The following is a 51,964-nucleotide window of genomic DNA, read 5'->3' as shown; positions in this document are numbered from 1 at the left end:
TTATCTTTACCATGCTTCTGTCCAGAGTGCCAATAGGAATTTTGTGTACTTCCGATCTACCGTTTTGCACGAGACTTTTGCGGTTTTGCACCCAGGTAGCTCGCTCCATGGGGTTTTGATTTTCTTTACCATGCTTTTGTCCTGCTTCCCAAGACATTTCTGGCCGATATGTGATACGAGGTTACTGCCTTGATTGCTGCTTGATTGTCTACGTACATGTTGACTCTGGAACTGCCTGCAGGTGCATTAGAGGCCAGCTCCGCGGCTTTCGCAATAGCAAAGACCTCAGCTTGAAATATATTGTAATAGTCCGAGAGCTTAAAAGGCTACCTTATGCTTAACTATGAACAGCATATTCCTGCACCAACTACAACGTCAATTCTCGAGCCCTCGACCTATTAACGATAGAGTAAACTTTCGAAGGTGAAAGCGCGTTTTTAGCCCATTTATTTACAATCTAATTATTGATAATCTAGAATCTCTCGGTCGAAAGCGATCGCTATCCAAAACATTGTTCTGTTAAATGAATTAGATCACAGCTTAAGTTTAATGTAAACTTCTAATGAAAGGCATTTATCATTCGGTCCAGCCGAAGGCACTTGCTTGCTTATTATTTTGCTTGTGCACTCTAACCTTAAGAACTTTAAAGTGCTGGAAAAGACTTTGTCACAAATCCAGCATAGCAATTGTATTCGTAAAATTGCACTCCTGAATGTCCTACATACTTGGTGTCCTATTTATATGAAATTTAAGAGATTTCACTAAAAATGCTAACAAGAAAATAAATAAAAAAGTAATAATAAATATTCAAAAATAATTTATACGATTTATGCATGTGTCAGAGTATGTAAGTGTGTAAGCGAAATTCGTAAACGTAGTTTCGAAGCTTTAAACATTATATTATATTATTATAAGATATGGAAAAATAGCTTTGCGTATATATATGAATATGTATGTATATAAAAAAAAACATTCGTAGATTTGTGTAAGAGATAAAAGTCAAGTTGCACACACAATATAAAAGTATAAAGAAATGTAATCAGTAAGAACCTTAGCACACCGAGTAACGGTAAATCGTTTCGGTTTTTAATTCAAAGTTTTGAAAGTTTCACTAAAGACTAAATTGCCTAGACATACTGAAATACAAATGTAAATAAATGAGAAATATGCCTGCCTGCACTTTACTGAGTGTTAAAGTAATGTGCTGTTAGTTTAGCAACTGCAGCTGGTGTTTAATTAATATTTGTAACGTTTTTTTAACAATAAATAATACAAATTAAAACTCTGTAAAATTATGTGTAGAAAATAGACAGCACAACTTGAAACTTTTCAGGATTTATGAGAATGTTAGAAAAAACTCTTTGGCATTATGCGAAGAATATATTTCTGTTGGGTTACATGAGTATTAATGTAACTATAACAGCATGTTAATAAGAGAACTTCTTACATTTTGATGCAGTGGTTCATGCAATAATTGATCAACATCGGCATAGCTTGTGGAGATTAAATTTAAATATTGATTTATAATGAATTATGTATTGATGAAAATCTAAATCATCGCTATTTAAGGCAAGTTCACTAAAGAAATTTAATTAAATTACATTCTGACTTAATTTATTTCATTTATCGGCCTACCTTTTGGATTTCTTAATAAATTTTTAAAAATTTACGAGCTCTACAAGACGAATTTACCTGAAATCTTGTGGTTTATAGCGCGTTCTTCTTTCAGCCACGCGAAGTAGAAGTTCAATTCGAAAGTCCCCGACCTACCATAGTAAAACACATTTTTTTGGCAAAAGTCTTATATTTATATTCAACATACTACTCTTCATGAATGATATACTGATCATAGAGACTCTCCAACTTTTCGAAACAATTTTTGTACTACGGTGTGTCTATGCTTCAAAATATGTCTCCGTTTCGGCGACCACCCCTTCATTCCACGAAGATTTCTCTCAGCGAGCATTCCTTTGAAATCTAAGAACAGCAAATAGTCGCTGGGTGCTAGATTTGGAGAATACGGTGGATGCGAAAGCAATGCGAAGCCACACTTTTGCCATCGTTTTCTCTGACTTATGACACTATTCATTGTCTTCTTGAAATCGTTGGTGAATGAGCGCTTTCGCACTTCAACCGAACCAATAACGCTATGCAACAAAAGTCGTTGTGTTTTTACGTGAATACCTGCTGGTGACGGGCTTAACCCACGGTGCTTAAAAACACGTCAGGTGGAAGGGACACCTTTTTAACCTTAGTCGCGTTCGAGGCCGACCTAAAACCTTTGCCGTGCTGGGCACACGGCCGCAGTGCGACTTCACACTGAATTGAAATTTCAATGCCTTGAAGTTTAAACCACAGTCACCACGAATCTCCCCAAAGGTCCAAACACAATGAGCAGGTTGGAGCGTACTCCAAGGTCTAACTACTCTCCGTGCTACCAGATTTAAGTCTCTGGGCAGACCTTGCAGCTTTTGCTACTACCAGTTGAGCACCCATCAAACTCAATGATTAGTGAGGTTTTTCGTTCGAACTTCAAATGTATTTTCACTAGAAGAAATCTCATTCAAAGTCTATTATATTAGCTCAAGCTCAGTATTATAGCACCATTTCTGACAAGACAAGGTAAGCCAAAAAACAGACATAATGCATATTATATTTTATTCTTCTCTTGCGACAGCCATACCTTACCGCAGTCAAATTCTACCTCCTGCCCGCTGGAGATGGACACTATGCAACAGTCGCTATTGATGGTCCTTGGGTCCGAATCATCAACTCGTCATTGGTTTTGGTCAAAAATGAGTTCGCGGGGCACCCAATTTACACAGAGCTTTCTCATATCCAAATATTCGGGAATGATATGGTCTACTATACACATTCAGTTGTTATCTGCAGATTGCTTGCTATCTCTAAAAGACTTCACCTTACGGTTGTCCAATATTATTTTGGGCGTCCAATGCGTTCACCGTTTTCGGTGCTCATCTCACCACCTCGAACCCTTGATGGTTGATTTTTCTGAGGCAGAGTCTGGAAACTCGTCATCAAGCTAAGTTTTTGCTTCAATTGTATTTTGCCCTTCAAAAAGCAATATTTTATCAACATCCAAAATTCTTTTTAAGCCATTTTTTGACAATAACAAAACATGCTTTACTCAAAATTATATTATTCACAAAAAAATTGTCAAATTTGTATACGCGACTTTTACAGGTTACGGCTAACTAAAAATCATATGGATTTAATTGTCTAGTCTATACGAGTATGTCAAGCCGGAGATTTTTCAATTGACCTCTTGTATGCATAGTTGCTATTTGATAATAAATAAATTATATTTCCCCAGTTGGCTGAGTGATAGCACTGCCCATGAATTAATTTATAAAATTCTCAAACAATTTAACTAAGAGCCCGCAAGTTCTCTTTATGCAAGGTGTGTTCAAAAACTAACGGCAAATTTGAAATAAAAATTTCGGGAGATGTAGAGTCGCATTCTCAAAATTGTTTAAATGCCACTGAAGTACAATACAATTTTCAGGTGTACTCATTGCTTACTTTGTCTATAGCAGCCTTCTCGGAAAGACGTGTTTTTCTGAGTTGGGCGACTTTCCTTTGGCAAAAGAAATAGATCAAAGATTTTGTTCGTCAATTTTTGGCCAAAAACCATACTTGAACAATGCCCCAGCCTACTTATTCACCAGACTTGCCTCCGTGTAACTTTTTTCTATTTCCAAAAATTCCAAAAATAAAGAGGACCTCAATGAGACGCTGTTTTACAAAATATACGAAAATCATTGAAAAAGTTATGGGCTGAACCTAAAATCGAGTTTAACAAGTGTTTCGACGATTGGAGAAAACGTTGGCTTAATTAATGAATATAAATATGTATATATTTTTTTTAAAGGAAAATTCTCGTTATTTCACACATCACTAATTTTCCATTTTCATTCCATTACACAAAGTTTATTTTTTTTTTTGTTTTAAACTACCCGAAATAATATCGGAAACTAAAAAAATGTAAAACGAAGCCAGTCTTCAATTCTTCTAAACATGCTGTTGATACAAATAAGTCATGCCATGGCGAATTAATTAAAATATGAACCACGGTACACGCTTGTATACATATATTTACATAAGTTTTATGGAATTGATTTTTAAACGGATGGTAACCCTTCCCAACTAAAGTTCATGCAACTGATAAAAATTCATAACGCATTCAAAAAAATGTACATACATACGAGTATAAAACGCTAATGTGTCTAAACATTTAATAACTTTTTTCTAATTGTCTTTTTTGAATAAATCCTGTTAGATATAAACGTATTTGTGTGCGTGTCTTAAAATTTATAAAACACTTAAGATATGTATTATGCAAGAGTTTGAAATCAACATATGTGAATATTAAAAATATATATTAAAACAGAAATAAATTTAACTTAATGGCTGTTCAGATGATAGCATACATACATACATACATATATACAATATAGTATATTGCGTAAAGTAGCAATGCGAGTAAAGCACTTTTGTATTAAATAATATAACAAAAATGAAAATGCAAAAACAAAACACTTAAAATTTAGTAATAGAAAACTACACGATTTCTAAATAATTTTAATTTACTCAACAAATTTTTAGCATTCAAAAAAGTATGAAAAATATATATTATATGAATAACGTGATTGATAAAACAACAACAAATTATGAAAAATAATTGACAACTTCGATTTTTACTAAATATTTGTAATGCAAGGCGGTCATAAAATGCAAAGGCAGCAACAAAAATCACAATAAAAAAAACACAAAAACAATAAAATCTAAAAATATGGTAGAACCCACAAAAGACTTTTCGCTGCTGTTCAACCGACTTTGGCGGCAAAAATCTTTTAAATAAACATTAAAAAGCATTACAAAGCAAACACAAGGATCAAACATCAAACACATTGTAGCAAATTGACAGAATAAACAAAAATGTACAGTACTAAGCAAAACTCGCTACAATACAAATTAAAAATTTTGTGAAATTTAGTGTCTTCACACTTTAAAGTCCTCGTATAAAATTTAAAAATAAAATTGCAACAAAACAAACATTTGAGTAAAAGTCCAGCAAACAAACCGTTATTTGTATGATAGAGATTCGTTGCAAAACGCAAAGAACTCAACAGCAGCACAGTAATTTTCGAACTTTATTATTCAATAAAATTTATAAAATATGTAAGTACATAATTAGTATGTAGTAGTTACAACTACAAAGCAAGTAAAATAACTAAATAATTTAACGGGAAATTTAAATGTGTCATTTGTATGTATGGAAAACAAATTAATAATTGTAATGGTGAAAAAATGCAACTCAAAATGAAATGAAACAAAAAAAATAATTGTCAGTTATACAAACCAAAATGATGGATACAGATAACTGCAAAAAATACAAAATAAAAAAAGAAGCAAAACAAATAAGAAAATGAAAAAATAAAAGCATAAATGTGAAATGGAAACCCTAATACGAAAAAAAGATTTATTGCAAGCAAAATAAATAAAAAAAACGAAACAAATTATTATAAGCAAAAAATGTGTTTTACTTGTTGCAAGGATCTTAAATTGATGATTAATTTTTTTACTAGCGTAATAATTAATCAATTATTACTTTGCCGCCTTCAAAGTAATCCCCACCAGATGTAATACACTTATGTTAACGATTTTTTCTGTCCTCGAAACCCTTTTCATAAGCATTCTTTGGTATGGCCTTCAGCACCTTCAGCGAATTTTGTTTAATCTCTTCGATCGACTGAAAACGGGTGCCACGAGGCACGGAGCTAAAAGTGGTGAATACGGTGGTTGATCGATAGTATTCATTGCTTTTTATGTTTTGAATTCGGTGACAATTGTACTGTTTTTGGAAAAGCTTTATCATGGCGAATCGACCAAGAACGCGTTTCATACCCAAAATGTTCACCAAAATCATTCGAACGGACTAACGAGAGATAACCGCTCTTGCCTGACGATTTTCAAGCACCATATCCTTCACTTTTTTTTAATATTTCAATTAGTTGAAGAGGTCGAAGGTCGTCTGGAACGAGACATATATTCAACAATTTCTCGACCGTCTTTTTTATGTCACTATGTATGTTGCACAAATTATCATAATGTAAACAATTTCTCGATAAATCGTCTACCTTTTAACACACTCTTGGGATCGATCCCTGGATTGTTAAAAAGAAGCCCCAATTAAGTGGCTATACATTTATCTGAACAACTCTTTATATTTTATTCCAACAACTTTTGCTCTCAACATCGCCATGCGAACATTCTGGGAACTATGAACTTCGCTACCGGTTTGCTTCCAGCAATCTACCGTCAAGTCGATGTTCTAACATCCGTTTTTGTCCGTCTGCAATGCTGTTACTGTAACTGTTATTTTCAAATCTATGCAAATAGCGATAACTCACTAAAGAGAAACGTGAGAACCATTCATTATGTCAATGAAGATGCTACTGTAGGGATGCATATACTCGTAAATCGGTGTAAAATTTCTACAATGGGCGTAGCACTGCCTAATTTTGGGTGGGATCCCATATCTTCAGTAACACTTGCCCAATTTCAACTAAATTTGGTGCATTACCCTGACGTACATATTTATTTTACTGTGAGAAAATAGACATAATCGGACTACAACCACGTCTACTTTACATATGAGAGAATTTTAAATTTCATTACAACTCCAAACACTGCCTTTAAACTATACCATCAAATGGGTCGAAATTGGATCATTAATTTTCAGGCCTCAGAGTGCCTATCATTGACTTCTTTACTGAAAATATCAATCAATCTGCGAGATATCTTAATGAAATTCAGAGGAAATCTTTTCCTGAAAATATTAATGGTGGGACCGACGTTGAAAATGTATTAAATCGGGTTAATACGAGGATTTAAGGATTTTCTAATTTTCTAGTGACTTCATAACGTACTATACAGTATCGGTCAATGGATGGGTACCTTAGAGACCATCGTTTCCTAGAAAAAATGTGGTATTGTGCTAAAAATGGATAAAATGACATTACATACAACTGCTTGACAAAACGACTAATCTGTGAGATTAGTAAAGAAATTCAAAGTACGTCATTTTCTGATAAAAATGTTCCCTTGCCCAATGCATAAATCGGGTTTATCTCTTCTCTAGCCCCGATTATCAAGCTTCTATCGTTTAACAGTAGGTATAGTGATTTTTTTGAGATATCTTATCAAAATTATCAAATCAAAGGCGGGTTAAGAAGTCCCTTCTTTATTCGAAAAAATATAGGCCAATAAGTATAACCTCATTAATTCTGGAGAGATTCCAGTGTCCAACCCATCGAAGGCTCAATACGACTATTCGAAGGTTAAACCCACTGAGACTGAAATTTAGTCGTTAAACTTAAATATAGAGATAGCCTCAGAGCATAAGTAATATGACCTGGGCGTCTTTCTTGACAAGGAGGAACATTTAATAATGTCGCCAATGGCCCAATCATTAATAGTTTAGAAAAATTCGGGACAGAGCTCATCATAGCATGGATAAAAGTTATACTAAGCTGCAGGAAGAATGTACGACGGCAGATTGCTAAGATTAGCGCGAACAGGAACTCATCAGGGTTGTACTTTCGCCTCTTTGTGGTCTCTTGTAGAAAATTAGCTTCTTGGAAAATTTGATGGAAGAGCGCCAAAACTGCTACCTTATGTAGACGACATAGCTATACTAATGACGAACAAGTTCCTAGCCACAACTATTAGCGTGATGAGTGGCACTCTAAACGTGCTACACCAAAGGGAAAAAACGGATAACTTAAAGTTAAATGACGGTAAGACGGTTATGGTAGTCTTTACAAGAAGGTACAAGATCTCGTCATGGAAACTTCCAAGGCCTAATGGGAAGGGTTAACTATCAAGAAACCTCACTAAGAAAGAAAGCGTGAAAAACTAGTGGTGCTCTCTATGCGTGTAAGAAGATGCTAGGATCAACAAGCCGTTCGCTGTTCTCTCCAAAGGGGGATCGCTAAGAACCACTCCAACGGCTGCACTAGAAAGCTTAATCTACCTGCCACCAATTGACATCACAATGGAAAGCTCCGCAGCTAAAAATCAGCTGCAAGTTCTATGGCGCTAGGTGAATTTCGCACAAGAACCTTCGGACATAGCTCGATAGGCAGGGTGTTGGTGGATAAAATAGGTCACATACCCTCGATATCTAGGAGCCTCGCACTTTAAGCGACCGGATGAAGTATTGGAAGCAGATATCAATGTCTCTATTAAACTTCGTAGAAAACGTTGACGTTCAGCATAAAGAAAACTTCAGATCGCAGTGATAATGTAGGTCTATATATGTCATGACAGCCAGATGGTGTAACCAAACTTATCCCAAATTAAGTGTACAATAATTTTGATTGACCCAAGAATTAGGTAGCCAAATTATCCTACATAGTTATGGCGATTATCATTGTTATGAACTATAAGTGAACTTTAACTATTATATCGGCAAAATTGTAGATATATGTTCAGCAGCATACTTTATACTTTTCAGCTTATCTTAAGTTCTTTGTATAAGTCAATACCGGTGATGCAAGTAGATGTTCTTCCCTCAATAGTCTTTTTATTTGACAGATCATGTGTGACGCATGACTAGTTGTCATATTATTTTTGTTCAGTATTCTTTGGCATTTTATCACGCAAAGACATACGACTGAACAACGTTTAAAAATGGTTTAACTTTATTACAAAAATTGACGTCTTGTAAATTATGTGTTTCGCGTGTTTCGCTCAACTTATGGTCAACATAAGCGGCCTACTTAGCGTACTATTCGCAACACCCATCTTGAAACCAAGCATTCACTATTGGATAATTATCGGCCGAATATACCACATCCAGAAAGCGTCGAAGAAAATATAGCAGCCGTAGCTGAGAATGTACACGAAGACCATGGAGGTTTAACTCGGCGCCGATCGCAGCAGCTCGGACTGATGTATGGAACGCTGCGCATTTTACGTCGAGATCTTAAATTGAAACCGTACAGCTTGAGCGAGAACTAAAGCCGCTCGATCTTCCCAAGCGACATCGCTTCGGTCTATGGGCTGAAAAATTCTAAGTACTTAGATCCAACTTTCCCGAGCCAAATTTTTTTCAGCGTTGAGCCCCTTTTTGGCTCAATGGGTATGTAAACAAGCATAATTGCGCATTTGAGACGAAGAGCAACCTGAAGAGATTCAAGAGCTACCATTTCGTCCAGGAAAAATAACGATTTGGTGTGGTTTGTGGGCTGGTGGAATCATCGGTTTATATTTCTACAAAAATGATCAATTCAATAGCAACCGTTTTTGATTCTTGAAATTGAAACTCGTGATCTCGGCAACATTTGGTTAACACACAGTGACAATGAATGGCAAATTCATTAAACATTTTCATTCTATCTTCCGAGGTTTACTATTAAAACAACAGCTCTGTGTTAAAAAATAACAATTACATTTATTAAAAAATTATCAATAAGCATTTTGGCATTTCTATTTATCGGGTCTTTCTGTGGCAGTGTATTATAATTAGTAAGTATGCAAAATATACTATTAGTTACGACATTGGGGACTTGAGGCGTGTGCTCAAGGCACCCTTTTAATGCTTTCATTGTGTGGCAAACAATTAATCCGACTTAAGTAAGTTTAAATGTTACATTTTGTTAGGAATTTAAGAATACATTCGAGTTAGGCTACAGCTTATTTTAACAACTAAGTTATTATTGATACGAAAAATTATCGATTATGATGTAAAAATCTAACATTTTCCATTGGCTGGTGCCTTCGGCCGGCAGATTTTACTGCGACCATTTGCACCGTATACTATGTTGCAGGAAAATGTGAAGTAGCCACAAGTCGATGACTTGGTGTAGTATGTCGATTGGAAATTCTTATTTTCCTGTGGTGGATTCTTAGTATTATCCATACTGCCAGTAATCGATTTGGTCACTGTTACATAGCTGTCCGGTGTACGGTGTTTCGTGGGTGTCGCCTGCTCTTCAGCACTATCTAGATCATTATCCGTGGGTTGAGATTTCACTGCCTTGGTGTGGAATTTTTTCTCTACGTTAACAGTGCCGCGGAAGCCACGTGGCACCATTTCTGTGGTCGATCGGAAGGGATATTTCTGTACACGTCCATTTTGATTTTGTACTAATAGATATTTATCAGGCGAATTGGGTACGGCAGCTTGTTGACTTTGCGTCGGTGAATTTTGTGTATAGGTTCGATATGGTGATTGGGATTCGGGTTTGTTACCGGTTTGACTATCCAACTTTGAATTTTCATTATAGTATTCATCTTCATCATCGTATTCATCGTAAGGTTCCTCTTCTTCATCTTCATTTAAGGTGGAATCTTCGTCCGTAACCTTGTTGGCGTTCACGACTAAAAGAAAATGGTTTGAACATACAGTTATGAAAAATTTGAACGTGTGGAGATTCGACAAAAACAACTATTTGGTATTCCTCAATATTCTTCAAATATAAAACAGTTTCCATACGATCTGATCTATACTCAGTCTGTAAAAATATTATTCTCAAAAGATTAACTACTGCCTTTTAAAAATAGGGTTAAAACTACTGTTCAACCCCAAACATATCATATTTCTACCTAAATCAATACCCTGATGAGCTTGCTTAACTACAATGATTGGCAATCTCCCTCTTAGCCTAGATTCAAAACAGTCAGAGTGTGTTTCTTTATCAAACACTCAAATAAAGGTGTTCAATGCTTTACGTCAAGATATGTACAGAAGATCATATCAATGATTTGTCAAAACTCCACGAGTATGCGCACATACATATATGTATATGTATATGTCAGATTGAAAATATGTTTGTCAAAATTTTTGTGTAACCTACTTTCTTTAACACTCTTCGAAGACTTCAAATCAAGATCTGGTAAAGCGTTGCCGTCAGCTGTCAATGCTGTTCCGCTAGGTCCACTATATACGGTGTCTACACGATCAGTTACACTAGAAATAGTTGTTTTTACTTTGGTTAAGTTATGTGTGTCTGGAAAGGGGCATTAACTTACGCATCATTATTTCCAAACTGGCTTATACTGTGGAATAGTTCACGATTTTGTTCGCGGTAGCTTGCAACTTGTTCCTTAGTTCCGGATGCAGACTGCGCTGCACCGTGATATGATACACCGAATCTGAAATTAGTTATTTAAACTTTATTTACAATATATGTATGTATGTATATTTGTAAGAGAAACTCACTTGGATGTGCCCTGGATCTGCGATTGACTCTGTCCTGAGTGGCTACCAGATTGAGCAGATGCTTGACCACCTCCCGTTGTTGGTGGTGCACTACCATCTTGATTGGGTCGGAAACCAATTTGAGCCTGGGATGACGTTTGGCCAGGTCCGCTGGACTGTGAATCAGCCAAGCCTCCCTTATCGTTAGCTTGTACCTTTTCGTTTATAAGGAATTTAATGAGAAAGTAAATGTATCATTGCCAAACAAGTTTTTATTTTTTCCAAATATTTAACATACCTCGCTTTGACTTTGATGGATTACACCGCCGCTTTGTGAGGATGCTTTAGTGCCTCCATCCTTCGAGTTGACTTGAACCTGAGCTTGCGACTGTGCTGCGCCGCCTTGTCCTTGAGACTGACTCATTGCTCCATCACTATTTCCACTCACTTGGGCATTGGCTGAGCGATCGCTGTCAGAAGTTGAAGCGCTGGCACTGAATGTTCCAGTGGCACTATATGTTCCTGACACCTGAGTTTTGGCAGTGCCGCCATTCTTTTTGCCTTGTGCACTAGCAGCTGCTTGCCCTTCACTGATGGAAGATTCAGCTTGGGAGAATGCATCATCGGTTCCTCCTGCGCCACTTGCTGTTATTAAGTTGCCAGGTCCTTAAATTTAATATTTTTTGATATTGTAGTTTTTGTAACTGATTTTAATATACGTTTAATTAAATATTTACCTTCTTCCTTATACTCACCCAAAGCTCCCGCGCCAGGGACGGCAGCTCCAGGATATGCTAAAGCGCTTGGTCCTACGGAAACACCACCTGGGAGGACACCAGCACCACCAATTCCACCGACACCAGTAGAACCAGTTCCTGGAACTCCAAGAGGTCCGTATGTTCCGCTGCCAGGTAATGTGCCTGGTCCATAGATATCACCTTGCTGTGCACCAGAACCATCACCACCAGCTTGTCCATATGTTGACACCGTTTGTGGAACAGTGGGGTATGTTCCCGCTGGACCTGCACCTGTAGGCTGAGCACCACCTGGTCCGTAAATAACACCAGGTCCTGGTATATAACCTCCACCAGGTTGCAGACTGCTTCCTGGTTGAGCAGCATCAGGTCCTCCTAATATTGGGCCATAACTTCCTGTTCCCTGTTGCTGATCTCCTCCCAATTGTGAACCAATGCCGGGTTGTAAACCTGAACTTGGTTGAAGTCCGCCGCTTGGTTGATAACCCGTACCAGTTTGTATTCCTCCACTTGGTTGATATCCAGAACCAGGTTGATAACCTACTCCTTGTTGTAGGCCAGCGTCCGGTTGATAACCTACTCCCGCACCTTGCTGTAAACCTGCCCCTGGTTGATAACCTGCTCCTGGCTGATATGCTGTTCCTGGTTGTACGCCTGCTCCGGGTTGTTGTTCAGCTCCTGGTCGATAACCTGCCCCTGGTTGATAACCTGCTCCTGGCTGATATCCTGTTCCTGGTTGTAAGCCTGCCCCGGTTTGTTGTTCAGCTCCTGGTTGATATCCTGCTCCTGGTTGGTAACCTGCTCCTGGCTGATATCCTGGTTCTGGTTGTAAGCCTGCTCCGGGTTGTTGTTCAGCTCCTGGTTGATATCCTGCTCCTGGATGGTAACCTGCTCCTGGCTGATATCCTGTTCCGGGTTGTAAGCCTGCTCCGGGTTGTTGTTCAGCTCCTGGTTGATATCCTGCTCCTGGATGGTAACCTGCTCCTGGCTGATATCCTGTTCCGGGTTGTAAGCCTGCTCCTGGTTGTTGTCCAGCTCCTGGGTGATATCCTATACCTGTGCCTACTCCGGGTTGCAGTCCAGCACCTGGTTGTACACCTGCTCCTGGTTGAGGACTCACTTGTGGTTGATAACCTACACCCGGTTGCAAACCTGCACCAGGTAGCAAGCTCGCTCCTGGTTGATATCCTCCAGTTTGTTGATATCCTGCACCTGGTTGTAATTGAGCACCTTGTTGATATCCTACCCCTGGTTGATAACCAGCACCAGGTTGAGCTCCCCGACCTCCAATGACATCTGGGGCATAAATTCCACTAGGTACAGATGGAATACCAGATACTCCACTTCCAGGTTGCCAATAAGATCCAGATGGATGAGTGCTTACATCTGGTCCAGTTGGCTGACCTCGTGTAACACCGCCGGTCGGGATACCAGCTTGACCAGATCCAGGTGCTTGACCGATTGGACTGGGGCCGTAGATTTGAGATCCCGAGGGAATACCAACTCCTGGAGCTTGCACACCACTTGGTTGAGGTCTGCCACCAGTTTGAATACCTGGGGTTCCTGGCGCATAGCCGATACCAGTTTGTGGCCTTGACCCCGTAATAGGTACCAAACCGGGGGAATAAATTTGACCCGAACTTAAATCTACACCTTGTTGAATACCACTACCAGGCCTTGCACTAACCGTTGTACCTATACCAGGCCCATAAATAGCACTGGGTGGTACACCACCACCAACCCCACCTCCAATTTGCGCAGGTTGACGGCCTGGTTGCGGTACATATAGTCCACCGGTCTGATCGGGTTGTAAACCGCCAGCAACACCTGTGTAGGTTGGCTGTCCGGTTATTTGTGGACCACCTTGTACAAGTGCTCCTGGTCGTTGATCAGCAACTGACCCGACCACACCTGTCCCGGGTTGACCAGAAGGAAGACCAGCACTGGGAGCATACGCACCACCATGTACAACTTGACCACCAATTTGCTGACCAGGTCTTGTGCCTCCTTCTACTCTAGGACCACCAATTTGTCCAATACCATATCCACTACCTGGCCTCAAAGCGCCACCAGGCTGTACGGTTTCTGGTTGTCCATAAATTGCTCCAGGTCTCACAATAGCTCCTGCTTGAGGTCCTCCACCAGCTCCTGGGCCACCAGTTCCAGTTTGTTGACCGATTCCAGGTCCATAAGATGTACCAGGTCTAGCCCCCGGCCTTATAATCGCACCTGGTTGAACACCAGCACCTGCGCCAGGAGTTGAGGGTGCAAGTCCTATGGGTTGACCACCAACACCAGCTTCGTAGCCACCACCAGGTTGTCGTCCAATACCAGCTATACCACCAGGTCCAACGGGTTGACCACCTGGGCCAACACCATAACCGGCACCAGGTTGACGCCCAATACCACCAACAGCTCCAGGTCCAGTGGGTTGACCACCTGGGCCAACACCATAACCGGCACCAGGTTGACGCCCCATACCACCAACAGCACCAGGTCCAGTGGGCTGACCAGCAGTACCAACACCATAACCGGCGCCAGGTTGACGCCCAATACCGCCAACACCTCCAGGTCCAGTGGGCTGTCCAGCAGTACCAACACCATAACCGGCGCCAGGCTGTCGCCCAATACCGCCCACACCTCCAGGTCCAACAGGCTGTCCAACAGTACCAACACCATAACCGGCACCGGGCTGTTGCCCAGCAGTAGGGCCTCTTGCACCTAGACCTCCAGGGCCACTAGGCTGTACACCGCCAGGAGCCGAAACACCTCCCTGCCTCAATGTGCCAGCAGCTCCTGGACCACCAATTGTAGCAGTACCTGCAGCGCCAGGTATGATTCTTAAAGCATCTGGCCTACCACTACCGCCAATATAAGTCAGGGGATCGGGAGAACCCGCGGGATATTCTAAATTAAATATGTGATTAAACTGTTATGTACCAGTATTGCTATATTTGACTTACCGTAAGTGGGACTTGATGCACAATCACTGCAATCTCCCATTGAGAATTGACTCTGTGCTTGTCCCATACCATGGCTTCCAGCTAAAATTGTAGATTTATTCATTTATTTATGTAACTATATATAATTTTTCTGGAGCTCATACAAACTGTTGTTCTAGATCCGTGTTCATTAGCCTCTGCTTCAGCTTTGCCATCCTGTTCTGGTTTTCCAAAATTCAGATATTGAGATTGCGTCTGACCACGCATACTTAAAGGAGAACATAAAGTGATTTACATGATTTTAATTTATATCTCGACGATGAAACTTACTATCCTCGCCCGCTTCGTTTTGATCTATCCAAATCAAGTTGATCATTATCAACCTCGTAATTCGATTCCGGCACGCTTTCATCTAATGACGCCTGAAACATAAGGTTAAAATATATTTAAAGAAATACGTGAATACCGTCATGTATGTATGTATATCTAATAAATGTAAAGCAAAATTATACTTTTAAAATATAATTAAGGACTCAATAAAGTTATGCAAGACATTTACATGAACTTAAAGAAGAAACTATTACTACTACAAGTATTATACGAGTATGTCCACACAAGTATATGCCTATCACTAGTTTTGACAAGTACGCTTTGAAATAAGAAACAATAAAGAACTTCATTTGTGTGTTGACTAAAATTACTAACTCTATTTCATACTAGGGGAAATCCTTTTTATTTGTGGGTTTTATTTCTTATACCTGGACTCATTCATTTATCGCAATTGAGAGAGCCCAGTCTTAATTCAAATTGAATAATTCACTACACCAACTAACACACCCAGTAAATCTAATATTGACAGTTTTTAATTTTTTTTGCCAGTGCCAAAGATCATCTAGCACTAACATACTTGTATCTTTATTTTCGAAAAGCAAAGAAATATGCTAGAACACGATTGTAATGTATATTGGCTCAAATACAAAATTGATATGGTTTTGTGCTAAAGTATTTATATTACGGTGTGATATTATACGATCTTGGTGGCCAATCGACCGGTCCAAAACGTGAAATTACTGCGCACCGAAGTGTTTTTATCAATAAATCCATTATTTGAAAATGTCGCCGAGATCACTATCTTCAATTTCAGTCATCAAATAGTCGCTGCTTATATTTTCTTCACTACATGCTGGGCGTAGTCTATTCAGTAGACATTTATGAGAAAAATTATATTTTTTCAATCTTTTTTCACACCATTTTTTTCTAAATTTCAACATTCAATAATTGGCACAAAAAAAAAAAAATGAATTTGGCGAAATTTTATAAGGGGTATGCGCCTTCCGGTAAATGCCTTCTTCGAATGATAACTGCTATTTTTCAATTGAAGATTCTTTTCCAATTTTTCATGGCCCACCGGACGTGGTTTGGACGCAGTAAAATTTTTTTCTATCATATCATATACCAAATGTGAGATATCTTAATGAACTGACATGTTCTCTGACCTTGAGGTATAGTTAGAATTTATTATGTTATGAAATTTTTGTCACTAATATAGTTTTTTTCTTCAGTTGTATTAATAAGAATATAATCTATGGAAAATGTTTTCTGGGGCATAGTTTAATTTAATCCAAAAAATTTCACAAATCTCGCAGACATTCCTTTAGCCAATATAAACAATTTTCAAACTTTCGGGAGAGTTTTACTTGTATAAACATATACTCGTACATATTAAGTATATCGGCCAAAATGTGTATTTTCTCAGATAATGGTTGTATATTTTGTGCCTAAAATGGATAAAATTTTTGCGAAAACTTAACCTAGTCGCCCATACATTAATGTGTATTAGGAATTTTCGAACATCCGCCTGACTTTAAAGAGTATTATATGTATATGATTTGTGATTGTATGGTCGTACTAAACCCCCCCAAGGATGTCTCCCATATACCTACCTAAATAATTTTCGTTTTTCTAAGAGTGAATTTTTGCTGATATTCAAAAATCAAAAATCAAAAAATGTTTTCGAGTATACCTGAGTTTTCAAAATTAATGCATGCTCTACTCTTTCCCAATATATCCATAAAGTGATACCGTCTACGTCTTACCTAAAAGGTATCTTACTTGAGAATCGACCATAAGTAAATTCTAATCGTCCTTGGTCGAAATATGTTTTATTTCAATGAAACTAATTGAGAAGTTTCATCAAAAAATGTATTTGGTTTAGCGCTGAATTAGCTAGAAAAGTGCATCTTTAGTTCTATCACTATTTAATTATAATAATAAAGCCTCTGTTAACAAACTTCAACCCATATACTAAAATTTAGACTTTTCATCGAGTTAATATGGACACAGAATCTCACATTGATAAACGTTTTAACATAACTTTAGCTAATAATTTCATTAAATAATAGAATGATTGGGCCTTTGCAACAGTATTTCTTGTAGTGGATGAATATTTCACTACGATTTTTTTCACTGTGATTGAAAAATTGCGCAAATCGCAACTGCGATCACTTTCTATAAATAGCATTTTCGCTTCTATGAACTGCGATTGTGATCGCAGTTCGAACCGAATTGCGATCGCAGTTCGAACACTGTGATCGCAGTTTCGAACCAGTAATTTATGCCCGTGTTTGAATTTTGAGTGAACGTTCTATATTGTTAATAATGGCAGGAAATTGTCAAGGAAAAGAAGTGAAGTGTGGATGTGGTTTAGTGTTGAAGAGAATGAATATCAAATATAATCAATGCTGATCTTTAATTTGTTTTAATAAAATTTTTAAATTTACTTTATTGTTAAAACCAAATTTGAAGCTTTTTTTTTGATGAAAACTAGAATTGTAATAATTAATTTCAGAAAAATGATGGAATAATAAAAAATTGACGGGTTTTTAATATTTCCCAAAGATTGCAGGAAACTCGCGTTTATAATATTTTTGAAAATCTTAAAAAACTGGTATTTCTAAACAAACAAATTAATCAACCCACACTACTGGTAATTCAATTTCTAAAAGAAATGTGTGAAATATCATACACGATTCAAATGAACTATTTCAATAATCGCTCTAAGGTTTGTCAGGTAGACCGAACCGCTCCATCATTTTTGCGAAAATGTAGTAACCAAATACGATAAGGCGGAAAAACTTGACTCGAGTTTCTCAGGAGCCGCCAAAAAAGATTTTGCCGCAATAACGCACAAAAGTTTCCTTCGTGTCCCACGACAGTCGGGTCTACTTAAGTGGAACAGAACCCGACTTTTTTCGAAAAACTGAGTGTCAAAATTAATGTAGAATTTGCCAATTTACTACAAACAACAACGAACGACTTTGGAACGTCGATATATGCGTCGGGGTAAAATAGATATAAAAATCAGTGCAAGATTTAAAAATTTAGGCAATTCACTGAATAAGATATCATAAAATCACAATATAATCATCTCTAATTTACTAATGCGACATTTGCTAATAATACGACTTGTGAAATTTTTGTTTTGTAACGTATCACATTAAACTAATCGAGTACTAGATATATTATTCCTTGCATATATATATATAAATGATCAGGCAATGACGAGAAAGTTGAAATCCGGTGACTGCCATGTCTGTCTGCATTCCGTGCAAGCGGTAGATAATGGAACACTTCCACGCCCATAAAACGCCATTACCTTAAAACCTATTTAAGGCCCATTAACAAAGCACTAAATTAAGATATAATTTGGAACTGAATCACAGTGCGGGCAAAATTTTTTTGATAAAAAGTGGGTGTGGCCCCGCTCTCCAATAAGTTTAATTATATCTCTCGCAATACAACAAATGTGCTTTTCGCAAACATTATACGAACTCCTTTAGTTACTTGCAGTTTGTACAAATAGGATGAAATCGGGAGATAACCCCCGCTCACTCTCCATATAAACGATATGGTCAAAAACTAAATTAGTAACTAAAATTTGGTGCTAATACTCCTTTAAAGTATGTCACCTCTGACCAAAAACTTGCCAAATGTAAATCCAGTATATCTAGGTTGACTTTTGACTGAAAATATCCGTCAATGTTAGGGATACTATAATTGAAATTCAGAGAGGAAACCTTTCCTGATAGTTTTGCATGTAGGCTAAAAATGGTTGAAATCGGGTAAAACTTCCCTTAGCCCCACAAATATGTGAGTTTACCTTGAATAAAAATTGAGAGCGTTTTTCTTTTAACGGTACATTTTTTTGTGCTCAGCATGTATAAAATTCGGGTTGAAAATTCGCTTCTAGATGATATAAAATACCAAGTCTTATCACTTTCTTCCCTTTTGGTCCTGGCAACTTCAAAAGTATGATCTGTTCGCTTACACCGAACTTAGCACTTGGGAAATATTTTTTTTTAATAGAAAAGTTGCCAACACTAAAAGGTATTTCACCGGATTGATACTTGCAAGTTTTGCAAAGATATTGTCGTATACTCCCGAACTTTGCACATTCTTACTAGCTTCGTAATTTTCTTTTAATTCTGACAAATTTGAAGAATTTCATCAGTTCGTATCAGTATCTACCCTTACCCACAAATATTGAATTGATGCCAAAGACTTTTGAGATCAGTGAACGCAATATTTAAATTTTATTCTCATATCAGTGCAAATGACCAGTACGAGATTTTAATAATCTGGATTACGAGTATTTTCATACAAATATACGAGTACATATTTCATAAAGCGGTTGAAATTTTTAGCTGTGAAGCTAAGTACATACTTTATATGCCAGCTTTGTCAAGTTTTCACAGATTTTGCTACAAGGGTACATTTAAGTTTTATTCTTATCTATGAACTCGGCGGAACTAATATTTCGAAATAATATGCTATAATATATATTAAATTAAGTAAATATGTATGCGAAAGTATGAATCTCAATAAATGTTATGTTCAAACATTAAATTAGATTCTGTGCACTGACCTTGGCTATAATTTCAATATGTCTTTAATGTTTTTTGTTATCAGTAGCCGGCAGTCTCTATGATTTTACAGTTTCTCAATTTAAAAATGTTTTATTTGTTGTAACACATACTGTGTGAGCATATAAGAAGCTTAAGCTTTCGGATTGCAATAATCAATATTATTATGCTTTTAAATCTTAAAGCGAAGTCATAGAGTATACAGATTCGATACATAAGTTGTATGTATTAACGGAAATACATGTTAGGGATATTATTGTCAAAAATCACATTAATTATAGCGCTGATGTTTTTGGAATATCATTTCGGAACAAAAATTGTCATAAAAATACTAAGAAAGAAGAAGATATTTTTATTTCATAGGCAAAAGGTATCCTGAAGCATTTCGACTAAATTTCTTTCAATGGAAGCGTAAACCACGCCAACACTCAATGTTTTAGTAATGGGTCCATAAAATTAGAATATGGATAAAGTAATTTTTAAAAGCGATTTGGACCATTTATCAAAAATAAGGAATAATAAAAAAACACAGTATTCATCTAGGTTATGATTATTCCGGATATTAAAAAGGTTGGAAAAGCTTTGTGTTGTTAGTCGAAATTTCCTATGCACCAAATTATACATAATAAACTGCAAAAAATATGCTGAAGCAACTTATGGACCACCCAAGGAGCAGTGTAACCAAGCTAGAGTTAGTTCACATCATCTGGATAAATTTTGGATAATATCCGAAATAAGAGTGAGAAAGAGAGAGAGAGGGTTTTATCGGGATATAAAGTGACTACGAGGTAAGATATTCAAACTATGTGGAGCGTCACGCGTCCTGCACGGCTGACTAGTGTTGGTCTTTAAAAAGAGATTGTCAACTGAAAAAAACATATGTTTTTTAAAAAAACAAAAAAAGTTTACAAATATACGAGTATAACATATGTATATAAGTTCGGGTGCCAACGGAATAGTTTTATAATCTTGTAACTTGCAGGAATCAAAGCCAGGAAATACCATAAGCAGTAAAACGTCAACCAGAGGATCGGAATTCAATACATTTTGACTGACTATCATCGTTATAATCACTTTTCGGTCAAAAGTCAACCATAGATTCCCACCAGTATCACATGTATTCACATGTTCGGTATCTAAGGGCTTGAACAGTTTTGGTTGGATTTTGAGAATTTTTTTTGGTCCTTAAAGGAATTAATAGTACAAAATTTTATCCCGTTATATTACCATTAATTGCCTTGTTGATATTGTTTAATGGGAAAGTGAAAGAAACAAATGGAATTTTAAATTGTGTATATGGCAAGTAAGCGTGGTTGTGGTACGTCCATTCTCGAGCAGTGGTATATGAATGTGAGAATAATGCAACGTACTAAATTTAGTCGGAAGGGTTTGGTGGGGTCCCGACATATCGGTAATTTTCACTAAAAAGTGGGCGGTGCCAAGCCCATAGTCCATTTTTCCCACAATGTGTACCCAAGCTTCCTAGGGTGTAAAATTTCATGTCTCTTGCGCACATTTAGTTATTGATTTAACGTACCGTTATATGGGACTGGAGGAAGTTATCTCTCGATTTTATCCATTGTTACAGTGTCGTAGTTGTCCTAAGAGATTTGTTTATTTTTTAGCTTAGTGGTTTAACCTTTAGCGCACAGACGCACCTTAGGTTTTAAGTGATGTTCATAAAACCTCTAGGCTGTGTTTTAAAGTTTGAAGAGCCAACTTTCTGAATATGTGATGATTATTTTTGAGAAACGAAATTAATTTGAAAATTTTTGTTTCAACAAAAAAAACGTAAATTCCTATGTTAAATGAAGTGGGAAACATAAAAAAATAGCAACCCTTAAGTAAAACTACAGCGCCTGGCTTTGAGGAGAATTTTTGTTTTGTCAATCACTAAACATTTGAGGGGATAAGAGTTGAAAAAAAAAAATTAAAATTTTTTTTTTGGAAGCACCCTATATATACCATATAAAGATCAGTGTGAGGAGCTGAGTCGATTTAGCATGTATTCAACAGGAGTTTTTACAGTATGTTGAGAAAAAAAACTTTAACACGCCCTTTTTTCACTTTGTTGCTCATTTGTTGCGGAAACACCGATATCGAAGCTAATATATCCCATAGCTGTCATATAAACTGACCCATCACACCAAGTCCGTGTTATTATTCATAAAACGCTCGTTCTTTTGGCAAGTAGCTTCATCGCAGTTTTTGATTTAAATCTCAAAAAAATTGTTTCAGTTCGAACCAGTATAGCAGATCAGAAGATGTCATACAAATTGACCAATGAAAATCAAGTCCTTTGTTTGGGAGATAAGTTTTTGATTTGACGAGATATTTTCACGAAACTTGGCAGGTGGTATTATTCACCTAGCTGTCAACAAACTGACCGATCAAAATCAAGTCCTTGTCAAGCAAACTATTACTAGATATCGGAAGCCTGTGTATATAGGCAACGTTATAATCTGCACAATTACTCAGATGAAGGCTATTAGCATAGCTTCCCAAAATTAATCAATTTTTCTTGATATTTTTTTTATATTTATTTACACGTGCACGTCACCCTTTTTCAAACATACATCAATTTGTTGATTTGAGTTGGTTAATACCTTTTTATGTCTAATAATATACATTTTTTATGTTTTAATGCTTATTATCCCTCGAGTTCTTTATTTCTTTTATTAACGATTTTTAATTTTTTTGTATGTTTGGATCACACTTACTATGGTTGCTCCATTTGTAGCTGCAATCAACAGCGCGATGCCGACGAAAGCCCAACGAATGGGCAACATTGTTATCCTTTATGCACACACACAGCTGTAAAACTCTTTGGTATATGCTTTGCACTCCACTTCGGATTGAAATAAATACGCACGTTTTAGAACTGCAATAATTTTATACATATATTTATATAAATTGAATTATTTTCAACATAAAATGCTTATTTAGTAAATATTATGTAAATATTTCACATATTAAAGTGTGCTCAACATATTTTCACTGTTCAAGGATATATCGCCTTTGATATTTTGGTAATTTTCATTATTTCTTATTACTGTTTACTCATTAACGAAGTTTTTCGGCTTTTAGATACACAACAAATACAACAGTTATTACACGTTCACCGTTATTTGCACTAAAAACTCATATCCTTCGAATGCTACACAAATGCTTAGTTTGAATTTAATCTTTGCCACTCTTTCCTTACAAGAATTAATTCCGATTTCAGGGCTTCCGATCACGACAACCGCTGGATTGCGAATAACAGCAACGAAAACCGATGGTTCCACAATTGGAGAGCTCCAATTGGAAATGACGAGTGCGTTCATTCCAAATTGTCATTGGCTATGTGAAAGAGTAATAACAACAAATAATAAAAAATAAGTACATAATGAAGAGTTTTATAAATTTACATTAAATTCAATGTGATCGCAAACACATGCTTACAAATTCAATTTTTTATATACATGTATGTTGCTTTGTGTGTCTGCGCGTGTGTTTTTGTAGGACTATCAGCTCGCACATACGCACTGTCTGAGAATCGCTAAGCCATAGACAGCACAACTGACGCTCAAACATTTATATGCCCCTACACACGTACAAGCACGTAGTAGATGTCTGTCTGTATGCATGTAGAAGCTTCACTAATAGACAATTTTTCCGAAAGCCATAAACATTTCAGATCGCGTGAATCGATCATTTTACTCGTTGCTGCTCCACTTCAGTTGCGAAGCGCAGCTCATCGTCCGGTTTGCTGCGCCGAGAGCAGAATGTGCATTTCAGGCGCCACCGTCTCCAGGCAATACTCGAAGCCTACAACAGCAATACAATTTTTTGATCTTTCAATGTCTTTTCCTTCATGTCTGTGCCATTCACTTGTGCCGATTGGTTTCTGTTAGTTTCTCAACATATTGCGTCAAGTGGTCTGGGAGTTTTCTTCAAATTGCTAAAGAAATTGTCATAGACTTTTGACCTATTTTGTGGACAAACACAGATGTATGAAACTTCTTTGACAATAAGCAGCAACAAGAATTACATAAAAAACATGTATATATAAATACATTTATGTTTACAACGATAAACAAACATTCTATCAAATAAGATCCTTTTCTAAACGGTGAATTTTAACCGAACCTATCGTTGGATAATCAACAAATTCCGGTTAACAGTCGCAATGGTTCACGTTTCCTCCTTGTCTTCTTGAGAAGATAATAATCAATTAATATTCAATATTTCCTCGATTCCGAGGAGGTTGCTAAGGTAGAAATTATTAACTTTTGGTAGTCAAACAACATCCTTTTGAAGGTGAGCTAAAGTGAGAAGGCGAAACATCGCCTACCCACGGTTGTGCGTGGGGTTTGGGACCCGCCACCAACAAAACAAATATGCGGGCGAACAGCTCATAAGAAGCATGCTTCTTTATATAATATGGTCGGACGAAAGCATATCCGTTATTGGTATTTAAGTATGCTCTGCCCAATCTTCAAAAAAGCAGACCCCACAATCTGCGCCAACTACCCTGGGCTCAACATCGCATATAAGATTCTATCGAACGTGTCCGTGAAAGACTGAAGCCCACCGTCAACAAACTGACTGGACCTTATAAGTGTCGATTTAGGCCTAGAAAATCAACAACAGTCCAGATATTCAGCATGCGCCAAATATTGGAAAAGACCCTTAAAAAAGAGGATCAAAACACATCACCTCTTCGTCGATTTCAAAGCTGCTTTTGACAGCATGAAAATCGTAAAACAAATACAGCTATGTATGTAAACTGACGTTGAGCAATACCAAAAGCTTCGTCAATATCGCGGAGGACCTCTGCGAGTCGTTCGATACCAAACAAGGTTTCAGAGAACGCGACTCCCAATCGTGCGACTATTTTAAGTTACTCCTGTAATTCGAGCTGCAGATCAGAGAAGGTACCATCTTCTATAAAAGTCATTGGCCTCAACACCGGGCCGTTAGTTCTGCTCACTCCTTATCCATTTATGGAGAAGAAAATGGGTCTGATAGCAAATGATGGAAAGGCAAAATAATTGAATGTCATAACGTCGTAGTTGATTTCGTCTAACGTAGAATAACTCTAGCCAACAGGTACTACTTTGGACTGAGTAGGCAACTGAGAAGTAAAGTCCTCCTCGACGAACAAAGACCAAACTCTATGAGTCACTCATAATCCTTGTCCTGCTATATGGTGCAGAGGCATGGACGATGACAACATCTGATGAGTCAACGTTACGAGTTTTCGAGAGAAATGTTCTGCGAAAGATTTATGGTTTTTTGTTCATTGAATATCGCATTCGATGGAAGGATGAGCTGTATGGGATACCCAAGGACATTGACAAAGTTCCGCGAATTAAGAGACAGCGGCTATGCTGGCTGGGTCATGGCGTCCGAGTGAATGAAAGTACTTCAGCTCTGAGAGTATTCTACGCAGTATGTGACGAGGGAAGCAGAGGCTAAGGAAGACCTCCACTCCGTGGAAAAGACTAGGTGGGGCAGAACCTAGCTGCACTTGGAATCTCCAATTGGCGTCGAACTGCGAAGAGGAAGAACGGCTGGCGAGCTTTTGTAAACTCGACTTTAACTGCGTAAGCGGTGTCTATGTCAATAAAGAAGAATAATGATAATTTAATAAACAATGAGTCAGATATTTATTAAGTTATCGTCCTTTTCGTAATTTTTGGTTTTGTGGACAAGATGTGCTAATTTTTGGTTTCTTTCAATATTCTACAAATTCAATATTATTTTATACTCTTTAAGCTAATCACATTTGAAAGCTTCTTGTGGTCTGATAAATTACACTATATTAAATATACAAACACCTAAAACAACGGCTAAAAATAAATTGAAACTGAGAACTTATTTAACAGAATGTACTGTATTAATTGCAAAGATGCTTTGACCTAAGTAAAGCCATGCACTCTCTTTGAATTCTGTAGATCAGAACACTCGTACTGCGCGATCGCCTTCAAATGTATCTGTTTCCGCTTGACGTTTGTCATTTGCCGGCTGCTTAGCAGCATTTTGCCTTTCCGCCGACAGTCGATCGCCGAATCAGCAATGTCCCTATGTACTGTTGACATAACCACATATACATATAAACATTCCATTAAAAGCGTTCGCATTCGATCGATCGCCGTGCGATTGTTGCGATACATTTTCGAGTGCATGCATACATACATATGTACATACGTTACATATGGGCATTTTGTCATGACAAAACGCCGGCTGTGGGAGCACTTAGCTGTACATACATACATATATACTTACTCTTACATATATGCAATATTTCAATTTAAAAGCATATGTGGCAAGTAAGTACTTTCTCATTTATTCCACGCTTTACTCTCAAGTGTTTTCACAAAGCGAAAACCCACATAATTTCAATTAAATCTACAGTTGATCGTCCACATACATACATATACATATATATTTTACATAATTACCCTGTTATGCCGATGTTTATACCGATACTTTGCCATGTATCCAACACACTCATACTACAAACGTATCCCCCACACATACATACGAGTATTTACATGTCTAACTTAAACTTCGGTTTGTTTGACTTGGAAATGTACAATGTTCAATTGCTTTAATGAATGTGCGACATTGCCCAAGTCCCACAATTCGTATAAGAAATTATTTTATTGCTTGTAATTATAATTTATGTGGCATTGTTGGGCTTGAAGAGCGTATGTTGGAACTTTTTGAGTATAATAGTTAAGAGCGTTCTTACTTTATGGGCGCCGTTCTGATAAAAGCTTGCCTTGGTTTAAGTTGAAATATTACTAACATAAAACATTGACTAACGCCAAACACCTCATTAGTTGTTAATATCTTCTTCTTTTTTATAGGCGTAGACACCGCTTACGTGTTTGTAGCTGAGTTTACAACAGCGCGCCAGTCGTTGGTCCTTTTCGCTGTTTAGCTCCAATTGGAGATTTCAAGTGTACTCAGGTCATTCTCCAACTGGTCTTTCCAACGGAGAGGAGGTCTTTCCTTTTCCCGGCGGGTACTGGGTCAAATACACTGAGAGCTGGAGTGTTTCATCCATGCGGACGACATGACGTAACCAGCGTAGCCGCTGTCTCTTAAATCGCTGAACCATGTCAATATCGTTGTATAACTTGTACACTTCGTCCTTCCATCGAATGCGATATTCGCCATTGCCAATACGTAAAGGATAATAAATCTTTCACAGAATCTTTCTCCCGAAAACTCGTAACGTCGACTCATCAAATGTTGCCATCGGCCTTAACGATCTGTGCCATGAAGCAGAACGGGGATGATGATTGTAACGTTGCGAGGTAGGTAGTCTGTTTTCTCTTCACTGCGACATGACACTCCTTATCGAATCAGCTGTTCTTTCGCCTTACCTTAAAACCAATGATTTCGTTTGAAGATGTACCAAAGGAGCTTGAAATGCCGTCCCACAGTTCCCTTATACCGAGTTGCTGATGCGAGTTAACTAGAAAAAACGTCGTCGAACCCTCCTTGTGTTTGTTGATATGTATTCTTTGTTGCACAGAGGCGAATGCGTTTTTTGACTGCAACAAGATAGTGTTCCAAGTCATTGTAAGAACCTCAGAGCGTACGCACATCTAAAACACTAGAGACATGTCTTCCGTCTATCACAACATGATCGATCTGGTTTGTGGATTTTTGATCCGGAGACAGCCAGGTAGCTTGATGAACTTTCCAATGCTGGAGTACTACAGATAAACATATTTCGGGTCCCGGCGAAGTCGATCAAACTCAACCCATTTGGGGACGTTTCATCATAGAGGCTGAATTTACCGACCTTTGTACCAAAGATACCTTCTTTGACATCGTGGAGAAGGCAGCTCTCATAAGTGCGCTCTAAGCGCTTATAGAAGACATCTTTTGTCACATCATCCTTCTCTTGCATCGGAGCGTGGGTCCAAATCACCCGAATGAATGAGATGATGTTGTCAGCTTTTACTCTTATGAGGACATCAACCCCCTGGGCAGCGGTACCTTCTCAATTAAAAGATCGGACATTCCAGTGCATGCTTCGAAATCGTAATGCTTAATACAATTGCAGTGGTCGTCAACAAAAGGGGGGTCTCTCATTCGACGTTGGTTTCTTCCTTTCATGGGAGGTTTTTTTACGTGGTGGGTCCTAAACACAGCCTGGTGAGGTATGTTTCGTCTTAAAACGGATGTTTTTTTCGCTACCAAGAGGATAACTGGTATAAGAACGGAATTCGTGAGCAACTTGGTAAGACAAGTGAAAGTACGATTGGTTCAAAAATCACTAAATTTGTTCGAAAAACAGCGTGGCTTTAACTTCTCTGAAACAATGCTTTCCGACAACCTGGATGTCATGAAGCGTATTGTTACTGTCGATGAGTCTTGGATATTTGCTTGCGACCCGACTGAATATTTTGACAAAGGTGAACCGCAGCCGAAAAAATCACGTCAAAACAAGTGAAAAATCAAGGTTATGTTGGCAGTTTTCTTCGATTATCGAGGTGTGGTGCACTCCGATTCCCTTCCGACCGGCCAAACTGTCGACAAGGAATACCATTTGAGTGTTAAGCGTCATTGCGTAAAATATCCCATCATCCCAGCTATTTGATTTTTCCAACGTCCTCTAATTTACCGTAATGTGCCTCAAAGATTAATGCGAGCAGTTTGTTTTTGTCTTTGGCGCAATCGCACTACACCACGTGAAGTTACTTAGCGCTGATAATATTTCAATATAAATATTCTATTATGTCATCGCATCGACCTCAATTCTACTATTTGCCAAACAGTTTTCAATATTCTCATTGTTGTTTTTAGAAAAATTTAATTTATTTTCTTGATGTTTGAAATAGATTTGCATACGCTGCCATACACTTTAATTAATATTCATTCAGTAGAAGATGGAATTGATATAATCAATCTGGGTTTCAACATTGTTCATCAGTCAGCGCCACACACATCCACCAACTAGCCATGCAAATGAAGGCGTTCACGCACAGTCAATTTCACTGGCACGCACACATCCACACACATACCCACGTATTCAAAACTATCATCACTTAATGCATCATATATCATGTAATTTGCATACATGCATGTGCATATGTGTAAATTTACAGTTGTGCTATGTAAATGTATGTATGTATGTCTGAATTGTGAGCGTTCCAAACGTGAAGATTACAAATTGAAGTCTTGATAGCCTTGAATCAAATTGCTTGACTGATTTTTTAGAACACTTTATTTATTGGCGCCAATATAGCGCAAACGCACACATATATACATACATTCTCACACATACACACCCATATGTGCGACCGTACGCATTCGCGGCGCATGTATTTATCACCCATACACACACACAGGCACACAAAAAACACACTCGAAGCTGTTGGAGGTTAGCTTCCTGATAAGCTAAGTTTTGTTCTAAATTCAAGAGGGTTAAAGTGCTTTCAATGTTTCTTTGTGTTAAACAAGAATAATAAATATATGTAAATAATCTGAATTGGAGCAATGTTAGACAATATCACTAAATAAAATTTGGCAAAAGCAAAGTCGAAAACTAAATAAAATAGTGTCAAAATATGTTTTATATAAACCATTGGCGTCTGGTTCTCTAGCAACCACTATTTCAACGCAACGCAAATGAAGCCATAATTTATAAATAAACTTCGCAAATTTTCTAATCTAAGGTTATCGGAGGGAAGAGTAAAGCGAAATAAGACAGTCATGGTTCAGCAGATACTATCGCTTCCGGTAGTATTCCTTCGCAGTTTAGAAATATTTCGCAAAAAACAATGAAATGTAGAGAGAGCAAGACAATATAGTAATCATTTAGAGTTATTGCAGTACTTTTTGTCATCAATATCTCTTTGAGTACTAGTACCAAATGTCTTTATAGGCTTACAGGTATTTTATCTCCCCACTTCCAATATCTTTCGCTAAAACTAGTTCCACAGGATCGCTGAGGTTAAGTTCCACAATTACCATACTTTTATTTCATGGTTTAAGTACCATTAATAATCGGACTATTATCCTACGATTAATATACTCTACTTATCTTTGTAATATCCCGATAATCCGGTAGATTAGTCTGGTAGGCCAATGAGCCACGCATAAACCAGTTTTGGTCCTTTGCGATAGATTAGTCATCTTTTAGGATCCCTACGATTGACGTGGCTTTCAATAGACTCTGTGACCTCACTATCGATACCTCTTTCAGTATATCATACCGAGCGAATCCCAAATGATTCTTGCGGGACAAGTGTACAAGAGATGCCTGGTGCCTTGCTCTCGACATTTCTTGCAGTCTTCTCGATTTGAATCTGAATGTTAGCTGTAGCGTTCATATAATTTAGAGTGTTCACTTACTTTCTAACTTACTTTACTTCTTGTAAATTAATTGGCTTTAACACATACATACTCATAAAAATCAAATATTTTGTTTTTATAAATTTGTTCAAACACGTTGTGTAGATTGAGTAAGCGGTAAGCTTTTCCAACGATTTCTTTCTACATTGATATCTGCTGTTACTTGTCATTCTATAAAGAACCATACACTTTTTCCTATGGTAGGGTGACCGCTTTTTCTCATACGAGGTTGTTTTGTTGTCCTTTTAAATGAAGGTGTCTTTTTACGTGGCGGTTCCCTAGCCCAGCGCGCAACTCTGGAGAGAGATGCTTCGCCTTCCTACTTTAGTTCGACTTCAAATGGATATTTTTTTGACTACCCAGATGATACTTGGTCTATGACCGGAAGTCGTGAGCTGCTTGAGCCATATCTGAAAGAATCGTTTCTGGCCACTCCCAAATCAAAGGGACTTAGTAAACTTTCCTCACTTGTGTGAACTTCTGCACATGGCTCCATCGATATCATTGCCAATAACAACCGCGTCGTTAGTTCTGTTTTTTTTCAGGTTGGACAAAGAAGAGAGGCAAATAGGTCTGGTAGTGAAAGAGGGCAAGACGAAATATCTACTGTCTTCACACAAACAGTCGTCGCATTACCGACTTGTCTTCCACGTCACTGTCAACTGTCATACAAGAAGTGTTCCAAAATAAATAGGATTTAAAATAAAAAAACAGAACAAATGGTTTTTTCGGAAAAATCAATTTATTTTATTCAAAATACTCTCCTTCTGACTCAATACAGCTTTTTGCACGGTCCAAAAGCATGTCAAACGAGTGTTTTAGCTCGTTGGCCGATATGGACGCCAGTATGCCGGTGCAAGCCTTTTGAATGGCCTCTACGTCTGCATAACGCTTTCCTTTCATGGGCAAATGGATTTTTTTGAAAAGGAAGAAGTCGCACGGTACCATATCAGGTGAATGCCGGGAGGGGTTAATGGTTAAAATGTAATTTGGTCAAATAATCGGTCACAAACGTCGATCGATAAGAGAAATTTTAGATCGTCAGTCAATTTGTGTGGAACAATGCGATAAATCGATCTTTCAGTAGTAGATAATTTCGTTTACCTTGGAACCTTCATTTACAGCAACAATAATGACAGACTCAATTTGCAATTTTCAATGGTGCTACTTCGGACTGAGTAGGCAACTGAGAAGTAAAGTTCTCCTCGACGAACAAAGACCAAACTCTATGAGTCACTCATTATCATCGTCCTGCTATATGGTGCAGAGGCATGGACGACGACAACGTTACGAGTTTTCTAGAGAAATGTTCTTCGAAAGATTTATGGTTTTTTGTGCATTGGCAATGGCGAATATCGCATTCGATGGAAGGATGAGCTGTATAACGAGGACATTGACAAAGTTCCGCGAATTGAGAGACAGCGGCTACGCTAGCTGGGCCATGTTATCCGAATGGATGAAAACAGTCCAGCACTGAGGGCATTCGTTGCAGTAACCACCGGGTGAAGCAGTGGAAGAGTAAGACCTCCAATCCGTTCGAAAAGTGAAGTGGAGAAGGACCTGGAATTCTTCACTTTCACTTGGAATCTCCAATTGGCGTTAAACAGCGAAAAGGAAGTACGACTGGCGCGCTGCTGTAAAATCGGCTATAATCGTGTAAGTGGTGTCTACGCCAATAAAAAAGAATAAGATATATAAAATTTGCTTGAGTTCCGATCTTTTGGTTGGCATTTTACACCTTAAGGTATTTTCCTGGCTTTGATTCCCGCAAGTTGCCAGAGTATATTCGGTTGCACCTGAACTAAGCCTTTCCTTAATTGTTATATACATATGTATGTATTTACCCAATTCCAATTAAAATGCGGAACTAACCTTAAACAATCAGTGCCACATTAGTTGTGCTAACTGAATTATGCATTCCCGTTAAACTTATTCAGTCAATCAAAACAATATATTATTTATTTTTGTTTTCTTTTTTATTTAGAGTTTAATTTGCAAATGCTCGGCAATTTCACGAGCATTTAATGCAAAACTAAACATAATCTTTGGCATAATTAGCTTTTTGTATATTTCTTTGTATGTACATAAATAAAAATATATATATAAATGTAAGTATGTATAATTGTATGAGTATTAAATATAAAAAAAATAAACTTGAGAAAGGCTATACAAATGCGCTGTTTCTACTTAAAAAATATTTGAAATAGAAAAAAATTAAAAACTACTTGGCTTGAGTTAAATGAGTACGCCATGGGAGCGATTTACATATATATGTATGCAAGTGTGAAGTACATACTTTGGTCTCTGTATGGTCATATGTAAATTGAAGTCATTGCATATTACAGAAGCTGGTGGCAACGCCTACTCATGGCGTGGAGATTTTGAAAATATTCGCGAAGATGTTTACAACTTAAATTAATTGCTTAGTATATTCTAATTTTTTATTTTTTTTTTATGTTTTAATATTGCACATAATACGGCCTAAAGCTAGTGATTCATAGAAACTATATTAAATTAAAATAAAGTAAAAGAAAATGTCAAGTTGAAGCATGCATTTTACAGTTTTAGCTGAGACTGCACAGAGTTCAACTTTTAAAATTAAAGACTAGACTATCTCGTCCGTTTCGGTGTGGCTACAAATATACAATTTTAGAAACCCATAAATATATATATACAATAAATGATATGCATTTAATTAAACAATTAATAATAACATTTGAGTATACTAGCATAATTAATAAAAAAAATTGATGGTGGTGCAAAAAGCTGTCTAAAAATGATTACAAGTACGAGTGCCTATATGTAATTAAGATCATTGTGTGTGTGTGTTCTACTGCTAAGATTAATTTACGACTTCGCTTGCTGCTCTAAATATATTTATTATTATTATTATTTATTTTTGTTTTTTTTTTTTGAACGTTTAAATATTCATGGAAAGCTAACTCAACGTGTACGTTGCATGAAATACTGTACTGTTGCTTAAAAAATCTTTCAAAAAATCGCAGGTGAGCATTACACAGTCGCAAAGTAAAAAAAAAACACATATATTCCTATTTAAAATAAATTCACTATTTTATTTTAGGAAGTTTGTGCAACGATATCGAACATCAGTGAAGGAGAGAGAGGTAGAGTTTGGAGACAATTCCTCTTGGGCTCGGAGTTCTCAGTTCTGTTTTGCAGATATTTTGCCACAACAAGTCACTAGAATCTCTCCCAGGCCACGGTTTCCTCTCTACGAAACTGAAGAGCATGCATACATTGTGACAAGCAAGTACTTGGAAATTGTAATGTAAATTCCTCGAGTAAATGATATTTCAAAAAAAATTATTTTGCTAAGTTGATAGGACTGTCGAGAGATCGTCGAAGACATATCTCGTTTTGGACGACATTCCAACTTTTTAACTGATGACAATATTAAAAAAGTGAAGGATATGGTGCTTGAAAATCGTCAGGCAAGTACCAGAGAGATGGCAAGAGCGCTCGACATCTCTCGCAGGTCCGTTCGAATAATTTTTGTGAATATTTTGGGTATGAAACGAGTTCTTGCTCGACTCGTCCCGATAAAGCTGTTTTTTTTTTTTCAAAAAGTGTACCAGATCTCTATGGATACGCTTTATCGTGCGAATGCCGATAACACATTCATGGAGAGCATTATAACAGGCGGTGAGGCATAACCTTACAAGTTTGACATTTAAACAAAACAACAATTATTGGAATGGAGGAAAAAAGGTGAGCTGAAACCAAAAAAACCACGCCAAAGCCGCTCAAAAATCAAGGTGATACTCAATGTTTTTTCGATATTCGTGATTTGGTGCAACAAGAATACGCTTCGGAGGGACTGACGGTCAAGAAGAAGTTCTATTTGGCCGCATTGAGGCGTTTGCGTGAGAACATCCGTCAAAAACGGTCGGAATTGTGGAAGACCAATTCTTGGATTTTACACAATGATAATGCACCATCGCATCGAGCCACGATTGTGACAAAATTTAAAGTCAAAAGAACAATGAATACCATCGAACAACTTCCGTATTCATCAGATTTGTCTTCGTGTGATTTTTTCTTGTTCCCCAAACTGAAATTGCCGCTCCGTGGAGTCCGTTTCAGTCGATCGTGGAGATAAAACAAAATTCGCTGAAGGCCATTCCAAAAAGTGCTCATGAAATGTGTTTCGAGGACTGGAAGAATGGTTGGCATAACTGTATTACATCTGGTGGGCATTATTTAGAAGGCGACAGAATTGATGAATAATTAAATATTTGGGTTTAATTTGCAACTGCCGCGTACTTTTTTGTCACAATGTAAATAAATAAATTTGTAGAAGATTGGGAACAGCGTAGTTGCAGCACAACGTTGCATTTCACTTTTTGCCAAACATGTAATTTTAGGTTAGGGATTCTTGGTGTACGTTAGGTTTTCAGCTGATAAAGAATTCTTATAGTTGTAAGTTATTGTTTTAATAATTTATCAATAGAAATTAATTTTGATTATTTGAGTATATTGACAGTTTGTTAAGTAGTAAATATTTATATTATAATATTATTTTCTGCCGCGGTTTTGAGTTTCAGTGTAAGAAAATTGGTTTGCGTTTTCTTTACCATTCAAAAAGGGTAATAGTTTTAACGGTAAATACACATTTTAAGTCACTGTGTTAATAATCTTACGATTAAATATATACAAAAGGATTCTTAAACTAATTGCACATATACAATTATACGTCTATGAATTCCAAATATGATAATATATATATATGTATATATATTTTTTTTTTTGGAAAATTATATATTCATAGTATTAAACAATTTGGGTAATTTGTTTGTATTACAAGTGCCGCCAATTTAAAGCAATTAACTCATATTCTTACTTTGTTTGCTTATGGCGTAGTTTGTAATGAGCTAAGACTAATCTTTTTATAATTATCACAATCAGTTTTCTACTAAACTACAAGTGTATATATTTTTCAGTTAAATCAATTTTTTAACATATTTGTTTCTTGATTTATTTTGTGTTTAGTCCAATAAGTCTCGTCATTTCAAATGCTTACAAAGTTCTAAGCAGCAATCAAAGGAGGTCCACTTTTTAGTCGTTGTAGGTGTCCTGACTAGATGGAAATCTAGTATTTTAAAATCAAGTTTTAAAATTGTTTAATTTCTTACGATAATTTAGTCAGTTTAGAAAAAAGAATTTCAAAAAATTCTGAAACTTTATGGGAATCTTTCAAAGTTCTCATTCAGCTTAATTTACGTTTTCTTCATTATTGGGTTACACGGGTTACGGGTTTCAAGAAATCGATTTTTTTATTATCTTATTAAATTTTACAACACCTCTACAATAATGTCCTAAATTTTCAAGTTGATCCGAGTAATAGTTTCGGAAATATAGCCTTGAGACTAGTGCGCTCGAGGCTAGCTAGGCTAAGTGCGCCGTCTTTAAACGCATTTTTCCCGAAACTGTGTTTTTAAAGTTGGCTGGAAAGATTCCTAGTGAACTACTCAACCGATCTTCAAGAAATTTTACGCAGGTCTTTGAGATACAATTCTTAAATTCTATTAAAATCTTTAATTTTTTATATGAGAACAAATTGTTTTAAAAAAGGCCCGAGGAAACCCATGTAACTCATATATTATACCAGGTTGTTGAATTATGCGGGCTTCTTGCTTAGAACTTTGTTAGCAATTGACTGTGAGCGCGAAACATTTCATAAAATTCGAAATTTACTTTTTTATCAAAATCAATCCGTAACATTCACGTCTTTTCTATGTAATATTTTAACCTCTGAATCCGCCAACATCCATAGTGGAGCTCCAGAGCTTTCATACATACCAACAGTCTAACTTTTTCAAATTTGTCATTGTCTTTTTGAACTATTTTCAACGTTTACATAAGTCCCCTTCACTAAGCCAAGATTGCATAATTGCCGGTCAACTCAAAAGGGCTGGTCTTTGTCGAATGTGTAAAATTATTTTTTGGCGAAAAGTCAACCGGTTGATCTTGTACCTGTTGTGGTGGCTCATTGCCCGCATTACAATATTGTAAGGGGATGTGCGTTGCCGCATTAGCAATGCTAATGGGTCCGACTGCGTGGTCGCGGTAGACAATATCACCTGGTGTTGCCGTCTGTATGACGCTTATGCGCTTAAAACGCTCATACTCTTCCTGAGACATGGGGCTTGTGAGCATTGTATATGACTTTTCCACATTCGTCTTCATCGTGCAGTTGTTGTCGGTTAGCGTCAAAATGGTGGTGATTTCAAGCGGCTTGTGGTTGGTTTCGGGCAGAATTTCACCATAGATGAGTGTGCCGGCTTGACGTCGATCTTTCTCCTTCTGCAATAGTTTTGTGGCTAACGTTGACTTAGCAGAGTCCGTCAACGAGTGCGTGTTCAGGCTTTTAACGGTAGGGGCGTTCGTCGTATTTGCTGCATTTCTAATTGGGCGCGCTTCACTGCGTTCGCCGTTACGTTGATGGTTTTTCATACACGAAGACTCCTCGTGTTTGTACAGATAGGACTTTAAAGCAAACGCCTTGCCACAACGAGCGCAGGTATGTGGCTTCGTATTCGAATGGGTTTGTATGTGAGCGCGCAGATTGGATTTATCCGCGAAAGCTTTGTTGCAAACACTGCACTTGAAGGGTTTCTCACCTAATTGATTGAAGAGAGCACGTAGATGATTATTAGACAGTGGTTTCTAAACATTAAGGTATCTACAAGACTTACCGGTATGCGTCCGTATGTGACCTTGCAACAGCCACGGGCGTGAGAAGCATTTACCACAGTACTGACATTCGCAACCCTGGTTGTGTGTGCGCACATGCATGCTGAAGGCGGGCATTGAGACGTAGACCTTCTCACAGTACGGACATCGTCGCGCCTTCTTGTCCATGATTGACCTTTACGACAGAATATTCGTAAATTCAATTACACCATTGTTTGGTTGTAAAAAATATTTTGTAATACCTGTGTGTTTGTCGATGCCTTGCCAAGTTGGACGATGTCGAGTACTTCTTGCCGCATTCCGGACAAATGTGTTCATCGTCGAGTAAATTTACGCTATGGGCACTGCCTTCGGCACCATCGCTCAACTTGCTGCCCTCTGAGTTGCTCGAATTACTTGAGGACCCCATGAAATGTTCGTCACTACTACAGCTAGGCAAGCTGCTGCACGAGTGCTCATCGTATCGTGAGTGATCGGAAATTGTGGAGCGACGTAACTTCTTCCGATCAAATACCTTGTGGCTGTAGTAGTTGGAATCATCATCGGAGGACGAATAGAATGTGGTTCGTGGCACCGTTAATGAGGAATTACAACTATGATGCGCATCATCTTGGTTATTCGGAAATTCCGTGTTGTCGTAACGTTGGTTTTTGGCACTGAATTCTTGGTTTGTGTGCCACAAGCTATTAGCGTAGTCATTGTTTACGCTGGTTACTGGTTTTGCTATCACACTTGAGGGTTCTGATATTGGAGGAACGTAGGCAGGTTTCGGGGCGGTTGTCTCATCAGCAAGATACTCCAATGCCTTGTGGCGTTTTATGTAGTCTTTAATTTCTGTGATATTAGTTGTGCTAAGTCGTCCGGCAGCCAGCGTGACCTCAGCCAACTGTGTGAGATTGTACAGCTCTTCTGGTATTGCGGTTGCTTGCTCTTTCGTCATTTTGGCTTTATATTTTAATGCGTTTTTGTTCTGAAAATAAATAAAACGGCATTGATTGAAGTACTTATGGAGCAATATTTGATTTAGTCAATTTCTTAAATTTTAAAGTTGTGTAAAATGAAACGTGAATATGTGTCGAAATTGCTCCGAATATTTAAAGAATATTTAAGTACAGCCTTTTGGAAAAAACTATAAAATGTGAAATAATATACTCAAATTTGGTCAAAATTAACTTTTTTTATATAGTTTAGACTTGAAACATGAAACGGCGCACTGTCTGGTTGGAAATAGAGATCGTCTGCGTCGATTTCATCGAACTCCGGGAAAAAAGTCGGTCAGTATCGTATTATAACGCGCGCTATTGATGGTCACGGCATTTCCTGCCTCATTTCGAAAGAAATACGTCCCAATGATGGCCTCGAATCCACTCCAAGCGATCCTAAAAGCGACATGGTTGTTTCCTGACGAAATATTAAGCCAGAAATGTTCCTCATCTGATTAAATGATTTTTCGATGAATGTTTTTTCAAAGTTTTTTTCGAGGACGTGAATTTGAATAGTAATCTTGGGGAATTTCCGTTCGTTGTACCAACTGAAACGTGACGTGATGAAATTACAGACCTCACAGAAGACACTGACTGAAGTCGCTAGACCTTCCCTAGCAACATCGCCACACTTTATGGGCTCTTGAAAAGTTCCAAGAAGATCCGACGTTTTCGAGATGCGATGAGGCCCACTTCTGGATCAATGGATATATAAACAATATATATTTCACAGATTCAAGAGATTCCTTTTCATATAGAAAAAAAATGTTTGGTGTGGTTTGTGGGCCGGTGGAATCAACGTAGCTTCCATTTAGGTCTTGGAGTAAAACATCACGCGTTTCGTTCGCCAGTTAACAATTGAAATACTCGAACGAGTCTTCGAAAGTTGAAGTCAACGGATGGACCATCTGAGACGTAGCCCCGGGCAACATTTGAAAGAGAATCTTAAAGAAATAAATGCAAAAGGAATGTTCTTTCGAATGAATAAACATTCCCCATTAATATTATTTCCCCCTAATGATATATTTTTGGAGTGTGTCTTTATAAACTTATATACATTAACTTATACATACAAATGTACATATGTATGCACGTATCTGTTTTGTGTTTACATAAGTATATAGTATACATTATAATCCAATAAAGCTGCGCAAGCCATAATTACTAATTTTATGTTGCAGAAAATGTGCTTTGCCCGTTTATCGTTTGCGGAAATGCTCATAAAAGTTAGTATGTGGATCAATTCCAACTACAAATCCGATGGAAATTTTCATTTGCCACAAATATACGTATCTTTCAGCAACTATAACATATTATTTTTTAAGAAAACATTCACACACCACATGAGGTCTCTGTGAGGGCATACGGAATGGGTGGCCAGAAGCGAATCCATTTGAATTTCACAATGTACTTAGCTGAATGCACACACTTGCATATATACATATATGCATCATATGTATGTATATACTTAAGCGTGATCGACCTAAACCACTTGTACATGGACCCCCTTAAAGACTTCATATATGATCAAAATGAATATTGTTATTTTTTTTGGCACAAGGCTCTAAACCCCGACCACAGCCACATCGTAACCAGCGGAGTATATCTATATATACATACATATTTGTATATTTACATGTAAATTTGACCAGCAGTGATCGCCACTTTGCCACTTGGTCCACTGCACGCTGCTCCTCTCGGCTGCCACACCAAACCCACTGCCAAATTGCTAAGTAGCGAATTTTGTTTTTGTGCGCAATCAAAAATTCGCAAGAAGCGCATGACGCAGCCAATTCGGTTCAGCTGTTCTTCCGACGCTGTAGCTGTGGGTCTATAATGCCACGAGATAGGTGAAACAACCTGCTAAATACGAAAAGTGCGTCATTTTTCTTTAGACGCCCATAATTTAATGAGTTGAATTGGGGCCAAATCGCCGAGAAGACGGCAACGAAAAAAAAAATTATCAACCCTGCGCGGGACAAGACGGCAGCAATAGACGAAACATACGCAGGGGGGCGACTGGTCGGTTCGGCGAAACGACGAGTGTGGGAAAAACCAAAACATACGCTTATCCACACTTCGCACATTCATAAATACATACATACGTATGTATGTATATTTGTGTATCATCGTGCAGTCAAGCCAATTTAATGCTTATAAACAACACACAATTAATTATAAAGATCTGTGGTCACTTTGCTGTTGGTTGGAATTCACATACAGAAGATTCGTGGAAATTTCACTTCCGACACATTTCTTCAAAATGGAAGGTGTTTTAATTTATTTATTATTTTTTTCTTGTTGTTTATAGTAGGAAGGTGTGCTATTTTGTATGTTGAAACATATTTCAGTATATGTATGTATTTATGCAGTATATGTGTGTGTATTAGAAAAGAAAATTTGCCTCGGAGACACAAAGATAATTTTATCATTTATAATTAGCGCACATTTTTTTTTAGATTTTCAAAAATATATTTAAATTAAAATATATCTTGGCATAGATATCGATGTGATTTAAGAGTTATTCCAGTGAACTTTCAGTATTCGAAGGTTGTCTTTTATATTTCGGGATTAGAGAGCAAAAACAAATATTAATCATCGAAAATCGCTTAATTGTCTTTCAAAATATTATCCATTAAGATCCGTTCACTTTTGGTTGGTTTTCCTGATTTCTTGAAAGACAACAGACAAACAAATGGTTGTGTACCACTTAGAATTTACTGATTTGCAAAACAGCCAATCATTTACTGAGAAGTGGTTCGTACGCGAACAATTTTTGTTGGATGCGGCTCATTTGGAAACATTCATACAGTCGTTTGCTGTACACTTTCAGTCTCACGAGAAGTCACACGAAGGGGAGTCGTCTTGTCTGAAACCTCATTTGGTATCGAACGGCTCGGAGAGGTGATCACTACACCATCGATAAACAGTGGTCCTTGAAAAAGTTGTTGAATCAATCAACAACACAACATAGTGATAGAGTCATCAGCAATAAAAGCAATGCTGATCCTTTTAAATCATACCGTGGGATTCTGATAGAAATAACTGAGAAATTCGGGTTAAGTATATCCAGTAGACTTGTATGTACGTAGGCATCTCAATGATGCTCAGTTGTTTCGACGAATGGGTCGAAAAAAACAATTTCTGTCTAAAGGAAACATAAAAGCACGCCTGTATTTTGCTAAAGAACCTTTATAAAAGGACGTCAAAATTTAGAAAAATGTACTTTGCGACGATGCACCGTATGTTATACGACAGCAAACCATATCCATCGCCGTAGCCGTCGGGTGTATACTAGTAGTATATCTCCAGTCACACCACAAAAATATTTAAAAACGTTAAGCACGACAGTGATATGGTCTGGGCAGCGTTTTCGTTCAACAATTGATAAATTTTCACACTTCAACAATTTCAAAAAAAAAACTATTGAATCATTCGCGTTCGAATCGATGCCTATTTATTGGATTCTGCATGCTAATGCTCCAAAGCGGTATTCTAGTTTAGATTTCGATTTTGTCTTTTTCTATATAGTATATCAATATAAACAAGAAAATACTTTCTGTACAATGTTTTTTCCGTACCAAATTTTGAGCACTTGATTTTAATCCTTCAGTTTGTATGACAGATATATGATATAATGGTCAAATATTGACAGTTCCGAGAAATTAGCAACTTCTTGGTGAGAAAAAGACGTGTGCAGAATTCAGATCGAATCTCAAATATCTCACTGAGCGAGTAACTAGTTTACCTATATCATAAGTAGATAGATGGATAGGGCTAAATCGTCTGGCTGTTCATTTATGCATACATTTTTAAAGGGTCTCCAACATTTGCTTTTAAGTGTTGAAAATATTCCCTCGCCTTTTTATGACACAAAGAAGAAGAAAAAAAGTAAGTCCCCCCCTAAAGTTGCTTTTGTGTTAATCGGCTCTAGTTTTTTCTTTTTCATTATGCATTTATTTGTATACACACGAGACACATTTGTGTTGTGTAAGTATGTTTCTTAAAAGCTTTCATACTGCTTCGCATACCTGTTCGATTTTGGAACATACATATTTCTTCTAATTATTTCTGTTATTGTTATTGTTTCTATAATGTTTGTGTACGTATTTTGCTCTTAAGACGCAAACCGGGAAACACACGCGGTTTTTTCGCTGCCAAATTTTCCTCAGCCACCGCCCCCAACCAGCATTTACGACATACTTATGGTGTGTACACGCGCATATCTCGCGGTCTGCGCGACTGCTAGCAACAGCTGACATCTGGGAAATTTCTAAATTACATACGAACATACTTATGTATTCGTACATGTGCGTCTTATATAAATATGGTATAATATATGGATGGATCTTTGTGACCATGTCCATGTGGCTATTTATGCGAATATCGTGGTTGCTGCATAGTTTTTGTTGGAATCTGGTAATCTATTTGATGTCTGCTAGCAATTCACATGTTTCTTTGACAGCAAAATTATTAATTAGATTTGTCATGAAGACGAATTATTAAGCGGACATGGTACAAATGTTTGTGTGTGTGTATATGGTATATGTAAGTATGTTCTAACTCAGTGAGTTTTCGACAAGCGTTACAGACAATGTTTCTCATTTGGCTTAACCTGACTGATTCTTCAACGGATGTCTTTTATAGTGTGGAAGGTTCAAAATTCTTTTTAAAACCCGTACTCTCGAAAGAGTCCTATCTGAACTCGACAAATAAAGAATGAAAGGATAAAAAATACAAATTACCGTCATTTTATAAAACTACAATAACAAAAGCTCATTAAACAAGAAAAAAAATTTACTTCGATTTTGTGAAAAAATCGTCTCAAATAAAAAAATTATCAAGCCAAAAACTTTATTTTGATTGTTCGGTATGCTATAGTAGGGCAATATCGGCGTTTCCGAAAATGTGCAGCTTCTTGGTGGCAAAAGGATGGATGTAAAATTTCAGATCGATAGCTCTAAAACTGAGGGACTAGTTGGCATACATATATACAGTCTGACGAATGAACGGACGTGGGTAAGTCACCTCAGCTATACTCCTATTATAAGGTCTTCGACGTTTACTTTTTGCTTTCCACACGCTGTTCAGGGAGGTATAAATATAATTACGGTCATAAAATTCAAGTTAATGAAAGTTCACTGTATAACGAGTTCAATTATGGTCCAACAAACTCTGTGGGAAACCAGTTCTCTTGGTGATATTTTTGTATTCAAGTAATACATATACAATATATTTTTCTAAATCTTTTCGTCTTATCTTGCCTAACCCAAATCTTTCAATTTTAAACGTCATTGTAAATACTTCTATTAGACACTCTCTATTTCCGTGTCTGTCTGTCGATGATAATTGTTTCCCGCGAGCAAGTGTTTTTGATTGATATATATTATTCAAAGAATGTTGAGAACGCGTTGACGACGAACCACGTCCAGAACTGATATCAACATAACTTATGATCAACACGTCAATAAAATAAAAGAATTGGTGCTTGAGAATCGTCAGAGATCTTATTGGCATCGTTGGAATTTCGCAAGGATCAATGAAAACCATTTTGAAAGATCAATTGGACCTATGAAACATGGAAGCATGACTTGTTCCAGAATCACTCATTTTTTTTCGAGTGTCGCCTTAACGTCTGTGGAACAATGCTTACCGCCTACCAGGATTTCATGAAACGTATTGCTAGTGGCGATGACTGTTGGATCTATGCTTACGAGAAACACACGATCAATCGGCCGAATGTTGTGACAAAGATGAGCCAAAGTCGAAAAAACCACGCCAACATGTAAAAAAATAAGGTTATGTTGACAGTTTTCTTCGATTATCGAGATGCGGAACATTCCAAATTCGTTCCGGCCGTTCAAACTGTTAACAAGGTTGACACTGAATGTTACGCGTCGCTTAACCTAAGCTATTCGTAAAAAGAGGCCGGCATTATGGGCCGACAACCCTTTGGTTTTGCACCACAATAATGCGCCCCGCATTCTGCATTGATTCTTCGTGAGTTCTTGGCCAAATTTTCAACCAATCGTTACTGATTCAGCTTCGTGTGCCTTCTGTCTATTCAGCAAACTCAAGCAACTGCTCCCTGAAACCCGTTTTGAGTCAATTGAAGAGATTAAACGTGAATCGATACGCGCATTGAAAGCTATTTCGGAAATTAATTTTCACAACTGTTTCGAGGATTGGATGTGTTTGCACTAATATATTAGTGCCAAGAGGGATTACTTTGAGGGGAACGACATAAATTTTGAAGAATAAATTAAGAATTTCAAATGTTTTGCTTATATGTAGTAGTACGTATACTTCATAGGGTCTCCACCTTTTTTGGGTTCTTTAGGTATTGGAAACTTCATGGCAAACTGAATAAACGCAGGTCAGGGCATAAAAAATTCGAAGCTAGCGAAGTTTCCTACAGGGTATGCATCTAAATATGTGAGTTTGTAAAATAATTTACTAAACATGTATACGTACATATGTATGTATGTATGTAATTATGGAAGAAAACTTGACCAAAACTAGGAAGTGCCATTTGAAAATTTTCCAACACAAATGTACATTAGTATAAACATATTTACAATTAAATACATATGTACATATAATGTATAAGTGTTTATATGTTTTGCAGAAATTAAAATTGTTAAATTAATTAAATGCTTCTAGGAAATTTTCTTTGTTTGATTTGCATTCAACAAGAATATATTTTATTCACGAGCAGCAATGCGAATATAAGTATGTATGTATGCACATATGTATGTATATGTATGTATATTTGTAAATGAAACGTTACTTCTTGGAAAGACTACAACAAAGATTTTAATTGATTTCCGTGCTTTGTTTACATTTGAATCGAAAACACCTTCACCATTCTACCATTCTTGCAACTAAATATTATATTGCTTTTGTCTAGTTCTGCTATGTTTAATTGCTTGCTGCAACAAAGCAAAGCAAACAGTGTAATTGGAGGAAAATAAAAACACCAAAACATCGAACTGTTAAGAAAATAGAACGACATAAGTTCAAAATCCTTTTAATGAGCATAAACAAATGCAAACGACTTGCAGGCCACCAGCGCTTGAGACAGCAATAAACACGCATGCATAACAACAAAAACAGCAACAATAATAATATTTCTTCTGTGCATGCCGTGCTAGCGCTACTGTTTGGTTGTTGCTGGTGGTATTGGTCGATCAGTGGCTTCGCTGTGGTCTATTTTTAGCAATTGTTAATTTACATTTTAGTTCAAACTTGAAAAACATTGAAATCGACTAAAACAGCGCCGCTAGCGTTATATGTATACATATGTATGTATGGGTGAATACGAGCGCATGTTTTTCAACACATGCATGTGTTTATGTGTGTGTGCTTGTAGCAAGAGCCGAGGCACTTGGTCGAACTTATCGACGCGGCCACCGGAGGCAATGTGACCACCTTGGGCCGCCTGGAGCGTTTAATGCGCACAGACTTGAAGACGTTTTACATTTTTATCCATTTAATATTGTACACGTGTACATACAAATGTGTGTGTATGTATCTATGTATGTATGTGCATAACCTCTATTGAGCACTTTAATCTGGAAGTTGAACTCTGAACGATTTGTTTACATAATTTCCGTTATAAACAGAAGTCAGCGCGACTACTGTGTAGTGTTTTATGAAGGAATACGTACATACATATGTTTTTCTTGCCATAATTATCCTTTTTCCGACATTGACCTCTGCATTGCTTGGGTCTTACTCTTGCTTTGTGAGATGGAGTGTATGCGTGTAATTAATTTGTATGCACTGTAGTTGCTAGAGAAGGTGATAAATAGTAAAAAAATTCTTAGAAACTTAGAAGGAGTCACTAGACACCGCGTACGCGGTTATAACCGAGTTTACAACAGAGCGAGGCTATTTTCTTCTTTTAATTGGAGGAGTTTTTTACGTGGTGGGTCTTAAACTCAGCGCACAACCCTGTGGAGGATGTTTCGCCTTCTCATTTTAGCTCGCTTTCAAACGGATGCTTTTTGGCGACCCAGATGATACTTGATCTAGGACCGCAAGTCGTCAGCTACTTGAGCAATATGTGAAAGGACCTTTTCTGGTCGCTAACAAGAGAAAGGCGCGAGATTCAACCACAGAGAAAGGTGTTAAACAGACTATAGCACTGATTGTTGTCAAGCGGGAGACCTAAGGGCCCGGTGAATTACGAATACATCTGGGACGGTACGTTGAGGGTTACTTCAGATTTTGTCTGTGTCTGGGGTTTTTGCTTTCTAGACTGGAATGCATTTTTTGCGAGAGGCACCTATGTATTTGATATGTCGGGGTACTTGTATGGGAGGCGTTTAGAAGATTGGTTGCACGTTATTGCGGGAATTGATGGTAGTGGTGTGATTTCCACTAGTCGGAACAGTTATGGTCGTTTTTTTATTTCTGCGCTTGAATTGTTTAGGCGACTAAGTGAGGATTAGTGTTGGTTTCTTGTGTGGAGGGTGTGTCCGTGTATGGAGTTCAACCGCTGGTCACCAATCCAGAGTAGTATTTAAGCTCTATTGGTAATTATTTCGGCTACGAGGGCTAATCGGAGACTTAATTCGGCTCCCACGGGTAGCAGGGGCCCGTGAAGTTCGCTTCTCTTTTGGTACGGTTCTTTAGGAAGTATCGAGTATTGCAAACGGGTGCCGATATAAGATGGGCTTCTAACCCGGCTAAGGTGCTTAGTGTGTCCATTCCGTACTACCGATTGGTAGTGAAAAATAACTGACATTTTCAGAGCACTGAGCATCGCAATGATTGAGTTGAGTGCCTGAAGACATGCCTCGTTCTGAACAACATTCGACCTCTTCAGCTGATGAAAATATTTTGGTGAATACCATCGATCAACCAGCGTATTCCCCTTACTGAAATTGCTGCTCCGTGGAACCCGTTTTCAGTCGATCGAAGAGATAAAACTAAATTCGATGAAGGAGCTGAAAGCCATCCCAAAAAGTGCTTATGAAAAGTGTTTCGAGGAAGTGTGTTACATCTGGTGAGAATTACTTTGAAGGCGATAAAATTAATATTGATGAATAACTAAACATTTTGCATTTTATTTACAAATTTCTGGAACTACATATTTAGTCACAATAAAAATTTTTAAATTGGGCTATATTCTCTCTTGGACTAAATGAGCACAACAATGAATACAATAGAGAATGAATAATGCTAAATTAAAATATGTAAATTCAAATCAAAACTATTTTTGCTAAATAAATTAACCAAATAATGCATTATACGCCCTAAAATATGCAACGTCTTTAACTACTTTTAAATGAAATGCTTCGAAAGAGTTCTGTGCAAGTGCAGTCATAGAAAATAACACACACGAATACCTCGCTTCGTAATTAGGTAACATTCGTCACATATTCACATGCGCAAAACCATAAATTATCCCCACAGGTATCAGCATGCAATTGCAGAAACACATACTTATGTACATCACCAGGGCACACAGACTCGCGTAAACTACAATTGAAATTTCATTTGCGAAAATCCGCTTTCAACGCATTTGGTTAATTATTATGAGTAGAATAATTTACAGAGGCAATCACATTTATCACACTTGACATTGATTGCGGCAACGTAAATGCAGCTGGCTCGTGTATGCCACAATATACACACACACACACACACACTTAAATATGTAAACACGCGAATCTGTGATGATATTTAAACGATTTGCTTAAGACTTTAAAGGAGACAAATGATTACTATGAGTTTTATTTACGGTGCGAGTACTTTACGCCTTAATTGAGAGGGAAACATAAGCTTTAAGTCAGCCAAATATAAGTCGAGAGGATTCAGTACATTAATATAAGTTTCGAAATTATAATAAGCAAAAATGAAGCCATTAATACGCCCAAAACACGGTAATATTAAAAATCTATAATTATTCTACATATAGGTTCAGAGGGTTATGGGGTCAATCAATATGCGGAGTGAACATTTTGGAAAACTGTTCGTTGTTTTGTCACCTCATTGAATTGCTTCAACTTCCATTCAACTGAGTTGAGCTGAAAACCATAACATGGGTACACATTTTCCTTACAAGATATCCTTAAATTTTCTGTACAGGTAAATATATAGCAAACAAGTAAGGAAGGGCTAAGTTCGGGTGTCACCGAACATTTTATACTCTCGCATAGAAAGTGATAATCGAGATTTCATTATCCGTCATTTACATATTTTTTTATATTGCTGTAAGCAAAAAATATTCAGTAAGACTTTTTAATTTAAATTTCGCACGAAACCCATTCGTCGAAATATATTTTTTTTAGGTTAGTATGACTGTTACTGACATCTGTTCGATATCAGGGACCTTGAAAAGTCATAGTCCGATCACGACAATTTTTCCACAAGGGATACCTCAGCTCAATACCGTATTTGTGTAAAGTTTTATTCCGCTATCACCATTGGTTCCTAATGTGTATACTGGTATTATACAGAGAAGGCATCAGCTGGAATTCAAAATAGCGTTATATTGAGAATCGATGGCTAACCGATTTCGCCAGAGATCGTACTGACATCGTTGAATATCGAAAGCATTATATACCAATATTGAAATCGGTTGAGTAATTCCTGAGATATGGTTTTTGGTCCATAAGTGGGCGACGCCACGCCCATTTTCAATTTTTAAAAAAAGAATGGGTGCAGCTTCTTTCTGCAATTTTTTCCGTAAAATTTAGTGTTTCTGACGTTTTTTGTTAGTCGGTTAACGTACTTTTAGTGATTTTCAACATAACCTTTGTATGAGAGGTGGGCGTGGATTTTATCCGATTTCTTCTTAAACTGTGTATGGAAATGCCTAAACGAAACGACTTTATAGAGTTTGGTTGACATAGCTGTAGTAGTTTCCGAGATATGTATGAAAAACTTAGTAACTTTTCCAAAAAGATTGTGTCCAAATATGCCCCTCCCTCATGCGATCCTTTGTGCCAATTTTCACTTTAATATCTTTATTTATGGCTTAGTTATGACACTTTATATGTTTTCGGTTTCCGCTATTTTGTGGGCGTGGCAGTAGGCCGATTTTGCCCATCTTCGAACTTAACCCTCTTATGGAGCCAAAACCTGTACCAATCATCATGATATCTCAATTTTTACTCAAGTTACAGCTTGCAAGGACAGACGGACGGATGGACAGACATCCGGATTTCAACTCTACTCGTCACCCTGATCACTTTGGTATATATAACCCTATATCTGACTCTTTTAGTTTTAGGACTTACAAACAACCGTTATGTGAACAAAACTATAATACTCTCCTTTACTTTGTTGCGAGAGTATAAAAAGAGCCCGAATTATGGGTCGACAACTCTTGGTTTTTGTACCACGATAATGCACCGTCCCATGCTGTATTGCTCCTTCGTGAGTTTTTCGCTAACTTGAATATCGTGCCGCAACCACCGTACTCCCTGATTTAGCTCCGTGTGGCTACTGGCTATACAGTAAAACTGCTCCAAGGAAATCGTTTTGAGTCAATTGAAGACATTAAACACGATTCTCTACTCGCATTGAAGGCTATTCCGAAAATTGACTTTAGCCACTGTTTCGAGAGTTGGAAGAAACGTTGGCATAAGTATATTGGGACCAAGGGTGCTTACTTTGAAGGGGAGGACATACATTTTGACAAATAAATTAAGAATTTTAAAATTTCCTATGGCAGCAAGCACTACCTCCACCTTGACAGATATTGCCCACTGTAACTGCAAACGTAAGTAATTTTCTATACATATACACTTGTATTTTTACTCAAGCCCTCTTATATACATATGTACATAATATTTATAATTTCAATATACATACATATGTATATTACTGTTGCAATTCTCTTAAATGCTTTGCCATAATCATCTTTTATCAGATAAATTATCTGCAGATGTTTTACAATTGTCATCAGCTGTTGCAATTGCAGATGCAATTTAAATTGGAAATAAGTGTGTGTACTAAATATTATATATATTTCGCTTATAATGTCCCACTTTTAAATGCTTATACATATGTACATGTGTATGACTTTGTATTCAAATACAAGAGCTGCATAAATTAGTGTCCTAATTGCTGCCGAAGATAGAATATAGGAAGCAAATTTAAAATTATCGCGACCGCAGCGCTTGCTTAGAAATTTATGAACATTTATTGTATAGAATAATAAATGCGAGCACATTTGAAATACTAAGTGAAATGTCCAACTAACTACAGATATACATACAAATATACTTATACATACATATATTTATACATTGTGTACGTTTGTTGACGTTTATGAGTTGCGCTAGAAATTTTGACGTTTCGAAATATTTCAACAATAATGGGAAAAGAAGGAACCTAAAATGAGACTACATATGTTTTAAGAGTGCAAAATAGATATACAGTAATGGTTCCTATAAGTACATCTCAGCCATTTGAATGTGATTGGTATATAACATAGTATACCATATATTACATATATAAATATTCTTTATGCGTGTGTTTGTGGAAGTCATTGACCGATTTTAACAATTTTTGGTACCGGTTTCAATAAGGATTCATTCATTATACGAGGTTTGACAATTAAGTAATGAGACTGATTTTATTGCCGCGATTGTGGTAAACCTGTGACCTTGATATATTCGATATTTTTAGCGTAGTAGTAAAATGAGGATTATTTGGTATCATATATGTAAGTATTTTTATGTTTGTTAGGAGTATCATTCCTCATTACAATAAAAAACCATACCAAATATTGTTTGAAATATCCATTAAGTCTTCAGTTGAGTTGACGGAAATGTGTTTCTTTGGTTAATTAATGAATTCTCACCAATTTCTAAAATATGTCCAAATCCTTTATTTTTTTATTTTATTTTTTTCTTGTATCATTTTGTTGGGTTTTATACAGTTAGAATTTTCAAAAATCGATTTTTTTATTTTATTTCCTTAATGTACATAGTATATTTAAGAATACACAAAGAAAATTTCATATCTTTCCGGTGAATATTTTCGAAGTTACACGTAAATTTGAAAATGCGTTTCAGAGTGCTTGAGTCCAAACTTTAAACGCGTTTCCCGGGTACCAATATTACTCGAAAACGGCTAAACCGATTAGTGTCAAATTTAAACATGATGTTCTTAAATATATTTTTTAACAATTAATCGAAAGATTTTTTCTCACCGATAAATATTTTTTTATAAACAACTTTAGGACGAAATTTTGGTAAAAAATCGTTTTTTTAGAAATCGGTTTTTTAGAAATCGCCATTTTGTCAAACAATTTTGTTTATATCATTGGTTTGTTTAATTACTAGATTTAACAATATCTTAACGAAATCGGTTTGGTTTTTTTAATTTAAAATCCTCCAGTTCAGAGATATAGTGGTCACCGCAAAACGTCTTTTTTGAGAAGGGCTCTCAAAGATCAGCTGTAGTTCGTTTCCAAATAAATATTTTTTCTAATACTAAGTCTTAAAATACATTTAAAAGATTCCATAATATGCGTACACATTTTTGGATAAATAAATTTAAAAGTTTTCTCAGAAAAAATGTTTGGAAAATTCGCTTTTTTGGGTCTACTAACTACATATGTATAAAGTCAAGTGAACTGACAGAAAATGGCGTTACAAGGAATGAATGGAAGCAAAGTCCCCCCTGCTGTAACTTGGTTGATTTGAAACTATTTCGTAAATGAGAGGATCACCGAGTTTAGCCAAAAATAAAGTTGAAGCAGTTCAACTTCAGATCAACCCATTTTTTTGGTTTTGGTATTATGAACTTCCACTATTTTCAGTCACAGTTTCATCGGTCTTGCCAACATAAACAAATTTTAAATGATTCCAACTTTGGGATGCCGTCTACCATGATCTATGGTTGTTTTGGAGGATTTAAATATTATGAATACTGTAGAGTAGCAAAACGCTTCAGAATACTGATTTTAGTCATAAAGTATATTCCTTGGTTAAGTAGATTGTACCGACTTTTTATGTTCGAAAAACTTCTCACGGTCACTTAAATTTTTTGTTAAGATGTTTTTACAAGCTCCTGCAGGTAATCTTGC

At 37.0% G+C, this 51,964-nt stretch overlaps 2 protein-coding genes across 21 annotated transcripts; both read right to left on the bottom strand.

Annotated features, from left to right (window-relative positions):
- Window positions 1-9,457: 9,457 nt before the first annotated feature.
- On the bottom strand, window positions 9,458-23,191 carry LOC105234004 (fibroin heavy chain). Of its 20 annotated transcripts, XM_049457254.1 has the most exons (14): window positions 23,055-23,191; window positions 22,570-22,730; window positions 15,258-15,349; window positions 15,092-15,195; window positions 14,949-15,029; window positions 12,964-14,892; window positions 12,784-12,855; window positions 12,676-12,693; window positions 11,968-12,603; window positions 11,529-11,896; window positions 11,252-11,445; window positions 11,062-11,184; window positions 10,887-10,999; window positions 9,458-10,410 (listed from the first exon to the last, which is right to left on the bottom strand). In XM_049457254.1, exons 2-14 carry the CDS (start codon window positions 22,636-22,638, stop codon window positions 9,782-9,784), a joined length of 4,428 nt encoding a protein of 1,475 aa, XP_049313211.1. In that variant the 5' UTR covers window positions 22,639-22,730; window positions 23,055-23,191; the 3' UTR covers window positions 9,458-9,781. The 20 variants fall into 20 exon arrangements, with proteins under 20 accessions (XP_049313211.1, XP_049313199.1, XP_049313200.1 ...); XM_049457242.1 differs by having other exon boundaries at window positions 12,784-14,892; XM_049457243.1 differs by lacking the exon at window positions 12,784-12,855 and having other exon boundaries at window positions 12,676-12,783; window positions 12,874-14,892.
- A 10,076-nt stretch (window positions 23,192-33,267) lies between these two features.
- LOC105234005 (zinc finger protein 813) lies at window positions 33,268-37,900 on the bottom strand. Its single transcript, XM_049457811.1, has 3 exons — window positions 37,171-37,900; window positions 36,931-37,103; window positions 33,268-36,855 (listed from the first exon to the last, which is right to left on the bottom strand). Exons 1-3 carry the CDS (start codon window positions 37,866-37,868, stop codon window positions 36,107-36,109), a joined length of 1,620 nt encoding a protein of 539 aa, XP_049313768.1. The 5' UTR covers window positions 37,869-37,900; the 3' UTR covers window positions 33,268-36,106.
- Between the last annotated feature and the right edge of the window lie 14,064 nt (window positions 37,901-51,964).

Source organism: Bactrocera dorsalis, chromosome 5 (assembly GCF_023373825.1).
Source record: "Bactrocera dorsalis isolate Fly_Bdor chromosome 5, ASM2337382v1, whole genome shotgun sequence".
Lineage (NCBI taxonomy): Eukaryota > Metazoa > Arthropoda > Insecta > Diptera > Tephritidae > Bactrocera > Bactrocera dorsalis.
The sequence above is the reverse complement of the archived record's forward strand: the minus strand, read 5'-3'. Positions and strand labels throughout refer to the sequence as shown.

Bases quoted from the DNA above. Each gene is read 5' to 3' on its own strand.
- LOC105234005 (XM_049457811.1), bottom strand. From the start codon at position 37,868: ATGACGAAAGAGCAAGCAACCGCAATACCAGAAGAGCTGTACAATCTC. The intron at 37,104-37,170 runs GTATTACAAAAT...TCTGTCGTAAAG, and splicing joins AGGCATCGACAAACACACAG to GTCAATCATGGACAAGAAGG. The intron at 36,856-36,930 runs GTAAGTCTTGTA...TCAATCAATTAG, and splicing joins TCACATACGGACGCATACCG to GTGAGAAACCCTTCAAGTGC.
- LOC105234004 (XM_049457237.1), bottom strand. From the start codon at position 22,638: ATGTTGCCCATTCGTTGGGCTTTCGTCGGCATCGCGCTGTTGATTGCA. The intron at 11,897-11,967 runs GTAAATATTTAA...ATTAAATTTAAG, and splicing joins GGGTGAGTATAAGGAAGAAG to GACCTGGCAACTTAATAACA. The intron at 11,000-11,061 runs GTAAGTTAATGC...AACTATTTCTAG, and splicing joins CAGTTTGGAAATAATGATGC to TGTAACTGATCGTGTAGACA.